Source organism: Apodemus sylvaticus, chromosome 10 (assembly GCF_947179515.1).
Source record: "Apodemus sylvaticus chromosome 10, mApoSyl1.1, whole genome shotgun sequence".
NCBI lineage: Eukaryota > Metazoa > Chordata > Mammalia > Rodentia > Muridae > Apodemus > Apodemus sylvaticus.
This window is the reverse complement of record NC_067481.1, coordinates 5,806,775-5,874,568: the sequence shown is the minus strand read 5'-3', so window position 1 is coordinate 5,874,568 and position 67,794 is coordinate 5,806,775. Positions and strand designations below refer to the sequence as shown.

General features: G+C 52.5%; 5 protein-coding genes, 1 long non-coding RNA gene and 3 other non-coding genes across 12 annotated transcripts in view; 6 read left to right on the top strand and 3 right to left on the bottom strand.

The window, feature by feature from the left end:
* LOC127694594 (60S ribosomal protein L35-like) overlaps window positions 1–322 on the top strand; it is a 397-nt gene extending 75 nt beyond the window's left edge. The window contains exon 1 of the mRNA XM_052196118.1: window positions 1–322. This exon is cut by the window's left edge and continues 75 nt beyond it. Within this exon, the coding sequence (XP_052052078.1) occupies window positions 1–322 (322 nt within the window).
* An 11,547-nt stretch (window positions 323–11,869) lies between these two features.
* Window positions 11,870–20,376, bottom strand: Cygb (cytoglobin). Of its 2 annotated transcripts, none has more exons than XM_052195498.1 (4): window positions 20,010–20,376; window positions 16,027–16,258; window positions 15,512–15,689; window positions 11,870–13,284 (listed from the first exon to the last, which is right to left on the bottom strand). In XM_052195498.1, exons 1-3 carry the CDS (start codon window positions 20,150–20,152, stop codon window positions 15,522–15,524), a joined length of 543 nt encoding a protein of 180 aa, XP_052051458.1. In that variant the 5' UTR covers window positions 20,153–20,376; the 3' UTR covers window positions 11,870–13,284; window positions 15,512–15,521. The 2 variants fall into 2 exon arrangements, with proteins under 2 accessions (XP_052051458.1, XP_052051457.1); XM_052195497.1 differs by having other exon boundaries at window positions 15,526–15,689.
* Window positions 20,377–20,401: 25 nt separating this feature from the next.
* On the top strand, window positions 20,402–34,160 carry Prcd (photoreceptor disc component). Its single transcript, XM_052195500.1, has 5 exons — window positions 20,402–23,490; window positions 23,725–23,793; window positions 24,989–25,067; window positions 25,404–25,494; window positions 33,814–34,160. The coding sequence occupies exons 1-3, from the start codon at window positions 23,420–23,422 to the stop codon at window positions 25,008–25,010; spliced, it is 162 nt and encodes a 53-aa protein (XP_052051460.1). The 5' UTR covers window positions 20,402–23,419; the 3' UTR covers window positions 25,011–25,067; window positions 25,404–25,494; window positions 33,814–34,160.
* A 3,218-nt stretch (window positions 34,161–37,378) lies between these two features.
* LOC127693521 (uncharacterized) lies at window positions 37,379–41,847 on the top strand. 3 transcript variants are annotated; one of them, XR_007979710.1, is made up of 4 exons: window positions 37,379–37,461; window positions 37,820–38,002; window positions 38,332–38,403; window positions 39,858–40,046. It is a non-coding gene; the product is annotated as an uncharacterized LOC127693521 (long non-coding RNA). The 3 variants fall into 3 exon arrangements; XR_007979708.1 differs by lacking the exon at window positions 39,858–40,046 and adding an exon at window positions 41,577–41,847 and having other exon boundaries at window positions 37,382–37,461; XR_007979709.1 differs by having other exon boundaries at window positions 37,382–37,529.
* On the top strand, window positions 38,152–38,226 carry LOC127695672 (small nucleolar RNA R38). Its single transcript, XR_007980042.1, has one exon. It is a non-coding gene; the product is annotated as a small nucleolar RNA R38 (small nucleolar RNA).
* On the top strand, window positions 40,120–40,195 carry LOC127695671 (small nucleolar RNA R38). Its single transcript, XR_007980041.1, has one exon. It is a non-coding gene; the product is annotated as a small nucleolar RNA R38 (small nucleolar RNA).
* On the top strand, window positions 40,594–40,667 carry LOC127695674 (small nucleolar RNA R38). Its single transcript, XR_007980044.1, has one exon. It is a non-coding gene; the product is annotated as a small nucleolar RNA R38 (small nucleolar RNA).
* Window positions 41,848–43,001: 1,154 nt separating the features above from the next.
* On the bottom strand, window positions 43,002–62,744 carry St6galnac2 (ST6 N-acetylgalactosaminide alpha-2,6-sialyltransferase 2). Its single transcript, XM_052194440.1, has 9 exons — window positions 62,554–62,744; window positions 57,409–57,469; window positions 52,598–52,772; window positions 51,843–52,011; window positions 51,076–51,214; window positions 48,294–48,397; window positions 46,326–46,409; window positions 44,760–44,859; window positions 43,002–44,011 (listed from the first exon to the last, which is right to left on the bottom strand). The coding sequence occupies exons 1-9, from the start codon at window positions 62,673–62,675 to the stop codon at window positions 43,844–43,846; spliced, it is 1,122 nt and encodes a 373-aa protein (XP_052050400.1). The 5' UTR covers window positions 62,676–62,744; the 3' UTR covers window positions 43,002–43,843.
* Window positions 46,410–47,372, bottom strand: LOC127693519 (uncharacterized). The gene has a single exon (XM_052194441.1). It carries the CDS (start codon window positions 47,277–47,279, stop codon window positions 46,410–46,412), a length of 870 nt encoding a protein of 289 aa, XP_052050401.1. The 5' UTR covers window positions 47,280–47,372.
* Window positions 62,745–67,794: the final 5,050 nt, after the last annotated feature.

The following is a 67,794-nucleotide window of genomic DNA, read 5'->3' as shown; positions in this document are numbered from 1 at the left end:
GGACAATCTGAAGGTGGAACTGTCCCAGCTTCGCGTCGCCAAAGTGACAGGCAGCGCCGCGTCCAAGCTCTCCAAGATCCGAGTGGTACGCAAATCCATCGCCCAAGTTCTCACCGTCATTAACCAGGCTCAGAAAGAAAACCGCAGGAAATTCCACAAGGGTAAGAAGTACAAGCCCCTGGACCTGCGACCCAAGAAGACGGGAGCCAGGCGCGGCCGGCTCACCAAGCCGGAAGAGAAGCTGGAGACCAAGAAGCAGCAGCGGAAGGAGCAGCAGGAGGAGCGGCTGTGCCCACTGCGCAAGGATGCAGTCAAGGCCTGAGACAGACGACAATAAAGTACAAGACCGACTGGCAAAAAAATGAAAAAAAAATAAAAGATCATCAGACTCAACTACATAAAAGCATCAAGTTTTATGCCTTTAACCCCAGCACTCAGGAGGCAGAGGCAGGCACTGTGAGTTTGAGGCCAGCCTGGTCTACAGAGTGAGTTCCAGGACAGCCAGGGCTACACAGAGAAAACCTATCTTGAAAAACAAAAACAAAAAAATTAAAATTGTGTGTGTGTGTGTGTGTGTGTGTGTGGTTGAGTTTGTGCACACACCTGAGTGCAATGCCTACAGCAGCCAGAAGAGGGCACTAATTGGCTAAATTAAAAGTAAAAAGGGAACCTGGCATGGTGGTACACGCCTGTAATCCCAGCACTCTGGGAGGCAGAGGCAGGCGGATTTCTAAGTTCGAGTCCAGCCTGGTCTACAGAGTGAGTTCCAGGACAGCCAGGGCTACACAGAGAAACCCTGTCTCAAAAAAAAAAAAAAAAAAAGTAAAAATGGAGGTTTACTGGGGACAGCTCTTGGGACAGGGAATCACCCTGTAGACATGGAGGAGGGGAAAGAGAGAGAGACAGAGAGACAGAGAGACAGAGTGAATCTGGGAAGGGGAAGCCCAACCCTGGAACTGAAAGTTCAGGGAACAGGGTGAGGATGCTGGCCATGCCCTGTAACTGGGGAGGAACTGAGGGATGCTGGGAGAACCTGGAAGCCAGGTCCGCTTTGATATGTTAAATAGGCACCACAGAGGCTTGTCCTGGGTCTGAAACCCAAGGGCATGTCCCTGCGACTGGAGTGACAGGAGGTTATGAGGCACTTCACGAGGGTGCAGGGGACTGAACCCTGGTCCTCTGCATGAGCAATGCACACTTAACCAGTGAGCCATCTCTCCAGCAACCTATTTGTTTGTTTTTTATTTTTCTATGCCCTTGTGTGTTGGGTATGTGTGCAGAGGCCAGAGAGGGTGTCAGAGTCCTGCCGGGATTACAGAATGGTGATTGCAAGCAGCCTTGCTTGAGTACAAGGAACTGAATGCTGGCTCTCTGCAAGAGAAGCACGTGATCTCACCTGTTGACCCAGCTCTTTAATGTCTATCTATCTACCTACCTATCTATCTATCTATCTATCTATCTATCTATCTATCTATCTATCTACCTATCTATCTATCTATCTATCTATCTATCTATCTATCTATCTATCTATCTATCTACCTACCTATCTATCTACCTATCTATCTATCTCTCTATCTATCTATCTATCTATCTATCTATCTATCTACCTACCTATCTACCTATCTATCTCTCTATCTACCTATCTATCTATCTATCTATCTACCTACCTATCTGTCTCTCTCTCTCTCTCTCTCTCTCTATCTATCTATCTATAGACAAGGTTTTATGTTATTAAGATTGACCTAAAATTCACAGTGTAGCCCAGGCTGGCCTTCAATGGTAATCATCCTGCCTGATGTATGGTAATGACTGTGTCTCCACCCACTGGCAGGTGCTTGGCTTAATTAGTAATCGGCGTGATGGGCAGGGTGTGACAGTGTTGAGCCTCGGGAATGCGTAGCGCAGAGGCTGGGCACACAGGCACATACAGGAGCGGCTCACAAGGTGGGGGAGGTTCATCAAATGCCAACGTTCTTCTTGTCGTTGTTGTTGCTTTGGTTTGTTTGGGGCAGGGTTTCTGTGTAGCTCTGGGTGTTGTGGAATTCTTTCTGTAGACCAGGCTGGCCTCCAACTCAGAGACCACTTGCCTCTGCCTCCCAAGTGCTGGGATCAAAGACGCCTGTGCCACCACAGTCAGCTTAAGAGTTCCTATCTTAAACCACAATTATGAGGCAGCGTAAGCTAGCCTGGAATGCCAACAACAGTCTTTGAAACTTCAAAGTACACTCCCAGCGACATAACTCCTCCTAAATCTATCAAAACAGCATCCCGAGTGGGGACCACATATTCAAATGCCTGGGAATGTGGAGGATGTCTCACATTCAAAACAGCAAATTTCGTAGAAAAGACTGGCTTCGTGTTATCTATCACACTCTGTTCACGGTAAGTGCTCGGGGTGGAACCCAGGGCCACGCTTACAATAGGCAACCAAGCAAACTACACTTTTGGGCTCCGTTTTAATGTCAGATGATCACGGGTACCGTATTGTGGTGACCCGAGGGTATAGATGTACCGTGAAGTTCTAGGCAGCCGTGGATCCCCTGGAGTGGAGTGAAACAAACCAGTTGAGCTGGATTTGTGCAGTGCTTGGCTGTTCTGGTAAGAACAATGCAGGCCATGGTCCAAGCACAAGTTGTGAGATGCAGGCTATGTAGCCACACTGGATCTGTGTGAGGGCTTCTGTTTTCAGGCGATCTGCCAAGCACAAGTTGTGAGATGCAGGCTGTGTAGCCACACTGGATCTGTGTGAGGGCTTCTGTTTTCAGGCGATCTGCTGCTTGCCTGGTGGCCTAACTTTTATCCCTGGGACCTACAAGGTAGAAAAAGGGAGTTAACTCCTGAAAATTGTCCACTAACCTTCATGATGAAAACATTTTAAAATGATAAAGCTGGTCTGTGGTGGCACACACCTTTAATCTCTGCCCTCTGGAGACAAAGGCAGGCAGATCTCTGTGAGTTCGAGGCCAGCCTGGTCCACAGAGAGAGTTCCAGGACAGCCAGGGCTACACAGAGAAACCCTGTCTTGAGAAACAGAATAAACAAACAAACAAACAAACAAAAAACCAAAGCAAAACAAAACAAAAATAAAATTATGAAAAATAAAGATGAACACTATACTTTTCAATGCTAATTAAATATTTTTCAAATTTTTTTTTACATTTATTAAAATTCTTTTTGGTGGGGGCACGCCATGCGGCACACGTGGAGGCCTGACGGCCAGAAGGCAGCCTTCAGGATCCATTTCTCCTTCTACCGTTTGGGTTCTGGAAATGGAACTCTAGCTGTTAGGCTTGGCGGCCGGCTCGGGTGCTACAAGCCATCTCACCAACCTACGTCTTATTTTTTATATATCTCATTAGTCAGGGACTGGGTTGTGGCTCAATTGGTCAAATAACAGCCTAATATGACTGAAATTCTGGATTCAGTTCTGAATACCAAAATTCTGTATAAATACCAAATAACTGTGTGTGGTAGCCCAGAGCTTCAATCCCCAAACTCAGCGGACAAAGACAGGAGGCTTGGAAACTCAAGGTCATCCTTGACTATATAGTAACTCCGAGACTAGCATGGGATACCCTGGCTCAATAAGCAAACAGGAAATCATCTAGAAGACATGACAGAGACCTGGGATAAGGGAGGTACCCAAGAATCAATGGGGGTGACCTTAGCTGAGACTCACAGCACTGGGGATGTGGAACCTGAAGAGGCCACCTCCTGTAGCCAGGCAGGAACCCCAGTGATAGGGACACCAACCAACCCCAAATTTATCCTGCCTACAAGAAATGCAGGGACAGCAGGGCAGTGGTGGCGCACGCCTTTAATCCCAGCACTTGGGAGGCAGAGGCAGGTGAATTTCTGAATTCGAGGCCAGCCTGGTCTACAGAGTGAGTTCCAGGACAGCCAGGGCTACACAGAGAAACCCTGTCTCGAAAAACCAAAGAGAGGAGAGAGAGAGAGAGAGAGAGAGAGAGAGAGAGAGAGAGAGAGAGAGAGAGAGAGAGAGAGAGATGCAGGACAGGAGATGGAGCAGAGTCTGAGGGAATGGCCAACCAATAACCAGCCCAGCTTGAGACCCATCCCATAGGCAAGCACAACACCTGACAGTATTGTTACTCTGTTATGCTTGCAGACAGGAGCCGAGCACCGCTGTTCTCTTAGAGGCTCCGCCCAGCAGCTGACTCAGAGGGATGCAGACACCCACAGGCAAACAGTGGGTGGAGCCTGGGGACGCTTATGGAAGAACAGGGGAAGGACTGCGGGGCCCCAAAGGGGATAGGGACTCCTCAGGAAGACCAACAGAGTCAACTAACCTGGACCCTTGGGGCTCTCAGAGACTGAACCAACAGCCAAAGAGCATACACGGGTAGAACCTAAGCCTCCCTGCACATGTGCAGCAGATAAACAGCTTGTTCTTCATGTGGGTCCTAAACAACTGGAGCCTGAGCTATCTCAAAAGCTGTTGGCTGTCTGTGGAGATATGTGCTTCTAGCTGGGCTGTCTTGGCTGACCTCAGTGGGAGAGGATGTGCCTAGTCCTGCAGAGACTTTGTGTGCCAGGGTGGGGGACACCCAGGAGGACCTCCACCCTCTCTGAGGACGTGGGGGGAAGGGAAGGATTGTTGGAGGGGGTGACCAGGAGGAGGGCCAGTGAGCAGAATATAAGGTGAAGACATAAAAATAAAATAAAGAAAAAACAGAAAATGACAGAAGAAAAGACATTAAACAACAACAATAAAACAAAAAAACAAACAAAAACACAACAACAACAACAAAACCCTGACAGGTAAGGCAGTACATATCCTTAATCCCAGAACTCAGGAGGCAGAGGTAGGAGAATCTCTGTGAGTTTGAGGCCATCCTGGTCTACAAAGTGAGTCCAGGACAGTCAAGGCTGATTACACTGAGAAACCTTGTCTTAAAAAAAAAACCAAAAACCAAACCAAGGTAAAACAAACAAACAAAAAACCGTTGTTATTATTATTATTATTATTATTATTATTATTATTTAGAGACAGGGTTTCTCTACAGAGACCTGTCCTGAACTCACTCTGTAGACCAGGCTAGCATTGAACTCACAGCCTCTGCCTCCCGAGTGCTGGGATTAAAGGCTTTATGTTTCAGGTCCAGAGAGGTGGCCCTGGGTTAAGAGCACTGACTGCTCTTCCAGAGGTCCTGAGTTCAAATCCCAGCACCCACATGGTGGCTCACAACCATCTGTAATGGGATCCGACGCCCTTTCCTGGTGCCGAAGACAGCTACAGTGTACCCACATACAAAACTTTAAAAAAGAATAATAAATTACATAAAATAAAAATAAATCTTAAAAAAATAAGAACACTTGTTGCCCCTACAGAGGACCTGAGTTCACCCAGAATCCATATGGTGGCTCACAGCTGTTCCAGGGTGACTGCCATCCTCCTGCCTCAATCCCCTGACATAGGGACTACAGGTATAAACCACTAAGCTGCTGGCTAGTTGATTCCTGTGTGAACAGATCCACTTGGCTCTCCCAAAGGCTTGTTTCTAGATGACCGACTGAGGTACAGTCTATTTCCATCTCTTGTGGTCAAATGGAGCCTGAGCTCTTCAGCGTAGGCAGTGAACTCCAGACAAATCAGGACCATCATGCAGGACACACGGGAGGGCATCCCCTCCATCCATCTCCAGTGCTAGCTTTTCTTCAGGGATTAGCTTTTTTACTTTTTATTTTATTATTTTTTTGAGATAAGATCCCAACCTTGCTGGTGTGGCCTTGTCGAAGGAGGTGTGGCCTTGTTGGAGTAGGTGTGTCACTTTGAGAACCTCCTCCTAGCTGCCTGAAAACAGTCTGCTCCTGGCCTCCGTTGGATGAAGATGTAGAACCCTCAGCTCCTCCTGCACCATGCCTGCCTGGACACTGCCATGCTTCCTGCTACGATGAAAATGGACTGAACCTCTGATCCTGTTAGCCAGCCCCAACTAAACGCTGTCCTTATAAGACTTGCCCCAGGAAAAGCGTTCGGAATGTAAACAAAGAATATAGAAAATTAAACAACAACAACAACAACAACAACAAAGACTTGCTCTGGTCCTGGGGTCTCTTCACAGCAATGGAAACCCTAACTACAACGTAACATTTTGCTGTATAGTCCAGACTGTCCTGGAACTCACTATGTAGCTCAGGCTGGCCTTGAACCTGTGGTAATCCTCTCACCCAAGTCTCCAAGATTATGGTGTGAGCCATCATGCTGGGCAGACTGGAGCCTTTATAAAAGAGCCCCTGTGGCCCGGATGGTGGTAAGGGCCTGCAATGGAGGAACTTGGGAAGATGAAGGCGGGGTGGGGGTGGGGTGGGGTAGGAGAGCTGGGGGGTGTCAGGAGTTCAAGGTCACAGGAAGGAGCATCCAGGAACTAGAAAGTGTGCTCATGCTGGGCGGTGGTGGCGCACACCTGTAATCCCAGCACTCTGGGAGCAGAGGTGGGAGGATTTCTGAGTTCAAGGCCAGCCTGGTCTACAGAGTGAGTTCCAGGACAGCCAGGGCTACACAGAGAAACCCTGTCTCCAAAAAACAAAACAAAAGAAAGAGAGAAAAAGAAAGAGAGAGAAAGAGAGAGAACCACTCTTGGATGCGCTGTCTCTGACTCTTTCTGTCTCCATTGTCACTCCTCTGTCTCTGCCATGTTTTTGGGAATCTGGTCACATGACCTTCCAGCAGCAAGCCCCAAGTGTCAAAAGCAATCTATTAGGACCAAGGGTCTTGAGGGGGTGAGCTAACTCCCTCAAATCTCCCAAGCTGTGGCCTCCACACTATTCAGCTAGGCTTGTTCTCGAAACACCTTAAGAAGGCACTTTCTCAGAAAGGCTGTCCAGGAAGGTTCTGGAACGGAGGAGATGGGTCAGGGACTGTTGCCCTGTGGTGGGGAGAGAGCTGAGAGAATCAAACTCTGAAGGATGGCCGCTCCTGTAGGATTGTCAGGTAGGGGTCTCCGTGACTGAGGAGACCATGGTCCCGTATTGCAGGCCACAAAAGCCCCTGGCTTGGGACTGGAGAAGTGGTTCAGCAGTTGAGAGCATTTTCTGTTCTCGCTGAGAACCAGTTTGGTTTCCAGTGCTCACCTCTGTCTGTCCAGTTCGGGGGATCTGGTTCCCTCTCTTGGCCTCCTCAGGCCCCGCATGGGACATGGACAACAGGTGCTATCTCTGGTTACTGGCTGTCTTAGTCAGGGTTCCTATTCCTGCACAAACATCACGACCAAGAAGCAAGTTGGGGAGGAAAGGGTTTATTCAGCTTACACTTCTGCACTGCAGTTCATCACCAAAGGAAGTCAGGACTGGAACTCAAGCAGGTCAGGAAGCAGGAGCTGATGCAGAGACCATGGAGGGATGTTCCTTACTGGCTTGCTTCCCCTGGCTTGCTCAGCCTGCTCTCTTATAGAACCCAAGAGCACCAGCCCAGGGATGGTACCACCCACAAGGGGCCCTCCCCCTTTAATCACTAATTGAGAAAATGCCCCACAGCTGGATCTCATGGAGGCACTTCCCCAACTGAAGCTCCTTTCTCTGTGATAACTCCAGCTTGTGTCAAGTTGACACAAAACCAGCCAGTACATTGGTCTTAATGACGTCGTGTGGCTGTCGTGTGGCTGTCGTGTGGCTGTCGTGTGGCTGTCGTGTCTCCACGAGGAGAGCAATCACTTGTGCAGGCCTTTCTTTCTCTTTCCTTCCTTCTGCTTTTTCAGAAAACGCATTTTAGTGGCATCTAAACATGGGCAGAGTGGATGTACTGAGATCGGGGTACAGAGGAAGAGCGAGGTGTTAGACTGGCCTTTCTCTGCTGGACAGCCATATGGAGGCCCTGGCAGAGAGGCTGGCATGCGGGCCAGGTGGCTGGACACCTCTCTCGGTCCTTGGCAAGGCCTGAAGGTGGCAGCCATAGGTGTGCCAGCAGAGCTCCTCCTGGGCCTCCTTGAAGCTGTGAGTGAAAGAGGCACAGGCCCCCTTCCCGGGCTGCTGGAAGGGCCGGAGCTGCTTGTTGTTGTCTTCCTAATCTGCCCTTTGACCTGATTGCATCAACCCAGGCACCTTTGTCAAGGCCACAGCAGAACCCCACTCTCCTGTCCTGGTCCTGTGTTTCCCTGAGGTGGGCCTGGGGCATGGCAAGTCCCCTCTTGCTTACAGGCAATGCCCAGTGGAGAACAGCATGGGGTTATTTATGTTAGCCAGCCCTTAGGTGAGGCTGCCTGTCATAGTTGACTTTCTGTTGCTCTGATAAACACCATGACCAATTCGACCCGGGGAGGAAAGGGTTTATTTCAATCCATTATCAAGGGAAGTCAAGGTGGGACCTTTACGGTGCAGGAGCTGACACAGAGGCCATGGAGGGTGCTACTTACCGGCTTGTCTCCAAGGCCTGCTTTCTCCTCATTGTCTTTTCTTTGTTTGGTTTTGATGGAAGATTTCTCTGTGTAGCCCTGGCTGTCTTAGAACTCACTCTGTAGACCAGGATGGCCTTGAACTCAGAGATCTGCCTGTCTCATAGTGGACTAATCATGAAAATGCCATCCCGGCTGTCCCACAGACTCTTCCCAGAAGATCCTAGCTCGTGTCAAGTTGACAGAAGCAAACAACAAAACTTTCAGTCTGATTTGTGAGACAGGGGTCTTATTGTAGCCTAGGCTGCTTCCCAGGGTGCTGGCTGAGCTTCCGTGATCTAACCCCATCCCCCACCCCCACTCCCTACCCCCCCACCCCATACTCCCCCCCACAGCTTTTGTTGTTTCTTTTCTTTTAAAGATTTATTTATTTAGTTTATGTGAGTACACTGTAGCTGTCTTCAGACACACCAGAAGAGGGCACCAGATTCCATTACAGATGGTCATGAACAACTATGTGGTTGCTGGGATTTGAACTCAGAACCTTTGGGGGAGCAGTCAGTGCTCTTTTTTTCTTTTTTCTTTTCTTTTCTTTCTTTTTCTTTTTTCTTTCTTTCTTTCTTTCTTTCTTTCTTTCTTTCTTTCTTTCTTTCTTTCTTTTTTTTGTTGTTGTTTTGGATTTGGGTTTTTCAAGACAGGGTTTCTCTGTGTAGCCCTGGCTGTCCTGGAACTCACTCTGTAGACCAGGCTGGCCTCGAACTCAGAAATCTGCCTGCCTCTGCTTCCCAGAGTGCTGAGATTACAGGCGTGCGCCACCACCACCCAGCACAGTCAGTGCTCTTAACCACTGAGCCACCACTCCAGCCCCTCTCTTGTTTCTTTTGTTGTGCATAGGACAGAGGGCAACCTCAGGCACAGTCCCTCTGGAGTCAACACACTTCTGTTATGAAACGTGGTCTTCCTCCAGGGACCTGAGGCTCACCAATTTTAAGTGAGGCTTGCCAGCAAGCCCTGGTAGCTGCCTGAGAGTCTAAGCAAGTGTTACCACAGCCCTTACCGCATCTTCTGCTTTTTACCGTATTGTGTTGAGATTCCCGTGCTTGAGGAAAGCTCTCAGAGTCTGCGTCGGGCTTCCCTATTTGCATATTTAGAGGAGGGTCAGCTTATATAACTGGCTGACCTGGAACTCACTTACAGAACCAAGGTTGGCTTTGAACTCCCAAGTGCTGGCGTTGTAGATACATGTTATCTGGTGCCAACACCTTCATCTATTAAGTTCTTCCACTTAATAAGTGCGGGAATATATTTCCCATAGCTAGGCAAGTCAACTTTTGTTTTTGGCTCAGGTTTCAGTAAGGTTACCTCCCTTACGTGGAGCCAGGAAGCTGGCGGGCTAGAGATGGATGCGTTCTCGGAAGAAGTTCCTGCTGCTGCCAGCAGGGGTCACTGTGAGGCTGTACTGGGGCTTCTTTGTCAGGCACGAGGTGGCGGTCTCCTTCTAATGCTCGCTGCTTGTTGCCCACGCCCCCACGGCTCTCAGCTTGATCTCACCAGGAGGAGCTGACCCAGTTGCTCTGCCTCTCGCTCAGAAGGCTGACTACTTGTGGAGCACAGAACAAAAGCCCAGGCATCGTCCCCGCCCTGGCCTAAAACCAGGAGTCGCCTGCATCCTCCCCTGTTCCCTTAGCATCCCCAGTCCGTGTGGGGGGTGATGGCTCGCATCGCCTCTAGAAGATAGGGATCGATCAGGGAGAGTTCCAGGGTAGCTCCAGTTTTCCACCCACGCCATTCTCAAGACTTCCGTGGGGAGGCCTTCTTAGGGATGACCTCCATCTTGACCTGCTGATACTCTTACCAACCAGCTCCGGCTGGACCTCGGGGACCGGGGGCTCAGAGGCTCCCTGCCTTTTCTTGTTGCCATGGCACACCCCACCCCACCGTCTCCATCGCAATGTCTCTCACGGGATTTTGGCTCAGCGGCTCAGCGTCCCCCGTCCTCCCGGCTCCCAGCGTCCGGCCAGCCCGCCTTGTTCTGAACACCTTTTTTTGCGCCCCGCCCCCATGCTCCTCCCACTGCCTGGCAAGACAGACTTTTGCTTAAAGGAATTAGCGTTGTGTCTTGCCGCGTAGTCCTCCTTCCTTGGCCTCTCCAGAGCCGGGAGCACCACCACCCCAGGCTTACTATTTTCATACTGAAGCTCTGAAAGATTTGCTCTCTTGCAAATCACACGGCAGCGCCGCCGACTGAGTGTGAGTTCGCAGGCCACCAGTCTGGCACGCTCCCCTCTCTGGAAAGGCCTGGCCTGCGCTGCCCTCTCCCGCACCCTGCATCCTCCTCCGGTTCACGGCTCACTCTTGGCCCGCGTGTTTGTCTTGCTTTCTAAGACTGCTATTTATTTATCCTTTGGATTTCCAGCGAGTGCTCTGCTCTGCCAGGCCCAGAAGATGAAGAGAGGCGCAGCATGCGTTCAAGTGCACAGGCTGGGAGACAAGACTCCCCCACCCCCCACTCCCACCCCGTGTCAGCCTGAAGGCCTCCCAAGGGGCAGAAGCGGTTTCCGGCTCTCCTGTACCCCTCCCTAAGATCCCTCCTCAGAGACTTGATGCTGCTGTTGTGACCATGGCCATGGGGGATTGGACAGAGCTTGCTCAGTAGGGCTTGGGAAGAGGTTCTGGGCTGAGCGCTCAGGGTTGGAGGTTAATCCCAGCAGGCTCCCTTTCTTCCGTACCCAAGGGCTGATCCCGGAAGCGTCGGGACCTATTCAGCATCTCCAGTGAAATGTCCGCGTTCCGCCCTAGCAGAAGGTTGAGGTTTAATTTTTGGCTATGTGACTAGTGCGGTATATGGATATCCGGACAGGACTCCTACCCCGCCCCACCCCTTTGTGAGGCAGGGGCTCATCACGTAGCCCAGGCTGTCCTCCGACTTGTAATCCTCCTGCCCCTGTCTGGTGGGTGCTCAGATGGCAGGTGTGTAGCACCAAGCCCAGGTCTGGCAACACTCCCTTCTTCACACTGACCCTGTCCTTACCAGATTTCCTGGACAAAATCCAAAAGGCACTGACACACACACCCCCTGCCCCCCCCCCCCCCCAGAGGTGCTGAAGGTTAAACCTTGCCAGGCCAATGCTCCTACACTGAGCTGGAGCCTCAGCCTTCTTTATTTTTTATTTTGAGACACTGGCTTATTAAGTTGCCCAGGCTGGCTTTAAACTTATGACCTCCCCCCCAGCCCCACCCCCATGCCTCAACCTCCTGAGAAAACTCTAAACCGGGAAGTCCTCGCTCTCGTCTCTGAAGTTTTGATAAGACAGACCCATCCCTTGCTCCTACAAAATCCAGCTTCTGCCTTTTTTTTTCTTTTCCTTAGCCTCTGAGCAATGGACAGTCCAACCGAGAGGAGCACCCCAGGAGCAGCTGGGGCCCCCATAAGGGAAGGGGTTCCCTCCATGGAACTGCTGAGGGGAGAGACAGAGGTGAAGGCAGGTCGCGGAGGGACAGAGCAAGCGGAGGCCAGACAGGAAGAACAGACCTGTTTAATGACACAGCTGGATCTGGTTACAAACATCAGAAACTACAAAAAAAGACAGGCAATTACAGGAAGGCGGGGTGAGGGTGGGACCGGAGGGGATGCAGGCACAGTAGCCACAGCAGTGGGACATCCTCCAGGACAGTACACGTGACACACGGGGTTCCCAGCAATGTTAAGGAGACTGTGTGGAGAGGGTGAGCGGGTGGCCCCAGAGGAGGGCAGGAGAGGGGCCCTGGTCTGCTGCGGGATGTGAGCACAGCCCCTGGTCCTGTGGCCTGGCTGCTGTCTGAGGAGAGCCGGTGGGGCTGACATTCTGGGGCTCCTCACTGAGTCTGTCCCCCACCCCCACACACCGGACACATACACTGGCCAACACCCCACCGGGATCTCCTGGACTATTGGTGTCCCCCAGTCCATGCTCTTCCCAGGGCAAGTCAGTCGGGCAAACCCTTGGGGAGAGGAAGAGAGGGAAGGGGAGGGGAGGGGAGCCAGATCTTCATGTTTTGTTTTGTTTGACACAAGGTCTTCTTGTGTAGCGCCAGCTAGCCTGAAACTCACCTCCATGGAGACCAGGTCTAGACCACCCGACCTCAGACTTGCAAAGATTGTCCTTCCTCTCTGCCTCCCAAGCTCTGAGATTACAGGTGTGCGCCACTACACCTGGCAAACCAGGTATTCTCTTGTTTTTGGGGGGGGGGGGAAAGAATGCAGGGTACTGAGCTGTAGGGGCAAACTGAGTCACCCCAACCCTCCCACCCACCGGCTCCTCCTCTTGTCCTGTTGTAAGCTTTCTCCCTGCTCCCGGTACAGCTGCCCAGAAGTATGACCAGGAGGACTCTTCCTGGCCTCCCACAGCTGGGCAAGCTCTAGGCTTCTGGGCCTGCAGGTGCACTGGATAGATATGTATGTGTGTGTATATATATTTATATATAGCTCGTATATAGAATATATCTGTGTATATGGTAGACATGTGTGCGTGATGCGCTAGAGATGGTGAGGAGAGCCCGCATGCTGGTGGGCAGAGCGGAGCAGGGACAGTCCTTTCTCAAGTGACTCAGGCTTGTCCTCACTTCCCACTGGCCGCTTGCCAGGTCCCTCATCTCTAACAGTCAGTAGAAAAGCTAAGAAGAGTGTGCCCTCTGCTGTGAGGCAGAGGGATGCCCTCTGGCAGATTCAGCATCCAGGGAGCCAGCCCCACCTCCCGGTAGCCTGGGGGACCACAGCCGTGATGAAGGCCTCCTTTCGGGAAGTCGAGTCAAGGATTCCTCCAGCTTCCTTGGCACCCAGAAATGGAAGGTCAAGGCGTGTCTTCAGAAGTCAGCCTTCTGCCCAAAGTGCTGCCAGGGAGGGGGGAGCCGGGAGGGGTCCTACGGCCCTGGGGAGGGCAGCGTGGCTGGTGGGCTGCGGATGAGACAGGAGATGAAGGTAGCAGGTTACAGGGGTCAGTGGGGGAAGGTGGGTAGGACACCTGGGGTGCTGGGAGAGGTGACTTGGGGGGTCACAGGGTGGGGCACTTTCTACTGAGAGACCCAACACCCGCTGTACAACTCCCCCATTACCTCCAACCTCACTGTGCTAACCTCAAGCTAGTTGGGTGGCCCACAAGGGGCCTGGATCTGTCCCTCTAAAACATGGCCGGCTTCAGATCCGATTGCCAATTGCCCGCTGAGGACAGGAGCATTTCACGCGCTCTAAGACAGTGGGGGGGGGGCAGAGGGGGGGGGAGAGCACGCATTCCCTGGCTTCTGGGAGGTAGGTGTCTCCATCCATGAAACTCCTCTTAGCTCAGAGGCCATCACATTCCCCTGCCCCAGCACCCCTCCGCCCACACAGAGTCACACACCCCGAAGCAGAGACAGTTCAATAAACAGTGGTGTCTGGCTCGCTATGTTTCTCTGATAAGAGAAGTTGGACAGGGCCCTTCTAGAAGTTGGCCCTGAGACTCCACCCCACCCTATGAGGCAAGGAGATCCTGGCAGGAGGTTGGGTCTCCCAGGCCGTGGACCATGCTCAAGGCCCCAGGACAGCAGTGATGGGGATAATCCCAATGTGACAGCTAGGGAAGCCCAGAATGGGTGCTCAGGCCCGGGGAGCGATGGCTAGGCCCTGGGGTGTCTGATGTGCCATCATTTACCCCCATTGAGCTAACTAAGGCCAAAGGGGGACAGATGTTTGGGGTTTGGCTAGAACTAAGTCCCTGGGGTCCAGCTGGGGCAGAGTGGGGAGTGGGGTGGGGAAGGCTCTGGCCATGTGTTTCTGATTCACTGGGGCTGGCTGGCCAGCTCTTCCCGCAGTCCCTCTAGGCCCTGTAAAAAGCTCTTTTCTCCAAAAGCAGGAAGTCTTGTGTCCCTGGCTGTAAACAAGCTCATCATCTCAGGCTGCAGCGCCTGCCTGGGGAGGAGAGTTGGGGGGAGGGTGAGCCCCTCTGACATCTCTCCTTCCAATCTCCTCCCTGGTCCCTTTCAGTGGCAGCTGAGGTAACCTCAGCTTTTCCAGCCTGGCCAATGCCCTTCTCTGGCAGGTAAAAACTTCAGGGTCTGGGGCAGGCTAGGTCCAGCTGTACACATCTGGAGTTGACCTGACCTGACTGACGGCAAGGAACAATTCCTGAGAACTCAGCTCCTGGGGAGCTGCTGATGGGTGGGGTTGGGGGGGGGCACACGTGGACTTGTTGGTCAGTGGCAGGAAGGGCAGCAGACCAGGCCTCTCCCTGCCCTGGGGACCTCTTCTGCAGAGCTGGGTGGGGAGGTGGCACGGGGGGCCTTGGAAGAGCCTGAGGAGACGTTGCCTTTTCCATGGGAAACTGCTGGGAATATTTCTCTACTACACGTGTCCCAAGCCTCTGGCTGACCCCTGGTTCCTGTTCCCGCCTCCGCTCTCCGCCTTCGTCCTTTGGCCCTGCCTCTGCCCTTCCATTCAGCTCCCAGAGTCAGCTCCCTCTTGGAGGTCTAGGGGGGTCTGAGTGTTCCCAGCCGACACATGACACATCCGAAGGAGGCCAGCCCTCTCTGGCGTTTCCAGCCAGCAGGAGCCACTGAGTCCGGCCACCCTGTTGGAGCCTACAAGTGGGAGCTGTCCTCTGGTCAGACTGGAAGTAAATATCCCCTAGTTTTGTCCATGTGAGTGACACCCATGTAGGTCCCTTGGGGGCCTGGCATGTATGTGTGTCCTCGTGACCTTCCCGGCTCCAGCTCTGTGGAGGCAGACGGTGGATGGAAGTACTGACTGGTCACTGTGAACGGGGAACAGGCCTAGAGGATTGGTACCAGAAAGGAAGGGTGGAGTGGGCCCACCCTGCTCTGAGCCCGAGGAGCCATCGCCCTGCCAGGGGATCATCATAACCTTGGCTGATCTGAGCCCTCCCTGCTCCAGGCAAGGAGAAGCCCTGCCCGGATAAATCTACTTGGAGTTCCCGGCTCTGTGTAGCCAAGAGTCGGGGCTGGACAGGAGCTGGCCTGTGGTGAGAAGGGTGCTGTCTCGCAGGCCCTCTGCCTCGCGCCTGCTTTTAAATGGGTCTGCATGCCTGAAGGATTCCTGCCACACCAGTCAGCCCCCGTCCCAGGAGAGATGGGAAGCAGCCCAGTGGACATAAGAGGACACCGCAGGAGGCTGCCCAGCCCACCCTCACCCGCTCCTCCTCACGTGGTGGTGTTGGGGACCTGCTGTACCCAGCCTACTTCCTTGTAGGCCGAGGTCACATGACTGTAGATGAGGCCACGCAGCTTGGCCCAGGCTTTCTGCGTCTCTGCAGGGAAGTCATTGGCAAACTCCTCGGCGATCACCTCCAGAATGACCCCAGAGAGAATCTGAGGGCAAAGGAGGGAAGGTGGAGTGAGCGCCTGGGTCCCCTGCCTCCCGCCTTCCCCAGGATCCCTGCTAGGGTCACACTGGCTTGTGTGTCACAGACTAACAGCCTGGCGGCTACTGGGAAGCCACGCTCTTGGGACAAGGACTGCCACTGGACTGGTCCCACCTCTCTCCTGCCCTGCTGCCCTTCCAGCCACAGCCTCTCCAGGGGAACCAGCTAGCAGCATGGTAGCCATCTCTGTTACTCAGGAGCCCTCCCAGAGCTACAGGTTGTAGGGAGCTAGGGTCCAGTGGCCTGCGGGCTCTGGACGAGAGCGAAGAGGAAGACAGACGTACCTTAAAGTACACGGGCTCCACCTTGTGCTTGAGGGCGTGGGCCTTGCCAACCAGGGCGAGCACAGAGGATACCTTGTCTGGGTCATGCAGGTTCTCCACAACAGTGTTGAGGGCCCCCATGACCCGGCAGGCATGTTTCCGCAGCTGGGGACTCCTCTCCATCTCCAAGGGGTCCTCCATGTGTCTGAACTGGCTGAAGTACTGCTTGGCCGATGGGAAGTTCACAAAGAACCTGGTGGGAGGAAGGGAATGGGTGCTGAGGCAGGGGGCTGCCTCCGAGTCTCTCTGGAGTGGCCAAGATGGAGGCATGGAGAAGTAGTTATGTTCCCACACCAGTAGTGGTTCTTACTCTCATACAGAGCAGTCCTTCTGCCACAGGCTCTCCCTCTGGTCAGGTCCTGTTGGGACCATCTACTGGACCATGTCTATGCTGCCTTTGCCCAGAGTCCTCTCTGTCCCAGCCCAACAGCTGCACTTAGCGTTGTACAACCTTCCTTCCCATGATGCAGTGGGATGCCTGACACATGCCCCATGTCAGACCTGCTCTTTTCTGGTCACCCAGGGTGGCTGTCCCTCTATGGCCATTAGTACCACTGGGTGGTTTTCTCTGCTACCCTTAGTCTGTCGGACAAGACCCCAAACCATAAGCAGAGGCAGGGTCTCACAAATGTCCTGACCTGTCACCCCGGCCTCGGGCCTTCCTAGCTGGGACTCAGTGAGAGTTCTTCAGAAAGAGTATATAAAGTGTCCCAACTTGTGTCGTTGGGTGTCCTCATCCCCTGAGACACTAGAGGAGCTCACAGCTTGTGGCTCAGGCCCAAGAGTCTGATGTGAGGGAGACAGAACACCCGGCTGGCCAGCCCTTCCGTGGCCACGGCCGGTTTTGGCAGGAAGATTCTGATGATGATCAGGGGCATCGTCCATGTGGAGAGGGATAGGGACCCACTTGGATACTGAGTGTGACCTTGGACACTTTATGACCCCTCCTCTTGTCTGTGGAAGTTTGAGAGCCAGTTTTGCTGCTGGCTTCTTCGGAGGTGCGTGGGTGTGGACCGAGGTGGCAGTGGGCGCGAAAACACACAGGACTTTTCCAGAAGCTTTGTAATGAGGGACAACTGAAGATGCCTGGGGTGGGGGATGGGCAGGGAGACAGGCCAGTGAGTGCGTCAGTCACTCAGTGTGAAAACCTGGCAACCAAGTTTCATCCCCGGGATGTATTAAAAACCCCAAAGGCAGGATGCTACGGCACATGGGTAACCCTAGCGCTCCTTGGTAGTGTGACAGAATCCCCAGGAAACGGCACAGTGGCCAAAACAAGAGAGACCGAGAGACCCCTCCTCAACAAGGTGGAAGGAGAGAACTGACTCTGGACTGTTGGCCTCTGACAGACAAACATGCCCCCGCCCCTACACAAAATAATCAGCACCTCGGGCTCCAGGGCTTTCCCAATTGCAATACAGACAATGGATTTTTATTTTGGCTTGGTACACTGCCGTTTGCAAGGCATCCCTTACGGTGTTCAGTTGCCACGGCCTAGAAGCTACTGTATCCTTTCCCGCGAGGGCACCCCAGGGAACACTCCTTGAGCATTTACTGCTGAGCATTGCTCTGCTCCCCCAGGTTCCCCCAGGCTCCCCAGCAGGCAGGAGCCAGTCCTGAGCACAGGTGACTTATCCTGTCTCAACAGGGCAGCACCACCACATGTGGCCCCGAGAGAGGAACTTCCCTGGAGCAGGAGCCTTGAGCTCTGCCTATCATCCTGGCTACCCTACCCCCTGGCAGCCCCCCCCAACCCGTGTTTCCTCCCACCCATCCCTGGCTGGCTTGAGCTGCTAGGGAGAAGCCTTAGCAGCCAGCCAGTCTTGGGGAGTTTCTCAGCTCTCAGAGGTATCTGGGCTTCCAAGAGCCTGAAATAGGCCCATCTGCGTGTGAGGGGGAACGTGTGAGCATTACAACCAGGCAGGGGAGGGGGGGTGCTCCCTCCTAGGCTTTTCTCTGACCTGAGTGCAAACATGGGGTCTGCCCCAGACCCTAAGGTGGCTACCAGCTCAGCTAGTTCCTCTCCACTACGCCATATCTGCCAGGAACTGCTGCTGGTAGCCGGCTTCCTCCCGGCCCCTACCCTGTAGGGCCTGGTCCTGTGGATGAGCACGCTGGGCTGTCAACATGGCCTTGGGACCAGGATCTGTGGATGGGTCCCGTGTGAAGCTGTGAGAAGCCAAGGGGTCTTGGCCTTTCCCCTTTCCATTGGTTAGGCCTGGGGCAGACAGGAGCAGAGGAGTCAGTGGTATCTGGAGCCACAGGGAGTGGCCAACACGGTGTTCTCCCAGGTCTGTCAGTGTTGGCTCAGTGGAGTTAGGTGAAGTGTGTTCGGCTGCTCAGCCAGCCAGATCTGATTGCCACATGAGGTCTCCTCAGGTTCGCTGTGGGCCTTTGGGTACTCTGTCTATCAGTAAATCTCTCTCCCAGCCAGGCCTGGTTCCTTGGGTGTCGGGGGTGAACCGAAGAAAAGGCTCACAGGATACAGAATGAGCCCTACTCTCAGACCCTGTCCTTCTGCCCCCCTCCCCCCATTCCTGGAGAAGCAATTCGCTGGCAAATAACAGGAATATCTCCAGGTCCTTCGGGCCTTGATTTGTCTCCATGTGTGCCCTGTGGGCCTACGGGGCACGACATAAGACGAGGAGCAGCCCTGGGGATACCGACTGGACTGGTGGCTCTGCTCCCCACGGTGTGCGTGTGTGTGTGTGTGTGTGTGTGTGTGTGTGTGTGTGTCACCACACTGCCAGTCTGGGTCTCCAAGTGTCTGCAGCTTCAGGGTCCCAGTGGCCCCCCCTTGCTTCCTGTCACCCAGCCAGGGCAGCGTTGCTGGGTTAGAGGACTCTGAGCTAGCTGCCCCTTCCTCCTCCCCAGAAATCCTCCCCTAACTCTGCCAAAGTCCTTCAGCTCTCTTCCTCCAAAATCTATTTCTGAGTTAGAATCCAGGCATGTCGGCAGGGAGCATACCAGTAGGGAGCTGGGTTGTCCTGGGCTTGCGGGAAGCTAGGCAGAGAGACAACAGGAACCAGAGAAGGGGTCGGGACTGGGAAACAGCTGCATCACAGCTGTTCTGTCCCCAGGGTCCACCCTATCTCCACACAAGGCTGCCCTGCTGTCCTGAATTTGATAGCTTGGGGGGTTTGGCCTGAACCCCTGGGGCCAGCGCGTGTAGGAAGAGTACAGATTTGATTTGTAACTAGAGTCAGTCTCTAGTTTGTGGGGCTTGGCGACATTACCAGGGTGCAGTGAATAAATACAGCTCACTTGGGGGCAGGCGGTCCTCAGGGATACTGGGGTCAGATGCTACACTTCTTACCTGTTTGGAGGGTCCAGAGTGGGGGCCCTGTCTCCTGAAAGTCCTCACCCCACCCCATTGCATCCCAGGAGCCTGCTGGCGCCAGCCACTCCTGTGTCACCTGCAACTCGACCTGGCCTCACTTTTGAGGATGAGAGGGGCATCTGGGAAACTGGGCCTCTTGACCTTTGCCCTGTGCTCTCTGCTGTGTTCTTCTAAAGGGACCAACAGGACAGGGAGTTCTGTTTCCTCTTTAACCCCCTTCTTGATTGAGCCTCAGTTTCACTGCCTGTCTCTAGAACGAGGAGCGCCTTACTGGTCCCTCTGAGGCTGGTGGGATGCTCGGAGCATATATCTTAGTTAGATCTCTAGGGTCACTCCTGGGAAGGACCGACTGGGATGGGTAAGTCCTGAGGCCAGGGAGACCAAGCACTCTCCTGCATCCAGTTCCTGATGATGAGCCCCACTCCCCGAGCTAGGAAAGAATCAGCTAAGGTTTTCATTGCTTCAAAGCACCCCTGTCACCGCGACCCGTCCCCAATCCCTGGGGAGGTGGCGCCGGAGCTCGCAGCGGGCCGAGCCCGCCTCTGCCCGCAGCCGCTGTCACCCTCCCCGTCCTGGGCCCCGCCAAGCTGGGAGCGACACCTACCTCACCAGGATGGCCACCCCCACGTCCTCGCAGTTGGCATACAGCCGGGCCCACGTAGCCTGAACCGCCTTCCTCTCCGCCTCGGACAGCTCCTCGCTCCTCTCCCTGCGCTCTATCTCCATGTCGCCCGGCACTTTCTCCATGAGCAGCTCCGAGCCCAGCGCAGCTTCGCTCGGCGGGCGGGCGCGGGGAGCCGAGGCCGGTGCGTGCTAGGCGGGCGGGAGGGCGGGCGGGCGAGGAGTAGAGCGCCGGAGGGAGGGAGCGTGTGTGTCTGTGCGCGCCGGGTGTGTGTGCGCGCGGGTGTGCAGGGTATATGTGCGGGGGGCGGGGGACTGCGAGCTGGGGGCGGGGATGTGGTCTGCTGGGGAAAAAATGTTGGAGAAAAAAAAAAGGATCCGCTCCAAAACCCCAGTCCTGTTTCGGGGAGTCAGTTTTGGCAAGGTGAAGGTTAGGCGGCATGGGGGTGTCACGGCTGGCGGCTGGCGTCTGCCCGCCTGACCACCACCCGTTAGCAAGGCCACCGCGGTCCCGGCTGGGAGAGGTAGGTGTGGCTAAAGTGCGGGAGGGGTTGGGAGGATCAGGGGGTCACGCGTAGATGGGCAGCTCGGGGTGTACTGAAGTGCGACCCGGGCTGGTGCGGAGCTGAGGTTCCCGGTCTCAGCTCTCGATCTGTGGTGTCTGGATGTGTGTGTGTGTGTGTGTGTGTGTGTGTGTGTACACCCTTCACGAGGTGGGGATCTGACTCAAAGTCAAACACACCCAGGCATCGCCTGCTGGGAAGGAGGAACTTGCAGACAAATCTGGGCTTCCCCTGTAGCCACACCACTCCTGATTCTGAGACTGGGCCGAGGCACCTTTGTCAGACGTGGGGACCTCAAGTTCTGGCAGGCTTAGAGCGATGGGCAGTCTCTCTTCCCATCTGCTGTTCCAGCTGGCCCTCTGAACTTGTGCACCTGTCCAGTCTGGGGAGCCAGAGCCCGGGGGGTGTTCCACTTCCCGCCCCACCAATGCCTGCCCATGCCGGCAAGCAGGAAGTCCTGAGCAGCTAATTAATGACAGGTAGGTAAGGACCAGCCCCTGGCCTGGTGGAGTGAAGCTCCTCAGAGGGGCAGGCAGTCACGAATGATGGAGAGGCTCTGGGGAGCCAGAAGTCCTAAGTAAGACACTGGACAGTGAAGACATTTGTCACCATCGAGAGTTCAGTTTGAGAACCGGAAGGCAGATCCTTCATCTCCAGCATCTCAGTAGACTGCTCAGGGAGAGCGACACTGGGACAGAGGGGAGGAGTGCAGTCTTGAGAGATGCAGAACCCTCATCCTGCCAGCAGTCGCTCAGGCCTGGCTGAGGACAGCAGAGGCCACGAGGGCCTGTCTGGTCCTGACACAGATAAGCACACTGTATCTGGTTCTCTTCAAGGCTCCCTGCTCAAGATGAGTCCTGTGGAGCAGGGCATGAGAGGCTCTCCTCTTCAGCGCCGGTCCCTGTTGATTTAAAATCTTTAAAGGTATTTGCCCCACAAACCTTGATGGTCTGAGTTCCATCCCTCCTGGGACCTACAGGGTGGAAAGAAGGGATTGACTGTTACAAGCTGTTCTTTCTCACACACACACACACACACACACACACACACACACACACACGCAATGCACATGCGCACACACACGCACACACACATATGCACACACACTTGCACACACACATAAATAATAATTTTTTTGTTTTTGTTTTTTGGATTTGGTTTTTTTGAGGCAGGGTTTCTCTGTGTAGCCCTGGCTGTCCTGGAACTCACTCTGTAGACCAGGCTGGCCTCGAACTCAGAAATCCTCCTGCCTCTGCCTCCCAGAGTGCTGGGATTACAGGCGTGCGCCACCACCGCCTGGCTAATAATTTTTAAATCTAAAAAATACAATCAGACTTGAAGGTTCAATCATAGAGGGTCAGTAAGAGCCTTTATAGGCCCGGCAGGGCCCTCACCGGAGCCCAGCGCTGGGTGCCTGATGCGACTCCTGGACAGGAGGCATTGCCTCCCATCTTGCTTAGGGAAGGAAAACTGAAGGTCCTGGAGAGGACTGTGGGCTGTGTGGGTTTAGGTCCCAAGGTCACTCAGCCCTTGTCCCAGCCCTGAGATGCGGATTCCAGCTCTACTGCCCAAGGCCCAAGCAGCTGCCCAGGAGGTCCAGGAGGGACGTGCAGAGAATATTTCTATTGATTCTCAACTTCTCCTCTGATCGTTGTAGCTCTATAACACAGGACTATAATGCTACAGTAGTCTAGTACATAATTGATAAGCTTATAATTTGTATCTAAATTATATAAGATTGTTATATAAGATAGAATTTATAGTTCTGTGTGCACACCCTGACTCTGTCTTTTACTGCAAAGGGAGTGTAATTAGGAAAGCTCAGAGGGTGCAAGGGAGGCCTGGTGCACACACACACACACACACACACACATAAACACACACACACACACACAGACACACAGACACACATACACATAAACACACACACATACACACACACACACAGACATACACACACACACACACACACACACACACACACACACACACACACATACTCTGCTCTCTGGTCTTCCTGGTCCTGGTCCCATCATGCACTCCTTCTCCTCTCTGCCATTCTCTCCCTCCTCAGCTGCGACAGTATAGCTCCTCTGCCTCGCAGCCTCGGTCTTTGAAGATGGGCAAGCTTTCGTGTCAGAGCCGGGCCAGCCGGCAGAGCTGGCTGAGGGCCCGCCCTTCTCTGGCACCTGCACGTTCAGACACCTCCTGTGATAGCTCACTCTCTCTCTCCTGTATGGGAGGCTGAACTTAGAGCCTTGGAACCCCGGGCGAGTACTCTGCCGCTGAGCTATCTCCTCAGACCTCTTTGATTCACTCATTAGGTTTCCCAGGCTGGCCAGGCGTTGAACTGGAGGTGCCCCCCTCCCCAGTGGCTTAAAGGACTTTGTCACTGGGCCAAGGCCCCAGATCCTCTTTGAAGCTCTCCTTGATGCTTGTAAGTCCCCAACTTCTCGGTAGATTTAACAGCTATGGAAGTAGCTCACTTAGTTTGATTGCACCACCTGCCTTGATGCCAAGCCCGGACAGTAGTGAATGTTCTGGGTAGAACATTCTGGAGAGCCACTCGGGGTTACCTTGCATGTCTTGAAGGAGGCGTCTGGCTTACTCTGCCACTAGAGGGGAGATCTTGAGCCTGGTGAGTTTAATCTCTCCACAAGGTCAGGTCTGCCCACTCCACTAATCAGCTTGACCGCTTGGACCTCCTAATCTCCTCCCAGGAACCTCAGGGAACAGCGGTGGCTTGGGAGAGGCAGGCTGGCCACTGTGGCCCTGGCCGGTGGCACTCTTCAGCAGAGTTGGTCGCCGGTGGGGATGGGGCGGCCGAGCCATGTGCACCACCCTCTTCCTGCTCAGCTTGGCCATGCTGTGGCGCCGTAGATTTACCAACCGAGTGGAACCGTGAGAAACTGATGGGGCTGTGGATTGGGGTTGGGGTGGGTGGGTGTGAGGGACCACCGGGGGGAGTTACAGAGAAGCTCAGGTGGGTAGACCTGGTCTGGGAAGGGATTCAGGGGACACTCTGGAGGGGGTCACTCTTGGAGCCAAGAGTCCGGCGCTGCTGGACTGCGGTGAAGGGGTGGGGCAGAGACTGAGCATTGCCCTCAGGTTCTCTTGCCCGCTCTTCCCTTCCAGAGAGCCCAGCAGAGTGGACGGGACAGTTGTGGGCAGCGGCTCGGACACAGACCTTCAATCTACCGGCAGGTGAGAGAGAGTCAGGGGTGGGAAAGTAGTGCTAAGGAAACTATTGGTGTGTGTGTGTGTGCTCCGTGTTCTAGCCCTCACCATAGGCACTCCTTGTGTAGTGGGCAGCTTAGGTGGCGGAGGGTCCCTTTGTGGACCAATGTTGTGTTGCTTCGCTTCTGTGATGTGAGTGTGGGGCAGTCCCCAGGAGGACCTTCTGTCGGAGGAGCAGGGAGCAGAGGCTCTCTTGTCCTTGGCCCTCCTCCTCCTCCTTCCTCTGCCACCGACGGGCTCTGCAGCTCCGTTGCCTGAACCTCCAGCAGGATTCGCTGTCCAGTCCCCAATAGAAGGCGCAGGAGGTGCATGACGTCATCGGCGCTGAGTGCCATTGGCTGGGCCGCCCCTGCGGGCAGGATGCTGTCTCCAGTGGCCTGGAAATTAACTCTTCTCTAGGTTGAAGCCCTGTGGCCTTTGGGGAGGCACAGTTGTGCATTTTTCTGGACTTTTCCTTCCCTGGTTTACCAGAATCTCTGCGCCCGTCAAGACACCACAAAAGTGTCGATTTAGTACCTATATGCCAGATTATGTCCCTACTGAAAACAAAGGGCAAAAAAAGATCTGGGGCTCTGGGGTGCAGGGCCCGCAGGAGGAGGGTGTGCTGACTAACTTGGCTCAGACAGTGTGGGAGGGTAACACATACCATGGCCCCTTAAGCTGGAGTTGTGGACAACAGCTTCAAGAATGCTGAGGCCCAGAGGCACTGGGGACTTATGCTGGCTGTAGCCCTTGGCTGCAGGGCCGTACCCCTGGCTGCAGGGCCGGCTGCATAGTCCCAGCTCCAAAACTTTTCTTACAAAGTAATTCTCAAACCCACAGGCTTAACAGGACATGCTCACTTATAACTGCTTGGTAGTGACTGAGCAACAGGATAGGGAACTATCTGACTTCCAAATCTCTGACTTGCCTACAGAAAAGGAGGGGCTAGATCTCCTGACAAAAGAAAAAAGGCCAAACCTGGGACCTCTCTGGGCTGGCCTCGTCTGATGCCTTTAACTCTTTGGCACCCAGTTACCTGGAAGAGTTAGTCAGACAACAAGGAGCAGGGCTGGCTGGGGTGGCATAGGGGTCATGGCTAGGTGGAAGTAGGAGGAAGAGCCCCCAAACATGACAAGTTTAACCCTTCCATCTCCTAACCCCAGTGCTTCCCTCTGTTCAGGGAGAAAGGACCTGTGAAGTAGGCCTTCCCTGCTTCAGGCAGCTCGACGCTGGGGACTGTGACCCATCGGCTCCGACAGGTAAAGTCAGGACCAGGAGCCATGGAGGGCAGAAGGCAGGGCGTTGGTCCGTCCGGCCATGCGGGGAGAGGGCGGTAGTCTTCAGTGCTCTCCATCACTGGTGGAGGTTGAGTGGGACTGGGTTTATCTTTGAGTTTGCTACTTTGTTTCAGGCCACGGAGCTAGGACTGGTTTGAAGAGACTTGTGTGGTCCTGACATGTTTTCCAGGCTTGGGGATGAGGGGCTAGCTAGCTAAGTCCTAAGGGCAGTGTTGCAGACTCCTGAGGGGGAGGCAGTGGACCGGGCCACCCTGAGGTGCAGGGGAGCGCGCTGAGCTGCCGGACTTTCCGTTCTAGCTGGACTCCAGGTTCACTTCCCATGGAGGAAGATGCTGTGGGGCTGGAAGCAGCGGCAAAAGGGAACACTGGAGAAGCAGTCACGGAGAAGGTAGGCGTTTCCTCAGCAGCCCCCAGGTTTGCTGCTAGGTGGGCCATGCCTCGGGCTCCTGAACAAGGCTGGGCTGGCAGAGAGGACATGGGAGGCGTGCACTTCCTAGGTACCCATTTCCAAGTTCCCGCTCTAAGGGACAGACAAGCTGGAGAGGCACAGGGCGGGCAGGCTTCTCAGGGTTCTCCAGGTTAACTTAGAGAGCCCCAGCATCTCAGGCAAGGGCCAGGTGCAAGCAGAGAGTAGGAGACTCCAGAGCCAGGGGCAGGATAAGTGACAGCTTGGTTTAGTCATCAAGGGCTCCTCCATTCATTCTCCAGTCCCTGAGCACAATCCGCAGACTGTAGTACGTACCCCGTGGCACACATGAGAAGGCATGGTCCACTACCACGCTGCTGGGTGGACCCAAGCTTAAGACCCCAACTCAGCTTTGCTGCTGATTGGCAAAAGGGGGTTCAATTGGCCTGGCCATCTGTGGCTCAGGAGCTGCTCCACTAAACCCTGTGGTCTAGGGCTGGGTCACGTCACTCCGCTACAGTGATTCTCATTCCTGTGGCATCTGCCTCTCTTCAGTCCCTCGACTCACTCTGTCATTGGCTGCTCTCCTGAAATTATCAGTAAGAGAGGCCAGCTGGATCTGTGGCATGTCTGCCTGAAACTGGATGGGAGCAACACCAGCTTGTCCTCTGAATGTGCTGTGTGTGTGTGTGTGTGTGTGTGTGTATGTGTGTGTGTTCTCAAAGTGGGCAGCAATGAGCGGGAGCATGTGTGTGTGTGCGTGTGTGCATGTGTGAGTGTGTGCATGTGTGTGTGCATGTGCATGTGTGTGTGCATGTGTGAGTGTGTGCATGTGTGTGTGCATGTGTGTGTGCATGTGTGTGTGCATGTGCATGTGTGTGTGCATGTGTGAGTGTGTGCATGTGCATGTGTGAGTGTGTGCATGTGTGTGTGCATGTGTGAGTGTGCATGTGTGAGTGTGTGTATGTGCATGTGTGAGTATGTGTATGTGCATGTGTGTGTATGTGCATGTGTGTGTATGTGCATGTGTGAGTATGTGTATGTGCATGTGTGTGTATGTGCATGTGTGAGTATGTGTATGTGCATGTGTGTGTGTGCATGTGTGAGTGTGTGTATGTGCATGTGTGTGTCTATCTGCCTGTGTGTGTGTGTGTGTGTGTGTGTGTGCATATGCACTCTAACTGGGCAGCAGAGAGAGGGAAGGGGAAGAAAGTGTGACACTGTGTTTGCCACCTGCTGACTGCTCAGTAACTTGGCATCAGCCTCCCTTGCCACCCCAGATGCTCTGCCATTTCTGTCGTTACTGTCCTGCAGGATCCAGAGCAGAGATCAAAGCACATTTCCGCTCCTGCTCCCAGATGCAGGCTTACTGTGCAGGCAGCTGCTCCCAACTGTCTGGGAGCCATTCACCCTCAAAGGCGCCCCAGCCGAGCATCTCTTCCCCATCCCGCTCCGGCTCCCCGCGCAGCCAGCCCAGCGGTGCTGCCTCTGTCCAGCCAGCCTCTGCCCTTGCCTTTCAGGCTGCCAGGAGACAGTTCTCCAGACAGCAGGATCCCGGCGCAGTTCCACTTCAGTGGAGGGAGAGAAAGGACGGGAGATGCAGATGCCGCAGCCCAGGGACTCACTGTTGGGGGGAGGTTCCCACTGGGAGGAGAGGCTGGTGCTGCTCCTCCAGGAGGCTGGCTCAGTCATGTACGCAGGCGGGTCCGTGGGAACTGCTCAAGTAGGGCAGGAGGTGTGTGCGTGTGTGTGTGTGGGGGGGGTCACACTAGGTTAAAGAACCTGCCAGAGTGCCCCTGACTCAGGCCATGCAGCTCCTGTCAGCCTGTTTTCTCTGGGGAGGCTTGAGCCTCGCCAGTGACAACAAGCCTGTGAGACCTATGGCCAGAGGGCACTGGTCCTGGGGACTCTGTCATCTCTGATCCCAGCTGTGCGCTCTCTCTCTAATCTAGTCACCATGTTCCTGTCACTTCATCCTTGTCTCTCTCCTCTCTGCCATCTCCAAGTTGCCCGCCTCCTTCCAATGATCCAAGAAATTGTCAGGCCAAGGTCACAGAGCGGGACCAGGGCTGGCTTCCAGCCCAGCGCCACCTTCTGACAGGGCAGCGCCTTCCTGGGCAGCACTGCTCTGTGAATCTCCTCTAAGGATCCTCTCTAGAGGCTGGGCAGGGTCGGGATGGGAAGGGGCTCTCTCCCTGGCAGTGGGGGTGGGGGGATGTGACTCTCCGACTCTCTGCCGCCTGGCAGCTGGGATGTCATGTGGGCTGGGAGGGAGGGGTCCCCCCAGGGAGCAGGCTGGCTTTGGTGGGAGCAGACTGTGTTTACACCTTCCCCGCACACCCCGCCCAGGCTCAGCCTGTTTCCAGGGCTTCTTCCATGCCAGGCTCTCTGTGCAATCTGCACATTTGAGGCTTTTGCTCAGAAAGCCCCTGCCCTCCCTCGCAGGGGAGGCTCCTACTGCCCTGCGCCCTCCCTCAGCCCAGAGCTCCCCTACGGGAGTCTCCCAGTGCTCAGGTGCCCTCCCTCAGCCCAGAGCTCCCCTATGGGAGGCTTTTACTGCCCAGGCACCCTGCCCCCAGCCCACTAACTCACGCCACATAGGCCAAGGGACGATCTTTAAAATATGGAGGCTGTCAGTTACTTCCTGGCCATGATGCTATCCCCACGGAGACTGAGTTCTTCCTATTCCCATTTCCTTAGAAAAAGCTGCTGATTGGGAACAGGAGCAGGAGTTTTCGGGTGCTTGGTAGACAGAAAGCTAAGGACGATGGATGGGGGAGACAGGTGGGATGAAAGGACGGGAGCTGCTGGTGCAGGGTGCTGGCTCTGAATGATCAGGAGGGCAGGGGCTGGAGCCAGGGCCCAGAACACTGCCATTTCCTTCCTCTGTGACCTTGGGGTAGGGATAGCTCCCTCTGTGCTTCTGTTTCCTAGTCCCCTAAGACAGAGTTCGTTCTGTGAGGACTAGATGATTGTGTGGTGCTCACTACACAACTATACTACACAACACGCACTAGTGAGCGCTGCGGGTCTGCCGGTCTTTGGATGCACGGCTGTCGCAGCTCTTCCTCCCCTTACCCCACCCTGCTTCTTTTCTTCCTCCCTCCACATACACCACAGCTGGGTGATGGGCAAAGGAGAAGAGGCAGGAAGGGGGGGCTGGCTGGGTGAGAGCACCCAGGGCATCTCTGCATGCAGAAGGCCGTCTCAGCCTGGACACCTTCCCGTGACAGGGTTTGCTTTGCAAAGCAGTGTCAGCTGTGGAGGACAGGAGCCGGTGGAGCCAGCTGCCCTGGTGCTTGTCTGAATGCCAATCTCTCTGCTGGTGAGACCCTGGGTGACAGGAAAGGGCCGCTCTGAGTTGCAGGATGGCCAAGGGCAGCGACCTGAGCCGGGATTGCTGCTGCCTGCTGCTTCTGAGGCTGACACTCGGGACAGCTGCCAGTCTCTCCTGGACATGGCAACATGACCAGAGAACGGATGACATGTTACAGTAGTGGCCTGAGCGGCTTCTGCCGCAGCTGCCGTGCGGTTCTGTCCTGTGGCACCTTAAAGTGCAGATAGGATTCTGGGGGCACCCACCCATCCCAAAATGTCTAGTGTGTGCACACACGCAGAACTGTCCTATGATGGGAACATGGCAGAGGTGCTGGCCAGTACTAGACTAAGTAAAACCTGGGACCATTTGAGCAGGCAAGGGCAGACAGGTGCTTCACTCTCCCCGCCCCGTTTTTATGCTCTTTGCAGGGCTTTGCTGTGAGGGAAAGGCTGAGTCCTTCCTTACGCCGAAGGAACGAACGTGCTGTTTCTTTGTGAACCTGAAAATAAGGAGACTATCAGGGTGGCTATGCTGAGGCTTACATTAACAGAATGCTAATGATGCTAATAATACTATTAATGATGGCTAACACGGGTCACACTTATCAGCCCGGCACCGTGCCCAGTGCCGTATTTATAAGCACAGTCTCGTTGAGGAGGTACGAACCATTGTTAACTTCACTTAACCTCAAGTTAACCGATAAGGAAAGAGAAGTTCAAAGAATTCCTTCAAGGTTGCAGCTGGCAGGCAAAGCCAGGACCTGTGAGGGAACTGATGGTAGAGAGGTCTCGAATCTGCAGATGAGGGCTACAAAGAGGCCCTCAAGGACACAAGGCCTGGAGCTGTGGAGCTGCCTGCCACGGCTGTCTGTGGAGGTAGGCCAGGGTGCCACAGAGAATGCGGCTGTCTTCTCTTCAACCATGTGTCAATCAAAGGCAGGTCAGACCCTGGCATCTGAAAAGCTTGCCAACTGAGAAGAGCAGAGAGTCCATCTCCTTAGGATCCATCAGTGTCCCTGAAACAGGAAGTGGTGCCCCCCCAACCCCATCCCCGCAAGGATGACAGACACAGGCCATCACTCCCTGTCGTTGTCTCTGTCACTCTGCTGCCTCCTCCATCTGGGGTCAGGACTCTGGGGAGAGGATGACAGGCAGCAGCCCAGTTGCAGAGGAGGAGGGCTGAGGAGGGCAACAGCTTTGGTTTGTTTGTTTGCCATGGGGAGGGGAGGGGCATGGAGTGCAAGAGGGTGGCTTCAGGGACCCATTAACCGAACTGGGACAGTAGACCCTCTCTGTGGGGTACCTGTTGAAGGAGTCAGGGTTACTTCTGGATGAAGGATTCAGCAGGATAATGAAGGGGAGTATAGGTTAGGTGAGTGTGGCTAGGCGGCATGGGGGAAGGTGTCCAGGCGGGCCCTGCGGTGGGCACCTCTGCCCCTGAGGGACCACACACACACAGACATGGTATAGAATAGAGTTTATTCAGAATAGGGGATGGGAGTTAGTGGTAGAGAGAGAGAGAGAGGGAGAGAGAGAGGGAGAGAGGGAGAGAGGGAGAGAGAGAGAGAGAGAGAGAGAGAGAGAGAGAGAGAGAGAGAGAGTGGAGGCCGGCCATGACCACGTGGGGGGGGGGGAGAAGAGCCCCAGGGGCAGAGAGGTGAGAGAGTATGGGAGAGCAGAGAGCAAAGAGAAAGAGGAGGGGCAAGTAGCCCCTCTTATAGCGGGCCAGATCTCTGGGGCGGGGCATACCTGGCTATTGCCAGGTAGGTGTGGGGTGGAGCTTAGACAAAACCCCAACACCTGTGCCCCCTGGTGGGGGGTTAGGACCCAGGTGTGACTGAAAATTCAAACAAACAGAAAGGACTTTATGACAGACTCAGCATGTGGACCAGAGTCAAAGGCCAGTCTCATTCCTATGTCAACACACACACACACACACACACACACACACACACACACACATAAAAAATCAATTTACAAAACAGAATGAAGAACTTTTACAATTCAGGAGCTGTTACGAGCTGCTCTTCTGAGAGACTGGGATTCTGTTCCCACCGCCCATGGCAGCTCACTACCTGTAAGCGTGGAGATCAGGAGATCCGGAGATCTGACTCCCTCTTCTGGCCTCTGGACACTGAGCTGAGCGGATACACACGCCCCTGGCTCCACATACACAAAGAAAGATGGAATATTTCTTAGACAAATTTTTACAAAAAACCCAAAAGCAACGCAAAGCTGGGCCGTGGTGGTGCGTCTCCTTTGATCTCAGCAAGGCAGAGGTAGGACATCTCTGAGTTCGAGGCCAGGACAGCTAGGGCGGCACAGAGAAACCCTGTCTTGGAAAATCAAAACTGACCAACCAAAGAGACAAAACAACAACAACAACAACAAAAACATTTACAAGCTAACAATTAGTACCCTTTCTAAAAGGGGGAGAAAAAAGATTTTAATAATCACTCTCCCCCAAAATATATGCTTTTAGGCAAAAAGCTCAAAGTCAGCAGCTGAGATGCACTATAAGCTTATCGGGAGGTGGATGCCACATATTTGAAATCCTCCCTGCAATCTCTTGGGAACTTAGTGCCATAGTATCGCACTACGTAACCCAAGAACAACGAAAACTTATGCCCACAGAAAGGGTTTACAAAGGCGTTGACTTTTTGTTGACTTTTGCTAATAGCAGCTCCACGCTGAAAATAACCCAGGGACCTATCAACAGGCATCTGAGGGTAAACGGAGGTATGTGTGCTCTCAGTGGAATAACTCTCAAAAACAAGACCGAAATGAGGTATTTAACCTAAGGGACAGTGCAGGAGGATTAGGAGAGCAGACACAGAGGAGGGGCTCCTCTGTGGTCACATTCGTGAAATCTAGGACCAGACAAGAGCCGTTGACAGGGACAGGAAGCAGGGCAGGGCTGGCCTGGGCCACAGCTGAATGTGGGAACAGACTGCACAAAATAAGGAAGAGCAGTGTGGGTGCTCAGGGGAGCAAAAATGTTCTCAGTCCTGACGGGGACTGTGCGTACAGGCATGTTTGCTTACGGACTCTGACGGTACATTTTGAACATATTTTACTCTGTGTATCTCATACTTCAATAAAAATGGCTTCCATAGTTAAAAAGAAAACACAGAAGAAGACATGACCAGTATTTGTTCATGGTCCAGCTATAAATAAGCAAATGTGGCACCAGTTTCTAATCCCAGACAGGAGAGGAGCTGACGGTGAGGTCAAAGTCAGGGCGGGCAACTTTAGTGGCTCCCATCCCCTCATCCCCCCAAAAAACCAAAAACTGGAGAGGAGGGCATTGCCTCACGTGCCTGAACCTTGGGTTCAAGGCCTGATATTGGAAGGGAGTGGGGGGAGGAAGAAAATTATGATAAAACGTGGAGTGGGGCTGGGGAGATGACTGGACAGACAGTTAAAAGGACGTGTTGCTCTTGCAGAAGCCCCAGGTTCCGTTTCCGGCATCCACATGAGGTGGCTCACAAGCATCTGTAACTCCTGGTCTAGGGCATCGGCACTCTACAGCCTCCATAGGCATCTGCACACACAGTGCACGTGAGCTCAAGCAAGCACACAAACACTCACATAAATAAGTATTAAAAAACAGTGGGGTAATGAGTATTAGAAGAAATGCAAGTATCAAGAGTTCCTGTTTGTGTGCTGTTGGCTCTGTGCCAAGCACTACATAAGTGCTTTGGATACACAGTCTTCAAACAATCCTGTGAGATGCAAATTATCATCCCTCATTTCTCCCTCATGGTCAAATAGAGGATTTGAAGCTGGGTATAGTAGTGCATGTCTTTGCTCCCAGCACTTGGGAGGCAGAGCTCTGTGAGTTCGAGGCCAGCCTGGTCTACATAGTGAGTTCCGGGACAGCCAGAGCTACATAGAGCCCGTCTTGAAAAGAAAACAAAAACAAAAACAAAAAACCAGACATGAGGAAGATAGACAGGTGAAGTAGTCTGTCCAAAGTTGTTCAGGCTGGGCTCCATCGCTCTGGGATTTTCCTCCAGCCTGCTCCATAACAGAGCATTTGCTGAAACACCTGCCACGGTAAGGGTGTCACTGGGAAACCCCGGGTGCCGCGGCTGGCAGCCCAGCCGAGAGCACACGGAGAGATGTTTGAGATGAGCTGGAATGTGCCAAGCCGAGGCAAGGATGCGGGGAAGGGAAGCCAAAGCAAAGGGAGCAACATGAAGAAGCCAGGGGCTTCCTGGAACGGGGAGACGTGTCCAGGAAACACCAGACGAGGTCCAGGCAATACTGCATACTCTTCAAACTTGTTTATTTTTACAAATCCATTTTTAAGTGGCAATTTTATTAGAGGAAATGGCTTTGCAGATAAGGTGGGTGAAGACTTGGCTTTTCTTCCTGTGTGTGTTTTGTTTTGTTGTTGAGACAGAAACTTATCATTTCTGGCTGGCCTAGAACTATGTAGACCAGGCTGGCCTTAAACTTGTGGAGATCCACCCTGCCTCTGCCTTGTGAGTGCTGAGATTAAAGTTTTGTGCTACTATGCCCGGCTTCTTCCAGGGAAATCTTTCTTTCTTCTTCCTTTTTTTCTGTTGTTTTTTGTTTTTTCAAAACAGGGTTTCTCTGTGTAGCCCTGGCTGTCCTGGTCACTCTGCAGACCAGGCTGGCATCAAACTCTGAGATCTGCCTGTCTCTGCTTCCCAAGTGCCGGGACTAAAGGTGTGCGCCACCATACCTGGAATTCCAGGGAATTCTTCATGAGGAAATGGAGGTGTGCATGTCAGTTAGGTTGACTAAAACTAGAACTCTGAATAGAACCTGCAGCTTGAAACTTTAACAATGACACCCATTCTTACACCTCACACTATTTCACTGAAACTTTTAAGGCACATCCCACATACAGAAATAGGAAACATGAAAGTATATCTTTGGAAGCCATGGGTCCGGGGCTGGCTCTGACCAGCAGCCTCAAGGACTCCTTTCTTCTTTCCAACCCATCCTCAGAGGGATTTGGCTCTTGCTCTGAAAGGAGCCTCTCAGATTCCAGACGGCTGCGGTGAGCCCAAGCATCACAACTCTACACTGTCCCAGAGCCAGAAGAGAGGATGTTGTTTTTAAAGGCAAGAAGAATTCCCCAAACTTGGCCAGAATTGCATCGTAGACAAGATGGAGGAAGAACAGCTTCCAGGCCGGCCACCAACAGGCCTGTGTATGGACGTACTTCCTGTGAAACTGCTGATGCAGATACTCCCAGTGTAAGCAGCCATCGTCTTGGAGGTATCACCACCCTTCCTTCATGATCTTAGTAATAAAATCCAAGATTCCCTTTGCAACTAAGAAGGGAACTTCAATATGGTAAAGACTGCTTTCTTGCTATGGGTTTCAGAAACCACATCTTTCTCAGATCCTGTCCGTGACTTCCCCAGCCCAGCAGGCCAGCTGACTGAAGTTCCCCTGTGCACTCTGAAGTCGGGTCTCACAGCCCTGGGGTGATAATTGTCCCGTTTCCCACACTTAGCACAGGACTGTGCTGCTGCACCTGAGAGACGTAATCTGCACCTGCAGGTCTTGTAGGACGGCTGTGGGATTCCACTGTACACAAGACTCAGATGCACGGGGTGCAAATGAGATCACAGTAACGTTAGCACTTCATTCTGAGCAGCTCTGTCCCTGGCTGCTCAGTCAGAAATTCTGGGGCAGCCTTTGAGGTGTCTCCAGTTATTTCTAGATTGCCTACACAGTTGTGCCTCATGCGTACTCAGGCACAAGGCCTTTGGAGTTTGCTCCAGGCTCTTGGCCACCGCCCAGCTGCTGGTGGGCCCCTTACTGGTTGTGTGCCTGTGGCTGCTCCAGGGTGTATAACTGAGTTGTGCAGGAGAAACTGTGCCCTGTCTGGTGTGGAGCCCACACAGAGACCTGACAGGCAGAACAGTGGCCTTTCTGCACACTGGGTGGCAATGAGCCTGGAGCCCTGAGACAGCAGGGGATCCAAAGCCGCCACGTGGCTCCCACAGACGCTCATTCTCAACTCACTCTGCCACCATGTGGCTCAAACCAACAAAGCAGGTGGCGGCGGGCATTCTCAGTATTGCTTATTAGTCTCCAAAACCTCTGTAAAGACAGAAAAATTGCAGCCAGGGACATGGCTCCGTTGGAAAATCACTTGCTGCACAAGAAGGGGACACGAGGCCAGGCCCCCGGCACTCACACGGGAAGCTAGGTGCGGGGGCTGGAGAGCTGGCTCAGTGGCTGTGGGCATTTGCTCTCCTCCGGGACGCAGGTCCTAGTCTCAGACCTGAACTGAGGGTCTGAGGGTTTGGTTAAATGGCACCTTACAACCGTGATTCTGGCTCCAGGGTAACGTGACATCGTCTTCTGACTGAGAAAGATCCAAAACTGATGTCTGACCTCTCCATGCACCAGCGCACACATCCATGTGCACCTGCATACATGTTCATACCCACACATACACATACATTTTTAGGATTCTCTGTTTCTCTTTTATTTTTCCTCCTAGGAGAAAAGATCTTACGTAGTAGGTCGACTCACTCAGCCCACGAAGCAGCCCAATGGTAAAAGCATCACATCAACTCTGCAGGCTGGGGTCAAACAAGTCTGCCAGGAGCCACTGGGAGTTGTTTTTTGTTGTTGTTTTTTTTGTTTTTTGGATTTGGTTTTTTTCGAGACAGGGTTTCTCTGTGTAGCCCTGGCTGTCCTGGAACTCACTCTGTAGACCAGGCTGGGCTCGAACTCAGAAATTCACCTGCCCCTGCCTCCCAGAGTGCTGGGATTACAGGCGTGCGCCACCACGCCTGGCTCTACCACTGCGACTTTAAACAGCACTTCACCTCTCAATAGTGTCTCTTCTTCTGTCAAATGGGAGAGTTGCAGGGCTTCCTATAGAGTGAGGACAGGCCCCGAGGCAATGAGCAGCCACCTAGCAAATCCAGTAAAGTATTAACTACCATTATTGTATTATCTGCAGAAGGTCACAAGTTTCACAAGCGGCTTGGGGCAAATTCTCCCGAATTCCCTCCGCAAGTCTTACACGAAAGAACTTAGCAGCGTGCCGGGAGAAAATGCATTTTTCCCCGTCAGAATAATCTGTCTTCAAGGGTAAGATAGAAAATTCGAGGGCCTGTGTTCTTGCTGAATACATTAATCATTATTTCCTTGGAACATTCTGTGAGAAGACGCAGCCAAACACTAAGCCCGGCACTGTGAGGGAATTAAAAAAAAAAATATTAAGAGAGCTCCCCCCTACACCCCGCTCCTGAAGTACTCAAAATTAAATTAAAGGAAATACATTCGAATGTGGCCATTAAGAATAAGTAACAGATTTCCACATTAAGAAGATGATAAAGGCTAAACACTACAGAGTCCCATTTGAGAACAGGGTGAGGGTGGTGAATAAAAGGCTCTCAATCTTACGAATTTAAACTAGCTTGTAAACAGGTCTAAGTTCTGGCCCTGCCTTGCCATTTTACCCTATTTAAAAATGAAATCAAAGGGCTCAGCAGTTAGAGCACTGACTGCTCTTCTGGAAGTCCTGAGTTCAAATCCCAGCAACCACATGGTGGCTCACAACCATCCTTAACGATATCTGATGCCCTCTTCTGGTGTGTCTGAAGACAGCTATTGTGTATTCACATATAATAAATAAATCTCTTAAAACAAAATGAAGTCAAGATGTCTCACACAAAATGATACTCAGAACGAATGAGGCGGGATTGGAAGGCATGTCAAACGCAGGGGGAAGGAGGCAAGAATTCTGACATAATTACCAACCGCTGAAGGCCCTTTCACACACCCCAGATACTAAACTACCATTTTCAGAGACTTTCACAAGACACCAGTCACCCAAGGGGAGGACACAAACTAACCCCCACCCCCACCCCATGCCACCCCTTAACGACTTGGGGACTACCATTCTATCCAAAGCTTCTCTGGGGCCAGCACACTTATTTCACTTACCAAGCTAGCAGGAGAGTGGGGATGGGGATGTCTCCTAGCAACCTCTGAAGATGTAACTCAGGAGCTACCAGAATAGTACACATGGCTAACGCGAAGGCAATGGATCCAGGCAGGGGGATACTGCTGACCGTCGCCCCTGCGGCTCTCGAGCGCCCCCTGCCGCCTGCACCCGCTCTCGCCCCCATCTTAAAAGCAGCTGATTCCCTGGGTCTCTCCCGGGACTTCACTAAGAAAGGAGACCAAATGACATTTCTCCACCCCGGATAAAATCAGCAGCACAATTAAGAACGAGCCTCAGTTCCCTCATCGGCCCCTGAACCCTCGAACATTCTCTACCTCCCCAGCCTTAGCCGGGGACCGTCGAAGTTCTCCAAGGACCAAGCTTATCATCCCGGACCCTCTGCTGCCCCTGGTGGCTGTCACCATCTTACTCCTTCTCTTTCCCCAGTAGGAGGCGAGACGACCCACTCTCGGCAACGGTCGCTTGAGAACTACGTTTCCCATCAAGCAGTTCTCAACATCGCGAGAGTTCCGGCGAGACTTGAGGGCGGGGCGGGGACGGGAAGACTGCGCGCAAGCGCAATCTCGTCCTTTCCGAGGTCCTCTGCCGCGTGGTTGGAAGTTATGGCCGCGCCGGTCCGTGGTACTCTCCTTGAAAGGCCTAGGCTTTGGGGGATGGTAAGCTGTGGAAAAAGGAACATGAGTTCTTTCTACGCCTACCGTTGGCATGCTTGCTCTCTCCCGAGGTGAAGTTACGACGATAAGCCCTTTGCGTTGCTATTATAGTCCTTAGGGCTGAGATTCTAAGAAAATGTTTTCCAGACTACAAGAAATCTTGTGCGGAAGGGATGAAGCCCTTTTTGGGGTTTCGAACTTAGTGGGGGGCCTCTGTGACACTCAGCCAGCCATGAGCTCAGCTCTGCCCTGGGGTCTCCATTGAGGGTGGTGGCCTTAACCCGCGAGTAGATTGTAACGGAGGGGATTGTAAACTGGGACCCGCTAGCTCTAACATGGCCTCCTTTCTCCTTCCCCGAAGGGATGCATGGCATGGGCACTCGGGAGACAAGATGCAGGTGCCATCGCAGAAGTAATGGCTGGATCCCTGAAAGCAAACGGACTCGGTGTGGTCGCCAGTCAGAAGGCATGGGAAGATGGATGGCGGGCATCTGCCTGGCGCACAGATCTGAAGTTGGCGTCGAGCCCCCCTCAGTGCATCTCGGTAAGGGTTCCAGACAGGTGCAGAAGAGGCTCTGTGCCAGTGTCCTTTGGGGCTACCCAGTGTCGTCCTCGAACTCAACGTGGTTGCCAGATCGGATTTCCAAAAAGGAGTTTGGGGGGGGGGGGGGTTGTTTGGGAGCCTCGTACTGGTTGAGCTGAGGATGATTTCAGTTATCCCTGTCAGAAACGACACTTCGTGAAGAGTCATGGCTTACTGAGGCTCGACTTTGTAAAAATACCTATTTGGGAATGACCACGTTAAGGTTGCTTCTGTTCGAATGAAGTGTGATCTCTTTTTTTTTTTTTTGTGATCTCTTTATACTCCTTCAGATTGAGGTGTCGTCTCCAGGAATCATCGATGTGAGGCGTGGGGCAGAAGGGCCTTCGGGATGACTATTATTGGTAAGAGCTTCTTCACGGAGTCGCAGGGGTGGTGGTTGGATTTGCGGTGGGGGTGGGGTTGTAGGTGTTGCGGGGTTGATTGTCCAGATGAGGGGATGGTTCTGCTCCGCTGCTTCATTAGCGCGCGCACAAAGCTGTATCTAACATTTGTCAACACAAAATTTATCACTACTAAGTAAATTGGAACTGAGTGGATTCTATTTCTTTTGTATGTGCCTGTGCGGCCATAGGTGTCGGTCAGGTTGACTTTCACAGTCTTCCATTTAGCCACGGAGCTGTCTTTTGGCCTAGAAATTGGGTATTGGTTTAAGATTTGGGCCTACTACCCCATAGTGGCACAGAGCCTTGTCTTCTGTGATGCAGAATCATTGGTTTCCATACCTGTATTTATCTTGAACACCTAAAAAGTGTTGAAATACGCACATTTCCTGGGTCCACCCTTGTCAGTGGGGAAGACCATTCTGGAGTGGAATTAAGAACCTTCTGGGCATGGGCAGGAGAGATGGCTCAGTCGTTAAGAGCACTGACTGCACTTCCTGAAGTGCTGAGTTCAATTCCCAGCAACCACATGGTGGCTCAATCATCTGTGATGAGATGGAATGCCCTCTTCTGGTGTGTCTGAAGACAAGCTACAGCAATAGTTTACTTACATATGTGAAAATAAATCTTTAAAAAAAAAAAAAACCTCTGGGATCTGAGCAGGCATGTAACAACAGTTCAATGACCTGCTCTACCTCTATTCTCTAAGAGACCAGAGTACTGGCTATTTTCAGGCGTCTCCTGAGACAGGTGGTTCTAATCCTGTCTTAAACAGACTACTCACATGCTTCAGTGCATGTGGGTGTGGGAAGGAGGCGCTCCCTTGTATAGTGTCACCTCATGGTGGCTGTCCTTCTGTAGGTTCGCTGTAGTGGGTGGCCCATACCATTTTAGGGATTCCATTGATAGTCTAGAAAGACTTGTCAAAGACACTGACTCAGCTGTAAGGCAGGTGCCGACCTTTCTCACTCCAGAGTCTTGCCGTGTTACCTGGATTGGCCTTGAGTTTGTTAGGGAGTGCAGGTTGGGTTCCTTCCTGTTAGTCATCCTGTCTAGAAGAGGAAAGGAGTGACTAGAGAAATGGCTTAGTGGTTAAGAACACTGGCTGAAGCTGGGGAGTGGTGGTGCACGCCTTTAATCCCAGCACTTGGGAGGCAGAGGCAGGCGGATTTCCAGTGAGTTCCAGGACAGCCAGGGCTACACAGAAAAACCACTGGCTGAATCGTATTTAAAAGCTTATAAGAAGGTATCGTGCACAAACGCTGACCTTGCTGGGGCTGAGTGCACGGTGATACAAAGCTGTTTATCTGAAGGCCATTCTGTGGCGTTTGGATGCCTGAGACCCAGCCATCCAGGCCGGGCAGACTCCACGTGAGGGTTTTAAGAGTTGACCGTGTGTCTTTGCTTACTGACAGGTGTCAGCTGAGCCTCAGTTCTGGGCCTGCAAGTGGTGTTGATGCATCCACGCGGGTAGCCCTCCTGCACCTGGGTTTTCTCCTGGACTCAGAGCGACGCCTGTGCTCAGGAGAGCTTGCACACCCAGCTTGGCGGAGAGCCGGCGCTTCCCGGGCCTGTGCTCGGCCTGAGGGATGTGCTGAGTGGCAGGCAAGTTTGAGCAGGGTTTGGTTTGTTCGCTGGGTGGTGTTAGCTCCCTTGTGGGAGATGAAGCAGTTACTGTTGAGCTGAGGATGATCTAAGTTATCCCTGTCTGAACCAACACCTTTGTGAAGAGTTCTGGTTTACTGAGGCTCGACTTTTAAGACCTATTTTGAGAATGCTCGTGTGAAGGTTGCTTCTGTTAGAGTGAAGTGTAATGTCGTTGTTGCTCCTTCAGATTCCCAGTTGGCTCCAGGAGGCTTCTTTGTAAGGCGTGGTACAGGATGGCCATCTAAGGGCCTTTGGGATGCCTGTGGCTGGTAAGAGTTTCTTCCTAGAATTGCAGGGTTGTGGTTGCTGCGGGGCTTAGTCCGTTAGATTGTTTCAGGATCAAGTATAGCCTTCCTCCCCTTTTAGTCTTATGGTAAAGCCCTTGCAGGCCTGCAACTTGCTCTGTAGACCTGGTTGACCTCAAACTCCGTTTGTGGCCTTCCAGGTGCTGAGATTAAAGGCATGGCCCTCTGTGATTGTAGGTTCTCATTTTGTTGTGTTCCCATAAGCCCATGATGGATGAGTTATCCCTGTCTGAGGATTTCAACTGAGGGAAAATACTCTATTCTGAGGCTTAGGGGTGTGGCTCCATGCTTGAAGAAATTGAGCTTTATTAGGGATCAAGTTAAATAGACTCCATGGAGAGCTATGTGCCAACCTCCCAAAACAAAACCTAAGGGCTAGTTGCCTTGCTAATTCTCCCCCATGGGTGCTCTGAGGACAAAGTCCCTGAGTTAGCAGGAATGGGTGGGTTTGCCCGCACCTGTCCTGTACTCGCTGGAGTGAGGTGCTTGTCACATAGTTCTTGAAAATGAGTGTGTTCCTTTTAAGGAGGCAGGAATGTGAGGCTTGGGCCATGAGAATGCTTAACGACTCTGTCCTTGTCCTTGCCTCTAGCAGTGCTGACATTCAGGCAAAAAGGTGCCCTGACCCTGGCAGCCTCCTCAGGACAGCATAAGAGCTGTCTCCTTAAGGCACAGAGCAGCAGGAAACTAGTGGTGGGATTGGAAGGGGCAGGCTCTGCTCAGACCTAATAAAGACGAATATACAGTATCCTCCTATGGAAACCGGAAGAGAGATGTGTGCGGGCTTACACTTGAGGTTGGGTGTGGCTTCATCGCTAAAGTAGCTGCACTTATGAAGAAGTACACTGCGGGCTAGAGTGGTGGGGGGGGGGGGGCTGATCCTCTTCTGGGTGGACTCAGGTTCAGGTCCTCGGAGATTTGGTTGAATATAAATACTTCAGTGTTTCATGAGAAACATTTTTTTGGCCCTTTACCAGAAATTCTTAAACTTTCTTTAAAAAAGAAGTGAACAGCCTGCTTCTGCTGTTAAATAGTTAACAGCAGAGTTAACTTTGCTGGTGTCTGCCTGTGTGCAGCGCACAAAATGCTTCTTCCTAAAGTTTTTGGGTTTTTTTTTTTTTTTTTTTAAGGTTTCAGTTTTAATCGCTTATCTGGCTCTCTCCTTCGGATTCTTGTTTCTAGGTCACTGCCCCGTGCCAGAGAGAACCAGATTGCCTGCTGCTGTTCCTGCCTTTAATTTACCAGTCATCTACAGACCTTGAAGTGTGTTCTGCAAGAGGGGCCAGCAGAGCCTCGTGACTGTGGTCACCCTCGGAGGCCTTTGGCGACTGGGGAGGGCTGTCAGGCCTGGGCGGGGCCCTGTCAAGCCTAGGAAAGCATTTCTCAGTGGATTTCCTGGAAGTCGGGGTTGGGCTTTGTATTTTGAAGCACAAATAAACTTTATAAAATTTAACTTGGCAGCACTGTGGGTCTAGAATGCGAGAAACACTTAAGGACCATTCCAGACCGTTCATAATTCTTGAACTGAACTTCAGAGAATCCAATATTTTTCTATGACCTGCTAAGATTTACTGTCACTTAGAGCATAGGTTAACATTGCCTAACACTGCAGCCAGCCAGCGGGGATGGGCTGAAGGGCAGAGGTCACTCTTGCAGAACACCTGGGTTCCATTCCCAGCACCCACGAGGTGCTCAGAACCATGGGTAACCCTAGTTCTACAGATACCTGGATACCAGGCATGTAGTGCATAGACCAACATACAGGCAAAACACTCAACTCTCTGGGGTTGGGGAGATGGCTCACTAGTTAAGAGCACCAAATGCTCTTCCAAAGTTCCTGAGTTCAAATCCCAGCAACCACATGGTGGCTCAGCCATCCGTAATGAGATCTGACTGCCTCTTCAGGTGTGTCTGAAGACAGCTACAGTGTACTCATACATGAAATAATTTTTTTCTTTTAAAAAAAGCTCTTAAATGAAACATTGGTAAAGTACAGCTAATGTGTCTGCATGTTTGATGGGGAAGAGGGTGTTACTGTGAGCCTAGGGGTGTTGGGAACTCCCCTTGCTGGAACAGTACTGTTAGCTATGTGATAGCAGGAAGGGACTGGTAGAATGCAGAAATGACAAGGCCAACTGATGGAGTCAACTGGTAGGACAACCAGTTTCTGCAGCAAGAGTCTGGTTTTCAGGGTAACCCCCAGGCTGACCTAAACTCACTCTACCCCTGACTGGGTCTCAAACTATTAGTCTTGTCTCTGCCTCTTCTATTGGAGTCAAGATGGGGAACACGTGGCCACTGTTGGATTTGGTTTTGAGAGGCTGTCTTAGGCTGTCCTGGTCTGCCCTTCTCAAGTGCTGGAAATAACGGGTGCACACACCGCCACTCCCGGCTGTGTTGAGTTTTAAAGTTGTTAGGTCAGTAGTGACTTGGGTTTATCACCAGCAGTCAGTCCTCAGTTTTGGGGAGTTGGCCAGTGTGTGGGGGGGTGCTGTTTTGAGGTAACTGGCCAGTAGTCCCTAGAGATACCTACTCCCCACCCAGCCTTACAGTTTAGGGGCCGTGGTAATTTGGTTGGTGAGACTGAAAATGGTTCTGACAGGCTCATTGGACTGCATCAGGTGCTGTTTATTGAAGCTGTGAAGTGAGGGTCCATCACTCAGTTTCCTTTTGGTGACAAGGACCGATGTACCTCTCCTGTGGGACTTCGCAGTGGTGGCGACTTTGCGCAAGGTTGGTCAAATGCCGATACCTCCCATACTTTGGTGCTAGCTGCTGTCGTAGGGTCTTGGTGCAAGTGCGACCAAGTCTCCGTCCTGAGTGCCACCATACCCCTTCCCTCCAGACTCACCCCCTTGCAGTGTGTCTCCTACTCTACCAACACAAAAAAGACAAATGGTCATCCTTCACTAACCCTATTATCTAGCCTCAAACTACATTCTGCCTCTGGCTCTCATCCTCTATGCAGAGGCAGAAGTGTCACGTTCTTATAACGCTTAAGGTGTCCTCATAGGTTGAATGGCTTTGGCATTTGGGACTTGACATGCCATTGGTTTCAGCTGGGGGTGGGTCTCTGCTCGATCGAGGTTCCTGGACAGCCCCCAGTGGTCCCATTAATGTTTGTAGTTGCTTGGGACCAGGTGCTGGCTCTGAACTACGCGTGGCTCTGAGATGTGCCTGCCCCTGCTGGTGAGGATCACTGTCTCATTTTGGGAGAGTGAATGTTCAGTTTTAAAACATCCTACAAAGCAGTCTGCCCTCCCTCGGCTAAGACTCAGAAGAGTTGTCTTGACTCGGTGTCGTGCATTGAACAGGCTCTGGTATTATATGATGGGTCTTGTCTCAATACCCTCTGTTGGGAAGTAGAGGGCCAAGGGGAGTGTTGCCTCTTCCAAAGGTTGAAAGGTCAGGAAAAGTGCTTTTGAGGCACAGAAATCGGTACTCTGGGGTCAGCGTTGGTACAGCCAAAGGATGCCGGCGTTGTGCAGATCTCGCCACAGCGAAGCTTCCAGGGACAGATCGTGGTTTGCGTAGAATATCAGTGGTTTCTTCTCTCGTTCGAAATAGTGGTCTGAGTATTTCTGGTAGTTGTTTGTGATGAATCCGTAGGCACTGACCTGGGCGAGGAAGGTCACAGTGTTTACTGGCTTGAAGTAGAGTGTGCCTGACCCCAAGCAGGGTCCCTTGTAAAGATGAAGGGCCCACATAAAGAGAGCCACACAGGTCCCATGCCCTCTGTACACATTCCCAGAGAGGAGTCTAACTAGCATAATGAGTAATCGCACACGCCCGTATGCAGTGAGAAGCAGGGCCAGGTTTGAACTTAAGTGTGACTCAGCCATCACGATCTGGAAGCTCAAGGATGGAAGGCCACCACCCAGGGTGATGTGGGTCAAGAAACACCTGCATTAGAGTAGGTGAATGTCCTGGCCAGGTGTCTAACCTCTATCCCTCATGCTTTTATAGGGGCCACAGCCTTTTCTGTTTTTCTTAAGGTCCTGAGGATTGAACCTAGGACTCTCAAGTGTGCCTCTCATGTATTCCAATGCTTGTCTTTGAAAACTCACTCAGCCTCCCCCCTCCCTCCCTGCACATCACCAGGCAGATCCTACCGGGAACCTTTAACCAGTTTCGGATTTTTTGATGCGGAAGTCTGAACGTGCCGTCCCGTGCCTGCTCTAGGATGTGCCCAGCCAGTCCTGAGAGTTTGCTCTCAGAAGAGCAGTTTGGTAAGACGGTAGGGCGTGGGAGCTGAGGCCAGGCTGACCCAGAACCCACCCTCCTGGATAACAGGCTCTTCCACCACCAGGTATCTGTGGCCGAGTCCCACTTCTGGGCCCCGGTGGGTTCTGCTGACTGCCTCACCTGGTCACAGGTGTGCAAGGCTGTCAACAGCATGAGTGCTCCTGTACTAGGCATATACATGTCTCCAAAACGAGTGCTCATCAGCTTGGATTTCAGAAACCTGCAAGGGAATCAGAAGCGTTGGGACCCGAGAAGGGGCTAGGGAGAGCCCACTAAGTCTGGCCCTTGTCACACAGCATGATGACCCCCATTTGGATGCCCAGAACCCATGTGAAACCGGATGTAGCAGCTGTAGTCCCAGCTGCCCTGTGTTGAGATGGGAGGCAGACACAGAATCCATCCCACAAGCTAAAAACCCGCCAGCTAGCCTGGCTAACGTAACAGCCTGATCTCCATAGGCTGCTGCTTGCACGTCGTTCTCTCTCTGAGCCCCCCAGATAGTTTTTGTGGGGGTAGGGGTGTTTATTTTCTGGTTTCCCCTCCCCCCCCCAAGATATGGTTTCTCTGTTGGCTGTCCTGGAACTCACGCTGTAGACCAGGCTGGCCTCGAACTCAGAGATCCACCTGCCTCTGCCTCTGTTGGGATTAAAGGAGTGCGCCACCACACCCAAACCTCCCCACCGAGATTTAAAGACTCAAGTGTTGAATGCCAGGTTGATGGTTGTGACTTAGACTGTGCTACCCACTCAAACACGCAGGACAGTTCAGGAACTGGCCTTTCTACTCCAACCAATTCTCTTTAGGGAAAATGCAAGTGTGAATGTTTGGGTGAGCTACTGCCCTGTCTCCTAATCCTCAGCTCCTGTCTTTTGCCGTGGTCTTCTCGATGCTTGGGCACACATGGATTGCCTCTCTATGTAACCTGGAACTGAAGCCGCCACCCCCATCCCCCACCCCTGTGGCCAGGAGTCGCCACAGGTGAGCAGGGAGTTCACCCAGATGGCAGCTCTGGGCTCACCCGTGTGATGGTGTCTGCAGGTCCTGACCTCAGCCTGGATTTGGCCCTCAAGCTCCCAGGCCTCTTCTGGCCTCCCTCCACCTACTGCTTGAACCTTTTTCTTTAGATGTTGGCCTTTGTGATGTGGGGTGGGTTTCTCTACGGTGGCGTGCCTAGCATCTGCCATCGCTGCTGGGCCTGTGTGCTGAAGGCGGATCCTTGACCTCTACCCACTAATGTCATGCCGTCCACGACATACAAAATATGTCCTGACAGAACCAAATCACCTACCCTAGACCCCCTCAGTGTTGAGAACCACTGATAAGAGAGGCATGGAAACTGAGGGAGGGAGAGAAGGGGGGTCAGGCTGTCTCTTCCCCTTGGTTCTTCTACCAGTGGCTTTTGGTGAAGCGGGGTTTTGAAGCCAGAAGTGATGGCAGTCGACTTAACACCTGGCACTGCTGTGCGCCTTCTGGCTTTGGGAAGCCTCTGTGTTTGGTTTATTTTGTCCTGAACCTGTCTCCCCTATTACCACCTCTGTCAAGGTAGTAAATAAGATGAAACCGCAAGTGTTTAGTGCGCTGCTGGGCACATGGCGCTCAACACGGGTCTTGTAGAGAAGCAGGCCCAGCTGAAAGCTTTCTGGATGAGCGGGGTCCACACCTCCCACCCCACCCCATCCGCTGTACCTCTCCGTTAGGTAGCCGATGAAGTCTGGGTGCAGCAGCTTGAATTTACTGGCAGAGGTTTCCGGTCCGAAATAGGTGTGAGGCCTAGGTCCCACGATAGAAATGGACAGAGCGTCCAGAGCCATCGTATTGGAGGGAGAGCGAGGGTAGTGTTAGGCGCCTGTGGTAGCGGTAGGGCCGAGGCTGGGAGTAGAAGCGGGAAAACGGGGTATAGAAGGTGGCGGGCAGCACCGACGGGACCACGTGTGGCTTCCCCTTCAGCAGGACCTCCGTCGGTGGCGTGTAGGAGAGGGAGGACGGGGGTGTGAACAGGGCTGGGGGGGTGGGGAAGGAGCACTGGACCTGGGGGATGTGAGGAGGGGGCGGCAGGAGGGGGAAGTAGAGAGAGTCAGGCGGCGGTGGCGGGGGCTGCCTGGATTGCTGGGCCTGGCAAGGGAAGGGGCAGGGGAAGCACCGATTTTGTGGAAGAGGTGCTGTAGGGGGCTGGAAAAAGGGGGGCTCTTTCATGAAGCGGGGCACATAGGGGGTGATGTAGGAAGGGATGGTGCGGATGGGCCCAATGTAGGAGGCCGAGGTGGCAGGGCTATGGGAAGGGGACCTGGTGACAGTCACCGAGGGCGTCAGGGAAGGGTTTCGAGAGAGGGCTTTAAGTCCAGTCTGGGAGGGAGATTTGGAGGCTGGAGGCGTGGGGACCTGAGTAGACCCTCGGGGCACATGCTGGACATGGGGGCTGGGAGACTGGGAGGAAGCACGGGAGGAAGGCTGAGAGGCAGCTGGGGTGGGGTTGTGAGAGGTTGGGCGGGAGGAAGCCCCCCGGGTGGGGGAAGGGGAAGGGGCTGAGCCTCCAGAGCTAGGGGGGAGCTGCTGGCTGTTTGGATTATCAGCGTGGTTAGATCGGGACTGGGATGGGGACTGGGTTGGGGATGGATTAGGGGTGTGGGAGGGGGAGCTCATTGGTGTTAGCGAGGCTTATGTCCACCCGGGGACTCTGAAGCAGTTCCCAAGAGCGCATTCCCAGTACGTCACAGAACCCATCCTCAGTTCTTATGACCTATAGCAACGCCAGGGAACGATTGTTAGGTAATCACAGGGTGGGGGTGGGGCACCCCGCAGGACCTAGGCTGGCTTCTGTCATATCACCTTCAAAGCTGCTCTTTGGGAGAATGGGCCATTACATCCCAAGAGCCATGGGAGGGGTTTGGTCTTCTGGCCACAGCAGCAGCTTAAGTTTCTAAGGCACAAGACACTAGAGGGCTCAGGCCAGGGCTCAGATGAGGATCCAAAGAGCTGGAGTCATCCGACATCCAGGAAGTGGGGAAGCGGACATAGCACCCTCTGTTCTCAGCTCTCTGGACCGAGCCTGGGGAGCCAGTGTTCTGGCTCCTGGGCAGAGCCCTGAGGGGGTGCCTACCTACCAGGACCAGTGGTGTGAACACTAGGCCCAGCTCTGAGTTCCCAGGGCCGTGTGTTCAGTAAGCTAGCTGCCCTGTTGTCTGTCTGTCCTCCAGCAGGACAGCTGGCATAGCACCTACAGTTGAGGGGCCAGGTCTGTTCACTCTTCAAAGAAAGACTACCTCGCATCTAATAGGGTTGCATGTGCCCCGAGCCACCTGAAAGACCGGGGAACCCTGACAAATCTGCCTTTAGTTTTAATGGTGACACTTTAAGTAACCAAGCATCACCTCTTTATTCACTGGACAGAGTCCCATGAGCCCTGTGATTCACTCCACCCAGGACCCACTATCAGCCAGGTTGCAGTCCCCACTGCTAAACTATGCTGAATATTTAGGGATTATTGAATTCTGAAGAGAGTTTTTCCTTCCCTTTACACAACTTCTCACACCATCGCTGGGGCTGGAGAGCCATCAGCCGGCCGCTCCACCCAGCCATGGGTCCTAAGACCAAGGGGTGATGCTCATGCGTCCCCCAACCCCATGTCACAGGCTCACAGTCCAGTCAGCCGCTCACCTGTCCCCTTTGTCAGGTCCTTCTGGGACAGGCACACCCAGAATGGCAGATCTCAGCATCAGGTAATCTCGGATACTTGAGGGGATGAAGATGTAGCACAGGTCCTGAGGGAAGCAGACAAGGCCACGGTCAACTAGAGGAGAGGGGTCCTCCACCTCATCTCCCCACTGAAGCGTGGGAAGATCTTACTAGGTTGCATCCCCATTGACGGGTTCTTGGGTGGTTTCACTGTAGGCTCACAGAGCTTTAATGTCTCTCCCTATAAGGTTACTCATGATTGCGTTCCCTTGAGGACTGGCTAGACATGTGACTAAAAGCGTAAAAGCTTTTCTGTGTTTTTTTGTTTGTTTTGTTTTTCCCCGAGACAGGGTTTCTCTGTGTAGCCCTGGTTGTCTTGGAACTCACTCTGTAGACCAGGCTGGCCTCCAACTCAGAAATCCACCTGCCTCTGCCTCCCAAGTGCTGGGATTAAAGGCGTGCGCCACCGCTGCCCGGCTTGTTTTGTTTTAAGCCAGGGACTCGTAGTTCCGGCTAACTCTCAAAACTCCCACCGCAGCTAAGGAACTCTGGTCCTCCTGCCTCCTGATCCTCGCGCTAGACTCTAGATTACAGTTGGGCTGCCTCAGTGGTCATGAGCATTTGCTCCTCTTCTGGAAACTGGAGCCACAGCACCCATACGGTGGTTCATAACAACCCACAACTCCAGTCCTGGGGATCCGATGCCCTCTTCTGGCCTCTGCGGGCATCAAGTATGCACGTGGTACACAGACATACGCACAGATAAGTTTCCAAGGCACAAGACACTGAGCTCAAGGCTCTGGGAACTCAGAGCTGGGCCTAGTGTTCACACCACTGGTCCTGGTGGGTAGGCACCCCCTCAGGGCTCTGCCCAGGAGCCAGAACACTGGCTCCCCAGGCTCGGTCCAGAGAGCTGAGAACAGAGGGTGCTATGTCCGCTTCCCCACTTCCTGGATGTCGGATGACTCCGGCTCTTTGGATCCTTAGGCAAAATACACACAGTCTTGAATGCTGAGTCATAATTAGTTCATGGTTTCCTCCCTCCCCTGGATTGCTCAGTCTGGGAAATAATCTTGTCAAGAGGACTCTTAAAGGGTCTCCAGGAAAACCCAGGAGGAAAAGACCTGACTGTCCTGTGCCCAGCCTAACTTGCTTTCAGAGGAAAGCAGCCCACAGCTGGAGAGGGCCTGAGTGAGAACCACTCCCTGAGCCACTCCCAAATTCCTGACACTGACTTGAGATGATAAAGTGGGGTGACAGACCCTCCCCCACAGGGGCACCATGACCACATTTTGTTCTCCCACGAACTAATAGCTTCCACAGTAGGGACTCAGTGTATAGACACTATGCCGAGGACAGTTCTGAATGTCCTGATCAGAGGCAGAAGCTTCTGGAAATATGGCCCATCCATCCCTTTCCAGGCCCATAGAATCCCTTACCCGAGATCTGTCACACTCTGAATGTGGCACCACAGCGATCAAGGCAGAAAGCATGGCATTATTGCCAGTGGATGTGGAGAGAAGATGCACGGCAGAGAGCCCCAAGGCTGGCACCGGCACTCGCTTTGACTTGGGCACGAGACTCAGTCTCTGTACCTGAGTTGCCTACGCAGAGCTCTGGTGAGGGTCCAAGAGGACCCACGCCACTCTGTGAATGGGTAGTCTGGGGACGTGGAAACATCTCCAGAGGGCCTAGATCTGAGTAATTCTAATTGAATGGTTTGGACATGTTCCCAGGCACCTCAGGAGCCCTGCCCCCCTTAACCTCCAGGACAGTCTCATTGCATAGTCCCTTCCCAGTGAAGTGGGGTTCACAGGGTGCCCGTCCATACTCAGTAAATATTAACCCTTCCTGGGACTTCCGTGCCCAAGAGGCAGCCCTGAGCCAATAGAAAGAACAGGGCGTGTCCAGGAGATCTGCCCTTCGCTATGATGTCAGCCTCAGGTGTTGTACGGGCTAGTTTCGTGTGTCAACTTGACACAGGCTGGAGTTATCATAGAGAAAGGAGTTTCAGTTGGGGAAGTGCCTCTATGAGATCCAGCTGTGGAGCATTTTCTCAATTAGTGATCAAGCAGGGAGGGCCCCTTGTGGGTGGTTCCACCTTTGGGATGGTGCTCTTGGGTTCTATAAGAGAGCAAGCTGAGTGAGCCAGGGGAAGCAAGCCAGTAAGAAACATCCCTCCATGGCCTCTGCATCAGCTCCTGCTTCCTGACCTGCTTGAGCTCCAGTCCTGACTTCCTTTAGTGATGAACAGCAGCATGGAAGTGTAAGCTCAATAAACCCTTTCCTCCCCAACTTGCTTCATGGTCATGATGTTTGTGCAGGAATAGAAACCCTGACTAAGACAGGTGGCCAAGATCTTTCTGTTTTCTCTTTCTTTCTTTCTTTCTTTCTTTCTTTCTTTCTTTCTTTCTTTCTTTCTTTCTTTCTTTCTTCCTTTTTCTTTCTTTTTTCTTTCTTTTTCCTTCCTTCCCCCCCCCCCCCTCTGAGACATGGTCTCTCTACATAGTCCTGGCTATCCCAGGACTCACTGTGTAGATCAGGATGGCCTCAGACTCACAGAGATCGGCCTGCCTCTGCCTTGAGAGTATTGGGATTCAAGGCACGTTGCCTTTGGTCACCCAGATGGTGGCCAAGATCTTAACACCACCTACGCATCCACTGACAGAGTCTGTGAACCCCAAAGCCCTCCCTGCACAAGGGTTCCTAAGAAGACAGTGCCCACCACCGTCAGCCACCGTGGTTCATCCATTGCTGGCCTCACCTGCCCTTGTGGCACAGAGGTGAAGCCCAGTTTGGCATAGGAGATGAGCGAGTTCTTCATGGTGTTCACGGTGAAACCGTAGAAGGAGGTCTTAGTGCCCACGTCGCTCTCAAAGCCTTTGGTTATGGCGCCGTTGAGTCTGGCCCCGGGCAGAAGCCTATCAGTGTCTTTGTGGCAACACCGTGCTGTCTGGCTTACTTCCATCTCTATAGCCCCGCCTCACTAGTCCCCATCCCTCCGGTTTATATCGCTCCCCTGCCCATGAGAATATCTGTTTTGGGGGTCTAGCCTGATCCTCACTTCTTGGGTCCTTAAGGGATGCTCTCTGAATGGGTAAGTCGAGCCCTTGGGACCCCTCCTCCCAGGTTCCTTTATGCTGGGCACCTGTGTGTTCTGTCTTCAGGCTTGGGCTGATACTTGGTTTAGACCAGTGGTTCTCAGCCTTCCTAATGTGGCGATGCTTTAATACATAAAGGCGACCCCCCCACCATAAAATTGTCATTGCTACTTCCTGACTGTAATTCTGTCTCTGTTATGAATCACAACATTAACATCTGTGCTTTCTGATCGTCTTAGGTGACCCTTGTGACAAGGTCCTTTGACACCCCAAAGGAGTCACAACCCCTGGGTTGAGGACTGCTGGCCTAGGCTGACCATCCTAACTGCTGAGCTGACGTAGGCTTGGCCCTGGCCTCGGGACAGATGTTCCCTCTGGTCTAGCAGAACGAGGGCTGTCCACCCAGCTTGCTGGCCCCTGTCCTCGTTACCTGAAGACGTAGTCATGAGCATCAATCCTCTGGCCCTGCCGGGATCCATTCAGAATGCCTCCGTTACCCACCACGGCACAGCGAATGCAGCTTCGAGGTAGTTTCCCGGAGGCACTGAACAGCTCCGCGCTCTCCGGGGTCTTCAGAAGCCTCAGGGTAGAGGCAATGACTGTGGGTGTGGATAAGGGGGAGCCATGAGGAGCAGGCTGTTGCCGGGCTTTCCCAGACATCCTGGCTTGGGACCTATGTTACAGAGACCATCCAAGGACGCAGAGAGGGTCAGGGACAATGGGGGGAGGGGGGGCAGCATGTATAGCGGGGTTGGAGAAAAGGATGTGGGAATTTAGGTAGGTAGCTTGAGTATGTGGAATAACTGGTTCTCTAAGACTGGGCACACTCCAAAAGAAAAGAATCCAAGGCATGGGGTGGGCCTGACTGTGGTGCATTATGTCAGTGGCCACAGTGGTGCCATGAAGGCCCTTAAACCTCTGGTGTCAGACTACCATTCAACACTGGTCATTTTCTGTGCTCGGGAGACCTCCGAGGGAGGGGGAGGGACCGAGCATGGGATTCTTCTCAGCTTAGTCCTGGCTGCTTGGATGAAAGAGGAGAGAGAAAGGCAGGAATCACGCACAGAAGAGCCCACAAGGCTTTCCAGTGATACAGTGAAGACAGCCGGGGGGTGGACGGTAGGACCAACAGTGGGAAGGAGGCTGAGGCAGAAGGTAGGGGAGAGGCAGCGTGTGGCAGGTTACCTTTGCGGGAGAGCCCCTGCCATCCGTAGGGGACTTTGTGCTGGCTCAGATTGTTCCACAGCTCTTGAGTGAAGAGGCCGCTCCACAGCAGCACTGGGGTGGAGAGATCAAACAGGCCCCGGAAGCGGCGGTCCTTCTGGATGGCCAAGGAAAGCGGGTGTTGGCAAAGCCGGCTCTGGGAATGAGGAGAGGAGAGGGCTAAGCCTTACTGTTAGGTAGGGGCCAGGGGTGTGCCTCTCTGGGAGCTTACAGACCTCACAGGAGAATTCAGGAGTGTGAGTTTCCCTTATCCCTCCAGAAGGGGCCATCCCTGAATCTCTCTGCTGAGATTGCCTGTGGTCCGGCAGCCTGACAGGGCCAGGGAATGTTCTGGATTTAGCCTGGCCAGCCTGCCCGTCCTTGCATCAGTGGGTCTGGCTTCCTTCCTATTCCTTTGTATCCCACACCGGCAAACCCTTGGTTCTCTGCAGCCAGGGAATCGGTGGATTCAAGCTGAGCAATCAGAATCTATCATCCCGATCCCAGTCCCACCTCCTGCTGGGAAGAATTACAGCTGCCCTCCTTCCCTTGGCTGCTCAGAGTCAATTCCCCAGCCTTCGTGTCCACTGAGAAGCTTAAAATGACAGAGTGATGTTTGGACCTGACATAGTAACGTTGTCCCCAGCTGGTGGAGCCAATCACCGAGGAGCCTTTGGACCACAAGAGCTCTGACCTTGATCAATTAACCTGTAGATGCGGTCATAGTTTGATGGCAGCCTGGCATGGTGATGCACATCTTTAATTCCAACATTCCTGAAGCAGAGGCAGGTGGATCTCTGTGAGTTTGAGGCCAACCTGGTCTAAATATGGAGTTCCAGGTCACCTCATACTGCCCGGTGAGAGACCATGTCTTAAGACACCAGTACTACAAGTTGGGCGGTGGTGGCGCACACCTTTAATCCCAGCACTTGGGAGGCAGAGGCAGGTGTATTGCTGAGTTCAAGGCCAGCCTGGTCTACAGAGTAAATTCCAGGACAACCAGGGCTACACAGAGAAACCCTGCCCTGGAAAACAAACAAACAAACAAACAAACAAAAACAACAACAAAAAAAAGCTGGACAGATGGCTCAGTGGTTAAGAGCACTGACTGCTCTTCTGAAGGTTCTGAGTTCAAATCCTAGCAACCACATGGTGGCTCACGTCTATTCATAATGAGATCTGACTCTCTTCTGAGGTGTCTGAAGACAGCTACAGTGTACTTATATATAATAATAAATAAATCTTTAAAAAAAAGAAATCAATATTACTACCACTACTACTACTAATAATAATAATTTGATGACATCATTGGGAGACAGCTGAAGCTTCTGCAGTGAGGCCTTGCTGGAGGAAGTTGGTCACTACAACACATTTTGGGGGTTCTATCTTGTCCCAGGGTCCCCTGTGTCCTCTCCCCATGCTCACTGGCTTCCGTGATGTAAATGACTCTGTTGTCTGCTATCTCCCATGATGCTCTCTGCCTTTAGAATCAACAGATCCAATCGACCATGAAACCATGAGCCCACTTAGCTGTTCTTCCTTTGAGACTGTTTTCTCGAGAGTCCGTCACAACAGAAAAGCTAGGGCGTCTACCTAACCTTGCTTGGAAATAGGTATTTGTGAATGTCATGAGAATGAGGCCTTATGGACTTAGGCTAGCCCTAAATCTACCAACCAGCCTCCTGCATCAAAAGGCTTTGTGAAAAACGGAAGCCACACAGTGGATGTATGCGGAGGTGGAGCCAAAGACAGAAGGAGGTCAGGGTGGTTTTTTTAGAACCTCAGGGGAAGTACAGTCCCCTGGTCTGATACTGGTCCTCTGGCTTTCAGAACCAGTGGAGACTTGATTTTTACTGGGTTTGTTATTGGCTTTTTTGTTTGTTTTTTGTTTTGTTGGTTTTTAGAGATCTGGTTGGCCTCGAACTCAGAAATCCGCCTGCCTCTGCCTCCTGGATTAAAGGCATGCGCCACCACTGCCCAGCTTGTTGTTTTGTTAATGATGTATATGCATGTGTTTACACATTGACAGCAGCTGCCCCACAGACAGCCTGGGCCTCAGATCCCCCTAGAGGTGGAGTTTCTAGGAGGTTAGGAGTGAGCTGTCTGATAGAGGTACTGGAGACCAAACCAGACAAAAGCAGAATGGGCTCACAGCCCCGAACTCTAAGTCACTTAGACCATGCCATGAGTCGTGGGAGCCTCAGGAAACAGGATCTCACCTCTGTACTCAGGGCCCTTCAGGAAAGTAAGGTTTTTAGTCGACTCCATAGTATTGCGTCTCAGCCTGGATGGTGGAGGTGGGGTTGGGCTCTGCTACTTCTGAATAAGGTTCTTTGTTAAGTCCTTGATCAAAGGACAGGGCAGGAAATGGTTGGACAGTGGTTTCTACCATCATGCAACACAGGAGCATCCCACAGTATGCAAAGTGGATGCCATCCTACCCACAGGGCATGTGGCAAGATGGGATGAGGGGTGCAACGCTGAGAATACTGTCAGCAGTGCGTTCAACCAGAGACAGACACCGGTATTAGAAAGTCAGACTCGTGGTCCACAGCCAAGATATACATGACTTTGGCCTAAACCTCAGAAAGACTGGAGGTTTGCTTGTGGACAGCGGCGTCTGGGGAGTAAGCTCTCGGTAAGGGTCAGTAGGATTGCAGAAAGGTGATCAGAAGGGAAGATGTAATGGCAGGTGCGAGTGGGTGAGCCTCTGACCCAGGGAGTAAGGTAGATGGATGCTTTCATCTAGTCCTGCGTGGTGCAGTTTGGTTCCGTGCGTCTCCTACATTTATCCAGATCTCCTGTGTCATCCTCGCCAACGGAAGGCCACACCTGACTCTTTCTGGTCCATGCTGTGGGAATACAGCTGAGTTTTCCGCTTCCTGGGACTACACTGCCATCGATAACTACCCCCAATAAAAGACCCTCTATGCCACCCGAGGTCGGTCCGCCTGTCTGTCTTTGGTCTCTAGGCACCTCATGCATTAAGATGGGATTGTCCCCATTTTAGAGCACCTTGCTACACGTGTTCAGAAGTCACAGCAATGCCAGTTTTAAACTAGCTGGGGACTGTACAACAATTAGCACCGAGCAGAAACCTGGGGGGAAACTTAAAAGTGGCCCGACCCAAGCTCTCAAGATGCCTATAGCCTCTTCAGCTGCTAACCCGTGACCTGTCCTCAACACCGCCTTTCCTTGTCACTTGCCCAAAGTCACATTGCTGTCTCTGAGTGACTAGCCTATCACCTCTTAAACACAGGGACATCTTTTCTCCCAGAGCCCCCCAAACCTCAGTTAACATATCCAAGTCCAGTCTCGTAGACACTGACAACAGTGCTTAAGCCTGAATGCATTAAAAACATACGCATCCCCCAGTTCAACCAGTGTGAGGAGCTGGGTGGCAGGGAAGGCTGTATATCACCCAGTATGCAGCCAGTCCTGGGGTCAGATCAGGGCTCCCATCTGGGTAGCACCAATTACTGCTGAGCCGGCCTGGGTAAAGCACCTAACTGCTCTGTGCCTCAGTTTACCCTCTAGAATAGCTCAGCACTATTTACTGGTTTCCTGAACGTTGAGAAAGAAGTGCTCTGTGGCACATCAGGTATCTGGCTATTACTTGGGGTTATGGACCAGAGTCCCCAAGGCCCTCGAAGCAAGCCTGGGACATTTGCCAGATATTGGTGTTTACTCTTTAGTGAGTGAGCAAACTGTGGCTTATCATAAGTTGTTTTTAGAGAAATAGAGTAAAGAATCCATTGAACACAAAGATACAATTTTAAGGGGCTGGAATGATGGCCGTGGTTAAGAGAGTGTATTGCTTTTGCAGAGGACCAGGGTTCGATTCCCTGCGTCCGCTCTGGATGACACTCAACTGCCTGTAATCCCAGTTCTAGGGGATCCTGTGCTTTTTGGGTATCTGAACACACACGGTGCATGTCCATACACACAAGCAAACAAACACATTCATACTACTACTACTAAATATTAACAAACAATAAAGTTAATTAAAATTTTAATTTATGTTTAAACTATATTAATTTAAAAGGGGAAATAGCTGGGCAGTGGTGGCACACGCCTGTAATCCCAGCACTCTGGGAGGCAGAGGCAGACGGATTTCTGAATTCGAGGCCAGCCTGGTCTACAGAATGAGTTCCAAGACAGCCAGGGCTATACGAGAAACCCTGTCTCAAAAAAAAAAAAAAACCCAAAATCCAAAAAAAAAAAAAGGGGGGGGGGAGATAATTAATTTAAAGGGGCTCAAGCGATGGACTCAGCGGTGAAGAGCACTCATTGCTCTTGCAGAAGACCTGAAGACCTGAGTTCAGTTCCCAGCACCCACCCACCACTGCCTGTAACTCCACTGCTGGTGGGTTCTGCTGCCTGGACCCCCATGACACCTGTACTCACACATGTGTGCTTACTCGGGCACACGTGTGCGCACTCTCACACACTCACTCACACACACACACACACACACACACACACACACAGAGAGTTAAAATAAGGACACAATTAAGATTCCCAAGAACTTTCCAGGCAGCTAAAGCCCAGGGGTACTAATCTGCTGTTTTCTGCTGAGTTACAGGAAACACTAGTGGTCAGATCTAAGATGCCTTGAGGAGATGGTTGTTTACCTCTAAGTGGGTGGAAGTACAAACAGATTATACCCAGAAGCCTCAAGAATGTCGTCTTTGTTTTCTTCTCTTCTCCTCCCCTCCTCGCTCGAACAGGCTCAAGCTGTCCCCGAGAGGTGGACCTCACTCAGACTGCCCCAGAGTTGTGGATCACTGTACCTTTCTGTTTTCTGAATTCGGTGCCTTGGGTTCAAAGAATCCTGGAGGTGACATGATGCTCCTGGTGGGGAAAGGCAGAGGTAAAGTGGGGGTCTGACCAGCAGCTTAGAAGCCTCTAGGCTGATTTCCTCAACTCTGAGGCTGACAGAATGCCAGGGTCCCCAAGATGTTTATTTCTTTGATCTTGATTCTGGACCATGACTTCCTCTTTGGTGCAAAGTACCATTCTGGCCAGCTCCAGAAACCAAGAAACCAAGGCTCTCCGCAAGGGGCAGAAATGTGGGGTTTATTAGGAAGAGGGGTGGTTAAAATATGAAAACGTAAAACAGGAAATGGTATCCGAGAGGTCTCCTTCTGAAGCCCCAAGGGTGAGTGTAGCAGCCTTTAGATCCGAGGCAAAAGGATCTAGTGTTTGAGGCCACCCTCCACTGCTTAGGTCTGAACTGCGGCTGAGCAGGTGGCACAGAAGCAAACAGGAACAGCAACAGCAGAAGCCTGGGGGACAGCCCTTAGGACTGAGGCCACAGGTGCCTTGCTCCTCCAGTGGCGCATGTCCAGAGCTCTGCAGCTGGCACATGTGAATCTCGGTGTTGGCGCCTTTACAGCAGGCCTTGGATCACCTGACAGTTGGAAGGGGCCCAAGAGAACAGTTAAATTACCCAACGAGAAAAGGCCTTCTAAATGCAGCCATTGTCTGTAAGGGAGAACGGAGAGGGATCTCGTATCTCTTTATCAGTCTCCTCTAAAGGGATGTGAGCGGGAGCTCACAATTCCTAGGCTCTGTGATGCCACGGGGCGAGGGGCGGAGGGAGAGAGTGGAGGAACTTTGTTCAGAGGATGCTGGCCAGATGCTCCCCTCCTTTTAACACCCCAGCAGCAGCAGGGAGGCAGGGGTTGCAGGAGGACTTCGGACCTGCAGTTTTGCTTGGGAAACAAAGGTCTCCTGTAGGTCCTGAGCTAGCTGAGCGAGCAGAGCTTGTGGTCCCTGTTAACCTTTAGCTTCCCAGGTTTCTAGTAAGATCCTGAAGGGACACGGGATGATCCTTTCCCACTCCTCCCCCGCCCCCTCCACTAGCCAGATGTCCACCCCTATAATCCTGTATAGCTCCTCCTCCTTTAAGGAGCTGAGACCCTGTTCAGCCTGTGGGACTTGGAAGGAATCTGAGAAACAAGCACCCACACCCTGCGGGTCCGCCTGAGGTTCTGGTGGATTCCCAGCTCTACCCTACCCCCACTCTGTAGTAACTCTGTCAGGCGGCAGGCCCGTGACCCCAATGGGAAACTGCCAGATTCAGGACAAAAGTGACTGCCGTGGGTTATTGATAGTGGGGACTCTCCTGAACTCCCGTCATCCTCACCCAAGGCCGAGTGGTACTTTCCAGCCTTCCTGGGTTTGGAGACTTCGTGGCCCTGTCTCAGGAATCCAAATTCTTCCTGCTACCTAGGGCTCCTTAAAGGGAGGTACGCACCCACCACCCCTCTATGAAGACTTCGCAGCCTTAGAAATAAGCACAAAAACGCTCATTTTAATCTAAAGGCGCTCATCGGGTGTGGTGGCAGCTGCTGTAATTCTAGCACTCTGGAGGCAGAGGCAGGAGGATCACGGAGTTCAAGGCCACCCTCAGCTACATAGCAAGTCTGAGGCCAGTTTATACGCTACATATGGTCTCACGACAAAGAAACAAAGTAAACCAAATACATTCCACTTCATTTTAAAAATTAGCATAGAGCGTGTCTATGCGGCTGTGTGTGAATGTGCTCATTCATCTGCGTGAAAGTGGACAGACACTGTGGGGCACTTCGGAGGTCACGGGGAACATTCCAGTACCCTGGGCGGAAAGGACATAGCGCCTGATGGTGGGGGAGGGGCATGCTGTGACATGCTGTGACATGCTGTGTTCTGGCAGGACATGGCCACAGCAGTTGTGATCCCAAGCTGCTGCAGCTCACTGCCTGCTGGAGGACAGTTCCACACACATGCTTACGAAGACCCCTGAAGAAACTCAGGACTTTATAAAATAAAGCAGAAAAAGGGGCTTATTTGTGGGGTGCTGGTAGGCTGGGGGGAATGAGTGGGAGACAAGAGGCAGAGGGGGAGGGGGAGAGAGAGACATTAGAATATATTATATATAAGGATGGAATTGTCCTTTCTTTCTTTCTTTCTTTCTTTCTTTCTTTCTTTCTTTCTTTCTTTCTTTCTTTCATTCATTCTTTTTTTTTTTTTTTTTTGGTTTTTTGTTTTGTCTTTTTCGAGGCAGGGTTTCTCTGTGTAGCCCTGGCTGTCCTGGAACTTACTTTGTAGACCAGGCTGGCCTTGAACTCAGAAATACGCCTGCATCTGCCTTCCAGAGTGCTGGGATTATAGGCGCCACCTCTGCTGTCTTTCTTTTTCTTTTTTTTTTTTTTTTTAAAGATTTGTTTATTTATTATATGTGAGTACACTGTAACTGTCTTCAGACACCAGAAGAAAGCATCAGATGTCTTTTCTCTTTTTGGATGGTTATGAGCCACCACGTGGGTGCTAGGATTTGAACTCATGACCTTTTGGAAGAACAGTAGGTGCTCTTACTTACTGAGCCATCTCTCTAGGCCCTGTCTTTCTTTTTTTTAATCCCTTGGTTTTTTGAGACAAGGTTTCTCTGTGTAGCCCTGGCTGTCCTGGAACTCAGAGATCTGCCTGCCTCTGTCCTCCGAGTGCTGGGATCAAAGGTATGCGCCACCACTGCCCTGGCAACATATGAAAATGTCAAAGCACAAAATTTAAAACATTGGCTATAAAAAGTCTTAAAAAGTTCCCAGATAGGAGAACTCTTTGAAACCAGAGTCTTGTGAATAGATGACTAGCTCCCCTAAGGTGCCATCAGAGCCCCCTCGGATGCTGCAGGCCCAGCCACTCTCCTCCCTGACTGTCACTTGGCTCAGAAAGCCACCTCCCACAGCCAGGCCGAGCCCTAACCTGCCCTGCCCTCCCCCCACCCAGGTTTTACTGTAGCAGCTGCCAGCAGAAACAAGGAAAAGGATGGGTTGTTGGTTCATACAGATGCTGTCAGGGGTTGTTGCTGTTGTCTTAGTCTTAGTACTGGGGACCGAACCCCAAGACTTCACGCATGGAAGACAAACATGCCTCTACCAACTGAACTACATCCCCAACCCCCATATTAGATGTTGGAAGGAAGAAAGATCTCTTGAGAAGGAAAAAGGTTTCACCAGAGTGGGGGAGACCTCGGGGCTTTCACCCCTTCACAAAGAACTACAGTCAACTTCGGAACACTGAGAGCGGCAGAGACAAGTCTTCCACAGGAAAGGGGACGCCAGCTGGCTATCCAATACCAAGTGGTCAGCCCTGAGAGTATATGCACAAATAACATTATACAGACTGAGTAGGCTGTATTAGGATTATATATATCTGTGTGTATATGTCTGTGTATATATATATGTATGTATGTATATGTCTGAGTATATATGTTTGTGTGTATATGTATGCATATATATGTCTGTGTTTATGTCTGTGTGTGCATATGTATATATAGTCTGTGTGAATATGTCTGTGTGTATGTCTGTGTATATATATGTATGTGTGTATGTTTGTGTGTATATATATGTATATATATGTCTGTGTTTATGTCTGTGTGTGTATATGTATGAATATGTCTGTGTGTATATATATATGTACATATATGTCTGTGTATATATGTCCGTGTGTATGCCTGTGTGTATATATATGTGTATATGTATGTCTGTGTGTTTATGTCTCTGTGTGTATATGTGTGTATATATATATGTGTGTGTATATGTGTGTGTGTATATGCATGTATATATATGTCTGTGATATATATATGTCTGTGATATATATGTCTGTGTGTGCATATATCTGTATATATGTATATATATTGTATATATATGTATGTGTATATATGCATGTATATATGTCTATGATGTGTATATATATATGTCTGTGTGTGTATATCTGTGTATATATGTCTGTGTCTATGTCTGTGTGTATATATATGTGTGTATATATATATATATATATGTCTATGTGTCTATGTCTGTGTGTATATGTCTGTGCATAATATGCATATATATAAGTATATGTATATACATATGCATGTAACCACAAGTGGTGAAAAAAAGGGCTAGCAATTTGAAATACCAAGGAGTAGTACACGGGAGACTTTAGAGGTAGGAAAAAGGAAGGGGGTACTGAGTACTTATAATCTCAAAAATAAAAGAAATAATAGCGATATTTTCTAAAAAGGGAAAAGCTCTGTTGAGGTGTAACTGACCTCCCGCGTGAAGTCACCTTAGGCCCTCCCCAGGATGTTACCAGCCTCAGTGCTGCCAGCTAAGGGGACCAGACTCAATTGTTTGCAAGCATCTCTTGTGTTATTTTGCGACTGATGTGTGTCCTTCAGCCAGACACTAGATACCCACTTTGTTCTCATCCCTTCAAGGTTTGCTCAGGAGTGTGCAAAAGTGCTAGGAGGAAACAGGCAGTCACTGAGGTCTCTTCGCGCTGCTCTGTGAGTTTTTCGGTTCCCCAGCAACCCTCCCCCCCCCTCCCTGCCAAGCCCCAAGCCCAGAATCTAGGTACGATGGCTTGGTTTACCTGCCTGAAATAAAGCTAAACCCTCTCGAGGCTCCTTCAGTAAGCCAGGTGAAGGCTCAGAACCAGTTCTGTGCTGTTCCCAGTGGAGCTCGCCTTTCCCCTGGGCCATGCCCAGATGGAGCTTATCAAAGTAACTACGCAAACAAATAATGGACCCAGATAAAAGGGAGCCACATGCAGGCAGGCCTGAGCTCAGAGGCCAGAGCGAGCAGAGCAGGAGACTGGCCACCTGAGGAGTAGGACAAAGTTGGAAAACAGGGAGCTTGAGTTCCCCACCCTAAAAGTGGATTAACGAAGAAAGTGGGAACAGGGAGCTTCCCAATTAGGCCTGGACGAAATTCACCGGCGACGCCAGGGTCGCCAGCGTGCTCCGGGCCGGGCAAAGGCCCAAGGTCCGGGAGGCAGCATGAGATTAAGGCGGCAAACGGCGACGCTGCGAGTGGCTCCAGGGTGTCCGCGGGCGTCCCGCGGGAGTCCCGAGAGCTGGGAGCGCGCGCCCTCCCCGCGCCTTGGGCGCAGCGCCCGGCCGCGCTTACCTGGCGGGAACCTGGATCTCAGGGGACCGCTGCCCCGCCGAGTAGTAGAGCGTGAGGAGGATCCCGGAGCTGGTGGCGATGAGCAGCAACATCCGAAAGAGCCAGCGGCGCGGGAGGTCCATGCGAGCCTGGCCCGGGTGCGCCCCGTCTGCCGCCCTGCGCACTGACCCCCCCCACCCCGTGCGGAGAGGAGGTCCCTCTGGGACCCGCGGAGGCGGCCTCCCTGCTCTGCCCCGCCCTACCCACGACGGGCCGCCGCGCGCCTCCGGGTCCTGCAGCTCCCCTCTGTGTCCTCGCTAGGCCTGAGGTCGCGGCAGCGTAGCTAGAGCGGTCCGGCGAAAGGCCGTCGTGCAGCCGCTGGTGGCTTGAGCCGGGAGCGCTGTTCCAGGGCTGCCCCCGGGGGACTTCGATGGCGGTCACCCTGGAGGCTGCTCTCCAACGGGAGCCACACCCCGGACGTACCTATTCCAGAGTTGGGCAGGGATGTTCGGTTCTCACCGTCCAGGGCTAGCATGTGCAGTGAAGGGTGGGAAGGACGCCAAGAGACCAGGCTGCCTGCTGCCCTGACAGCTCAGTGCGCTTAGGGACGTCCACCTCAGGTTTCTGGGTGGCTGGCAGCTGTGTAAAGCAACCTGGCCTGCTCTCTCACTAGGACCGAGGACTTGATGGGTTAAGGCCCTTGTAACTTGTGTATGTGCGGAAGAGTATATTCTAAGGATGGAAGGAGACCCCTCAGCTTAGTTTTGGGGTTAGAGGTGGAGGGTGCAGGTAGGGAGCCTGCCGGGCCCTGGGGTGCACTGAGGGGCTTAGGTGGTCACCTCTTTATTTGGTGACTGCCCATTGAGATGGAGGACATCATGTGGAGAGCCCGCGGTGATGGTTGTTACTGCGCTGTTTGGCAACATGCACAGGCTGAGAGACATGGAGCAGGGCATCAGCCTCTCCAGGGGCTGGGGAAACTGGCCTGTTCTTTGGAAGCAGAGCCCTTTCTGTCTGGGAGTCATCAGTGAGGCAGTGTGTTCTTCAGTAAGCCATGCCTTAGGCCCCAGAGTCTGGAAGGGTGAGCCTCGGCTCCCCAAACTTTGATCTGGTCTGATGGCTGAGAAAAGCAGGATCCATGAATTGGTATGAACCCACTGTCAGGCTTCCCAGCCCTGGGTCTGTGGGTAAGAGTGGCTTCTTAAGTCCTCTACCTAGTCTTGTGTGGACCAGGATGGAGTCCCTGGGGTGTAGCCAATCAAGTCCATCCTGTCCTTTGTTCCAGAGCTGCAGAGAGTGCTGCGGTGCTAATGGCTAGAGCTAAGAATTTGTTTTGTGGTTTCAAGTTTTGTCCATGTGTATGTTGATGTGCAAGCCCAAGTATGGAGGCCAGAGGGAAATTTGTGGAAGATCCGGTCTCTCCTTCTACCATGTTCATCCCAGGACTCAAACTCAGGACCTTAAGCTTCGAGGCAGGCGCCTTTATCTGCTGAGCCATTTCGATGGCCCCTGATCTCAAGTTTTTCCTTTTGATCTTTGTGCTCTTCCTTTGTCAAAACCGCTGTTACTTAACCCCACACAATTCCTTCCTTTCCCGGAGACGCTCTCTCTCCTCCTCAGTGGTGGGAGTTGACCCCCAGCCATGTTAATGATATAGGTCTACCGTTTTTTTCTGTGTCCCATGGCAACACTTCCTGGACCAAAGCATCCTGCCGGTCCCCACAGTCCTCACTCCTCCCACCCAGTCTCTCCCAACACCTCAAGTTTCTCAGGAGCTTTCTTTCTCCGGGTCATAATCTGCTGTGCTGCTGTCTCAGCAGCAGCACAAATCCACTTGTGGGCTTGGCTTTCCGCCCAGCCACACTCCTACTCAGATTCATGCTTGGATCTGCACAAGAGTGCGCTCCCCCCCATGTGCCCACTCATTCCAGCGCAGAACGGAACCACCGGAAACCCAGTTCACTCCTTGTCAGCACCGTCCAAGCCTTGGCGCCAGCTCCTTCCTGTCCTGCTTCCTAACTGACTCTGGAACATCGCCTCAAGGAAGATCTCTGGGAGTGAGCACCGCAGCTGGGAATTTAGCTTAGTTGGTAGCATGCAGGCCTGGCATTTACGAAGCTCGGTGTCAGTCCCCTGCACCGCAGAACTCAGCTATGGTAGCACACACCTATACTCTTGGCAGGGAAAGGCAGGAGGATTAGAAGTTCAGGGCATCCCTTGCCTACTTAAGACAGTTCAAAGCCAGCCTGGGATACAGTGAGGTGAGACTCCACCAGATGGTTACCGTTAACTGTCAACCTGACACAGTGGGATGGGACTGGAGGGCAGCTTGCCTAGATCCAGGTCAGCTTTGTTTCTTTCTTTTCTTTGTTTGAGGCAAAGGCTACCCACGCAGTCCTGGCCTGTCTGACACTTGCTACGTAGCCCAGCCTGACCTTGATTTGGCCTGCATGAGTTCATCTCTCAGACTAGCCGCTTCAGGTCCCTTGGCGCCCTGCAGTCCTGAGCCGCAACTTGGACTGGAAGTAAGGTGAATAAACAGGTTTTTTCCCTTGTCCTTCCTTATTCAGGGTACCTTACCACAGCAAAGGCATGCACTAAGACACTCTGGTCCCAAAAACCCCCGTGGGGTGGCACACACCTGGAGACATGCACATCTCCGAGGACTAGAGGCCAGCCTGGTCTACCTAGTGAGTTCCGGGGGAGCTAGGGCTACATAGTTAGTAGATCCTGTCTCAAAAACAAAAGCGCAAACCTGTTTTAACCGGCATGCTCCTCACTACTGTTGGAACTGCAAAGGCCTTGAGATGTTTCCCTCTGGTCGGGTGATGGGTTAGCCAGGCACGGATTCAAGACTCGGGTCAAGAAGTCAAGACTCCTAGATGAGAGTGTCGCTTTGACGAAGTAAGCAGCATTGGCCTCATCGTGCTGGGTCTCTTCTTTTTTTGGGGGAGGGGGGTGGATTTGGTTTTTTGAGACAGGGTTTCTCTGTATAGCCCTGGCTGTCCTGGAACTCACTCTGTAGACCAGGCTGGCCTCGAACTCAGAAGTCTGCCTGCCTCTGCCTCCCAAGTGCTGGGATTAAAGGTGTGCTCCACCCAGCGCTGGGTCTCCTCTTATCCTGCACGCCCACAGGGATGAGGCAGAGAGGCAAGGAGCCTGCAGCACAGCCAGAGAACTCTACAGGGGGAAGCATGATACCGAGTGGCGGGCCAGCTGCAAGCACAGCTGCATTTGCTGTACAGAGAGACCCTCCTTCTTACCCTCAATGGGACAAAATGGCACCATCTTCATCCTCCTAGGTTGTTTGCTGACTAGACAGTTTGGAACAAAAGGGCGGATGTGACTGTCCTCAGCGGCGTGACTAATGGTTAAGGACTGTCTCCCACCCACACATCTCACTTCCTGCTCACACCTGTGGCCTGTGTTCCTCCAGGCTCTGAAATCCAGCCCCTCCCCCAACCTCTGCTGCGTGTCCTCCCGCCATTCAGGTTTGCTCTGGCAGCCACCCCGTCCACACAACCCCGGTGGAGTCCTGATCCCAGTTCTGTAAAGTGCAGGGACATTGAGTCCTGATCCCAGTTCCGTAAAGTGCAGCTCAGTGGGTAAAGGTGCTGAGTCTTGGGCTGGAGAGATGGCTCAGCGGTTAAGAGCACTGACTGCTCTTCCAGAGATCCTGAGTTCAATTCCCAGCAACCGCATGGTGGCTCACAACCATCTGTAAAGGGATCTGATGCCCTCTTCTGGGGTGTCTGAAGACATCGACAGTGTACTCATAGACATAAAATAAATACAACTTTAAAAAAAAAAAGGTGCCGAGTCTTACAACCTGAGTTCAAATCCTGTGACCCACAGAGTGGAAGGAAAGGACCATCTCGCCCCGCCCCCTCCACAGTCTAGTAATGGCTTTGTATAGATGTACACACATGCACACATACACTAACTGTGGTAATGATAGTAACAATAACAGCTTCAAGCAATGTCTCATCCTCGAAGGCTAAAGGGCAGACTGCACACTGTTCTGCTGGCTCTTCTCAGCTACCCGTCTCCTCCCAGTCTGTTCTGTGCTCTCTTGTCTCCGAACCTGCCTTCCACAGCTACTGCCGTCGTGGCTGAACCACAGTTCCCGGTGGAACCAGTGCCCTCTGGGTGTCATCTCAATCCTGAGATTCTCATAATCTCTGCTTGGAACGCTCTCCTCTTCCGATGTTAATAGCCGGTGCTCTGTTGGCCACCGAGTCTGTCTGTCTCTATGTCTGTCTTGTCAGCTGCACATCTGCTTAGCTTCAAAGGGGTGCTCTGAAGACCCAAGCTGCTGCTGCTGCTGCTTTGGTTTCCAAGACAGGGTTTCTCTGTGTGGCCCTGACTGTCCTGGAGCTCACTCTGTAGACCAGGCTGGCTTCAAACTCAGACGTCTGCCTGCCTCTGCCTCCCAGTGCTGGAATTAAAGTTGTGTGCCACCACACCTCTTAATTATCTTTTTATGTGTATGGATATGTCCTTGCCTCTATGTTGTCTGCGGACCAGCTGCATGCCTGGTGCCTGTAGCGGTCAGAAAAGGGTATCGGATCCCCTGGGACTGGAGTTACAGGCCGGTGTGGGCTGCTGTTTGCTTTCAGGGAGTCAAACTCTGGTCCTCTGGGAAGGCAGCCAGAGCCTTTAACCACTGAGCCATCTCTCCAGCCTACCTGAGCTGCTTTAGAACCACCTCAGCTTCCCCACGAGCCCTTTTCAACGGCTGGCACCATGTCCTCGATCAGCAGCCTGGAGACACACACACTTCATGCTTCTCCCCTTCACTCTAATGCAAACAAGGCTGAAGCTTTGGATGAGTTGAGAGTTAAGACCTTTTTATTTCCCTGTAAACAAAGAAATGCTAGGCTGGTGGGTGTTACGGTTTAGGTTTTCATGTTTCTCTTTGTCTGTCTCTGTTTTTGTCTGTCTGTCTGTGTCTTTTTCTCATAACAGGGTCTCTCTATGCAAGGCTGAGTTCCATTTTTTTAAAAAAACTTTGGCCTATTTATAATTTTTAAAGGTATTTTAATTACAAATTTCAGAAGAAATGGAGAACCCAATGGTGCCATAGCCATAGAATAGAATATTATCCAGCCTTAAAGGCAAAGTTTGCGGCTAGAGAGACAACTCAGAGGCTGAGAGTGTGTTCTTCTAGTCCCAGCACCCATGGATAGCTCGAAAGCACCTGTTACTCTAGCTCCGGATCTGACCTACCCACATGCATATAACCACACACAGATGCATGTA

Bases quoted from the DNA above. Each gene is read 5' to 3' on its own strand.
- Cygb (XM_052195497.1), bottom strand. From the start codon at position 20,152: ATGGAGAAAGTGCCGGGCGACATGGAGATAGAGCGCAGGGAGAGGAGC. The intron at 16,259-20,009 runs GTAGGTGTCGCT...TCCTCCCACCAG, and splicing joins GGGGTGGCCATCCTGGTGAG to GTTCTTTGTGAACTTCCCAT. The intron at 15,690-16,026 runs GTACGTCTGTCT...CTTTGCCCTCAG, and splicing joins TGGAGCCCGTGTACTTTAAG to ATTCTCTCTGGGGTCATTCT.
- Prcd (XM_052195500.1), top strand. From the start codon at position 23,420: ATGTGCACCACCCTCTTCCTGCTCAGCTTGGCCATGCTGTGGCGCCGT. The intron at 23,491-23,724 runs GTGAGAAACTGA...CTTCCCTTCCAG, and splicing joins TTTACCAACCGAGTGGAACC to AGAGCCCAGCAGAGTGGACG. The intron at 23,794-24,988 runs GTGAGAGAGAGT...CCCTCTGTTCAG, and splicing joins GACCTTCAATCTACCGGCAG to GGAGAAAGGACCTGTGAAGT.
- LOC127693519 (XM_052194441.1), bottom strand. From the start codon at position 47,279: ATGAGCTCCCCCTCCCACACCCCTAATCCATCCCCAACCCAGTCCCCA.
- St6galnac2 (XM_052194440.1), bottom strand. From the start codon at position 62,675: ATGGACCTCCCGCGCCGCTGGCTCTTTCGGATGTTGCTGCTCATCGCC. The intron at 51,215-51,842 runs GTAACGAGGACA...GCCCGGGGCCAG, and splicing joins GCTCATGACTACGTCTTCAG to ACTCAACGGCGCCATAACCA. The intron at 44,860-46,325 runs GTACAGCGGATG...ATTCCCTTGCAG, and splicing joins ATCGGCTACCTAACGGAGAG to GTTTCTGAAATCCAAGCTGA.